The sequence below is a fragment of the Chenopodium quinoa genome, unplaced genomic scaffold, assembly GCF_001683475.1.
Source record: "Chenopodium quinoa cultivar QQ74 unplaced genomic scaffold, ASM168347v1, whole genome shotgun sequence".
Taxonomy (NCBI): Eukaryota; Viridiplantae; Streptophyta; class Magnoliopsida; order Caryophyllales; family Amaranthaceae; genus Chenopodium; species Chenopodium quinoa.
In genome coordinates, this window is record NW_018743850.1 from 5402999 (window position 1) to 5475087 (window position 72089).

The 72089-nt window shown below is 33.5% G+C and overlaps 7 protein-coding genes, 1 long non-coding RNA gene and 1 pseudogene across 8 annotated transcripts in view; 4 read left to right on the forward strand and 5 right to left on the reverse strand.

The window, feature by feature from the left end:
• Positions 1-2102: 2102 nt before the first annotated feature.
• Positions 2103-4563, reverse strand: LOC110686068. Its single transcript, XM_021862654.1, has 2 exons — positions 3864-4563; positions 2103-2877 (listed from the first exon to the last, which is right to left on the reverse strand). The coding sequence occupies exons 1-2, from the start codon at positions 4009-4011 to the stop codon at positions 2534-2536; spliced, it is 492 nt and encodes a 163-aa protein (XP_021718346.1). The 5' UTR covers positions 4012-4563; the 3' UTR covers positions 2103-2533.
• Positions 4564-10078: 5515 nt separating this feature from the next.
• LOC110686069 (replication factor C subunit 1-like) lies at positions 10079-22860 on the reverse strand. The gene is given in 24 exon segments (XM_021862656.1): positions 10079-10522; positions 10607-10663; positions 11199-11442; positions 11515-11607; positions 11765-11800; positions 11802-11838; positions 13333-13457; positions 14481-14520; positions 14652-14833; positions 15098-15188; positions 16226-16395; positions 16528-16581; positions 18867-19074; positions 19150-19268; positions 19357-19539; positions 19640-19794; positions 20600-20745; positions 20825-20886; positions 20981-21056; positions 21268-21335; positions 21473-21922; positions 22164-22286; positions 22409-22468; positions 22760-22860. Coding segments are annotated over 23 exon segments (2880 nt in total). The 5' UTR covers positions 22412-22468; positions 22760-22860; the 3' UTR covers positions 10079-10364.
• A 746-nt stretch (positions 22861-23606) lies between these two features.
• On the forward strand, positions 23607-27670 carry LOC110686070. Its single transcript, XR_002504145.1, has 4 exons — positions 23607-24037; positions 24473-26647; positions 27224-27288; positions 27398-27670. It is a non-coding gene; the product is annotated as an uncharacterized LOC110686070 (long non-coding RNA).
• A 1682-nt stretch (positions 27671-29352) lies between these two features.
• LOC110685700 lies at positions 29353-31230 on the reverse strand. The gene is made up of 2 exons (XM_021862227.1): positions 30379-31230; positions 29353-30201 (listed from the first exon to the last, which is right to left on the reverse strand). The coding sequence occupies exons 1-2, from the start codon at positions 31228-31230 to the stop codon at positions 29353-29355; spliced, it is 1701 nt and encodes a 566-aa protein (XP_021717919.1).
• Positions 31231-38336: 7106 nt separating this feature from the next.
• Positions 38337-39092, forward strand: LOC110685701 (sporozoite surface protein 2-like). The gene has a single exon (XM_021862228.1). It carries the CDS (start codon positions 38337-38339, stop codon positions 39090-39092), a length of 756 nt encoding a protein of 251 aa, XP_021717920.1.
• A 1634-nt stretch (positions 39093-40726) lies between these two features.
• Positions 40727-41353, forward strand: LOC110685702. Its single transcript, XM_021862229.1, has one exon. The coding sequence runs from the start codon at positions 40727-40729 to the stop codon at positions 41351-41353; it is 627 nt and encodes a 208-aa protein (XP_021717921.1).
• Positions 41354-41912: 559 nt separating this feature from the next.
• Positions 41913-53860, reverse strand: LOC110686071 (annotated as a pseudogene).
• Positions 53861-55861: 2001 nt separating this feature from the next.
• Positions 55862-59167, reverse strand: LOC110685642. The gene is made up of 3 exons (XM_021862178.1): positions 58721-59167; positions 58240-58297; positions 55862-56246 (listed from the first exon to the last, which is right to left on the reverse strand). Exons 1-3 carry the CDS (start codon positions 58874-58876, stop codon positions 56092-56094), a joined length of 369 nt encoding a protein of 122 aa, XP_021717870.1. The 5' UTR covers positions 58877-59167; the 3' UTR covers positions 55862-56091.
• A 12433-nt stretch (positions 59168-71600) lies between these two features.
• Positions 71601-72089, forward strand: part of LOC110685703 — a 1749-nt gene continuing 1260 nt past the window's right edge. Inside the window, exon 1 of the mRNA XM_021862230.1 lies at positions 71601-72089. This exon is cut by the window's right edge and continues 1260 nt beyond it. Within this exon, the coding sequence (XP_021717922.1) occupies positions 71601-72089 (489 nt within the window).

The following is a 72089-nucleotide window of genomic DNA, read 5'->3' on the forward strand; positions in this document are numbered from 1 at the left end:
TTTCTTACTTTTTCGAATTTTTTATTCTTTTTTTTTAATTGTGGATGGTGGTGGAGGGTGGTGTGTGGGTGGTTGTCAAGGTAGACGGGTTCAAGGTAGATGTTTAGATGGTGGTGGAGGGCCTGTTTTCTAGTAGTTTTTTGGGCAGGTGAGGTGGGTTCGATTTGGTTAGGGTTAGGTGGGGTGGGGTGGGTGAAATACGGTGGTCTAGGTGGGTGTGGTGGTGGGTTTTTCTGGCAGTTAGGGTAGGTTTGGTTGGTGTTGTTACGGTTGTTGGGGTAGTTTGGGTGTGTTAGGGTTAGGTGGGGTGAGGGTGGGGTTGAAAATAGGTTTTTGGGTGGCTGAAGGTGGTGACAGGCCGCGCCGGTGGTGGTGCAACCTGTTTTTTTTTTAATTTTATTTCACCAGTTTCCGACGGAAATTATTTCACCAGTTTCCGACGGAAATTCCGTCGGGATTTTCCGGTGGAGAGTATCCGTCGAAAATTTCCGACAGATTGTCTGGTGCCGGAATTCTTCCTCCGACGGAATATCCGTCGGAAAAGTGTTTTCGACAGAATTTCCGTCGGAAAAGGTCGATTTTCCTACAACATGTTTTCCGACAACCTGTTCCGACAGAATTTCCGTCGAAATAGGGTTTTCAGAAGGAATTCAAGGAGATTCCGACGGAATTTTTCCGTCGGAAATGACTTGTTTTCTAGTAGTGGTGGAACTCCACTTATAAAATGTTAAACAAGGCAATTGAATATTATAAGAATCCTTTAACAATTTTTTACAACAAAAAATATCCACAAAATGCTTTATATATGAGGAGAATTGGGCGAAATGTGAAAGATATATGCAATTTTTACAATTATTATATAACATGACATTTTGTTTTTCTTCTGTTTATAATCCTTGTGCTCATAACTTTCTTTCAAATGCATGTTTACTCGCCCAACTTTTCTCTGATCATCAATTCTATAATGATTAGGATCAATATCTTTCAGAAATGGAAAAAAGTGGCAAAATATTATACTGAAATTCTTTTAATTTATATTTTTGCTTCCATATTAGATCCTGAGCAAAAGTATGAAAATACATTTATGTAAGTTGACATTTATTTTCAATGCATGCTTGTTGAAGATAATGTAGAAACCTATAAGAGTAATGTGAAGGATCAATTTTTTGCTTAATATAGAGTTTATGAAACCAAATATGGCACCGTTCCTCGCTCTGCCCCTTCCCAACCATCCAAAAACGTAAGTAAAAAGGCCAAGCATTTATTTTCACAAACTACTAACTTGATTTCAAGGTTTTCACGTGATTCATCAATAAGGAGAACGCAAAGCGATGTCTCGGAGTTGCAAATGTACCTGAGTTACAACTTCACCAAGGGCATGGACGACGATGAGATAAACAGCCTCAACCTCCTTGTATGGTGGAAACAACAAAGCTCGAAGCATCCAACTTTGGCGGCAATGGCACGAGACATTCTTGGTATCCAAGTCTCCTCTGTTGCCTCCGAACTTGCTTTCAGCGCATCCGGGAGGATTTTAGACGATAGAAGAACAAGTCTAAAACCCGAAACACTTGAAATGTGCGTGTGTTTCAAAGATTGGTTGGATGCTGAAAATCGCTCACAGGACCGTACTTACGCCGACAACGACAATGATGACGGAACCTCCGCTTCCGACCGTTCGAGTTCGGCTAGTTCTCAATCTATTTAACTAGCCGATGACCTTGAACGCGAAGACGAAGAACAAGAAGAAGATGAAGAAAATAGATGAAGAACTATGATTAGATTACATACGTCTAATTATAGACAATTTTTGTATAATATCCTTGTACGAAATCATTATCATTGTACGATTTTTATCATTATTACTTATTATATTAATATCATACATTTATACTTGAGTTTAATTTTTTTTTTTTTTTAAATTTATATCTTCCAATATTAAGAAGTATGTATTTATTTGTAATATTTCAAGTAATAATAATATGAAGTATGCATTAATCACATTCAAAGAATCAAAATCCAATTTACTCTTTTTTTTAGCCATTTAGATTTGAAATTTTCATCTTCGCCATTAAGAAAATAAAAAGTAATTTATACAAAATAAGTTAATAACTAATTAACTATAACAAATAAATAATGTATGGTTATATTAAAAAAAATAAAAAAAAAATAAACTGAAGAACAAGCTAGGCACGTGGGCTGGCCCAGCACCGCACTCCCAGCACATGGACCGTGCCGTGCCGTGGGCTGGCCTGGTGGAAATGGAGGCACGGCACGGCCTGGCCTGCTGCCCAACTATAGGGAATAAATAACAATTTTACAAATTTACCCTTATTAATATTTCCTTTCATTGTTTACATTAATGGAAAAAATGTCATTTCAAACTTATATCCATCCCATTCATTTATTACCTACCCTCCTTAGGTAATAAAATGGTAGGAATTCTCCCCTTAATATTCTCATTCCCACCTTCAATTCCCAAATACCAAATACCGAATACCAAACACCCCTTTATCGATTGAGACGGAGAGGGTTAAACAAATAGCATGACGCCTGAGATGATGGCAACAAGGGTTGGGACCCAAACCATAGTGGACGGTAGAAAAAGAGACAACAGAAAAACGTAGCCAGTCGCAGTACCTTCGGAGCCCACCGTAGCAAATATTTTGGAGGCTTTCTTTCTTTCTTTGTGATACTTGAGACTTGTCAAACAGGACACAAATCCAACCACAGAAGCAACGGCGGATACCACGATTCTTATTTCAGCATCCTTCTCATTTGGTGAGTGAGTAGAACCACTCAAGTGGAATAGTGAAAGAGCGAGAACACCGGATGCACAAATGGGTAACAACAATTTGTTGGTTTCGAATTGGTCATCTACAAAGCAAAACCAAACCAAATATATAAATCCTATAGTTTTTTTTATTGCAAATGAGAGACAAATTCAACAAAGAAACTAAAAACAACTAAGCAACAAATTAAACGTGGCAAGGCCACCTAAGGCCAACTACATCCTCCCAGAAAAAATTCTTTACTTGGATCGGACGAGTATCAACATAAAGCGCCCTCTCTTCGAAGATTACTCCAAAGGATCCGTTCTATTTATCTTATTTATTTTTACAGTTAAGTTCAGATCAGGAAAAATAAGTTCAAATTACAACTACAATAAGTTTTGATGATTTCAGTTAAGTTCAGTTAAGTTCATATCAGTAAAAATAAGTTCAAATTACAACTAAAATAAGTTTTAATAATTTCACACAAGTTAAAGATCAGTAAAAATCAGTTTAAATTACAACTAAAATAAGTTTTAATAAATTCAGATAAGTAAAGTTCAAATAAATTCAATTAAGTTCAAATAATTAAAAATAAAAATCAGATAAATAAAACATATCCTAAATTAACCAACTTATTATCCGCTAGTAATCTCATAACAAAATACACTACATACATATGAAAATTACAACCAAAGAAACTAATCAAATGAGCACACGAATTTAAGATGTGAATACACTCCCCTCCATGGAGATTTGCATTTTGAATAGCTTTAATGAAGGCTTTATTATTGGTTGCAATCTTAAACCTTTTGATATTATAATATTCTACAGTACATGTACATTGTTAGCTAATTTTTGCAATCACACCTATATACTTATTCCGTTTCACTTATTAATTTAAAAAAATGTATTAAAAAAAAAAAAAAGTTAACAAAGTATTTTATCTCCATATTTTGGTTTTGAAATCCCGTATCTCCATATATTATAATTGTATAGATAAATCTAGCAAAATCTGATAGCTTTTCCTAATATAAAACACAAAAGACTATTTGACTGTATGCAGAGCTTAGTACCCAGTATTGGTAATACCTGGCTCTTCTTTATATCTTGGTTTAGAGCCCTTCACCGTCTCATCACATGTATCAGTATCTTCTGCCTCAGTATCAGAAGCTGCAGCAGAAGTATCAGTATCTTCCGTCTCTAGCTTATTATCGTCTTCCACAGTAATAATTAACATTTTTTGCTCATTGGTATTAGTTTGAGGCAGTGAAGAATTCTTCGTAGTTTATTATTTCTTTTTTTGGAGACTGAAATAATCAAGACAACAGTATGTCTGTATCCATTACCCATTAAATATGGCTTTTAGCTGTTTTTTGAAAATTTCGTGGGAATTTCCCTTAGGAAACTTCATCATCATCTTCTTTTTAGTGTGAATACAGTGTAAGAAAGTCTTGGACATTATTACAGCATGTCATGTTTTATTAAATTCTGTCTTTCTCCGATAATCGTATTGTGCAGTCTTTGAATGGTAAACTCATATAGGAATTCTCCTATAAGAATTCTCACTAGTTTCTCAATTTTGTGAATTATTACTTATTAAGTTTTTTGTCCTCAACACGACCAACCTTTATCAGGGAAAAAAAAAAAAAAAAAATTACCGTGATGCTTATTTTTTACTCCGTATTGATTTCTTTTGCAAAATCTCTCCTTAACAATCATGGCACCTTAACTGCATCCCATAAACAATCTAATATTATATTTCAAATTTTAATTCCCAACTAGTGAGTGGCCCGAGCGATATCTCGAGATGCTAGTTTATACTTGTTTAGTTTGCTAACCATATTCGACTACGTTTTTTTTAGTGTTTTGATAATCATCTTGAAATTTCATAACTAGAAAAAAAAATTGTAAACACTAATTATTTTAGGAAAAGTTGTCAAAAATAATACGACCTTTCAGCGATCCGCTAAAAACAAGTCGACTTTTTGATTATTTCTAAATAATACAACCTTTAATTGGTATCCGCTTTAAACAAGTTGTAACATGTTGGTAACCTGATTAATAGGTTATATGAACACGTGTCATCATTTTATTGGTCTGAAAATATAATTTTTTAAAAATGTTTTTAACTCTTTAAAATTATTATTATTATTATTAATTTAATTACCCCATCCCCCTCCCCCTCCTCCACGACCCAGCCACCACATCTCCCACCTTCCAGGCTTCCAACCACATCCTCTCCCCCTCCCCCACACGCAACGACTTCACCGGTGTCTGCTAGCACACCCTCCCCGCCCTCGGACGCCGGCTGCGCCCAGATCTCCCTACTCCGGCGCCGGCGTCGACCCCGCTCCCCCAATCATTTAACTTCCGATGATGATTAAACGGGCGCCATATCGTTATTTATAGGAGGAATCAGAAATTCATCCGCATTTTGATGGTTTAAATTAATTGCTTCCTAGAAAAATAGTTGTTGTAATTTTGATGGTTTAATTGCTTCCATTCTGTCAGGACTTCCATCGGATTCATAATAAAGTTCCTGATAATCGCCAATTTTTGTGTGGCTTTGTTGATTGCTGGTGGTGGGCTGGTGGCGTGCTGCTGTGCAAGGAAGGAGGGTGCATGGTGACTGGTGATGGGTGGTTGTAATCCCCCGTATTTTTAAATATTTTATAAATAAAATTTTATTTTATTTATAATATTTATTTGTATTTTTTCAGAATTTAATTTTCAAATTATTATTTTGGGTCAAAAATTATTTTAGGCTAAATTATTTTATGAACCTATATCCTACAATTCATTATTATAAAAACAAAGTCTAACCCATTTGTTTATTTAATTGGCCCATTATTTTCATGAGGCTCAATTCTACCCTACAATTCTCTATTATAAATACCCGATGAATCCCAAATTTTCCCCCACACAAAAAGGTTAGTCTTATTTTCTTCCTCCTTTATTTCTTATTATTTTCATAAAGCTTATGCAATTGATTTTTGGGTTTTGGTTTTTATTGCTTGAAATTAGTTTATTTAGTATCAAAATCATGTTTTTGATATTTTAAATTAATAAATTACAGATTATAATTGTTGTTTTAATTTTCAGATTTTGTAATTTTAAACCTAGGGTTTTAATTTAGTTAAATTGGGATTTTAGGGTTCTAATGATCAATTAATTTGGGGATTTTGTTCCTATTGAATTTCTATTGATTAATTAAGCTTAAAAACAAATTTTTAGTTTTCTGTAATCAACTTTGATCTCCGTTCTTAATTTTTTTTTAATCGCGTTTAATCACGTTTAGATTCTAACTCGTCCGATTTTTACAAAAAAAAAAAAGAATGTTTTTCGTGTGTAAACGACGTTTTAATCAAAACCCATTACCTTTGGTAGTGAACACCACCCTCTCGTGGCCAAATTCTGCCTTAAATATGGTTTTCGGGCAGTTTTTGATTTTTAACGAAGGTTTACTGTTTAAAATAAATTTTCAGATTTTTATAAAGCTTTAAACTTGCTGTAATTTTATGAATAAGTATGTATTTAAATGTTTTTATGTAGGAAATTTTAAGAATAATATATAAGCTTTTAATTCTAGCAAAAAGGAAGGTTAATGTGAAAACCTTGACTTTAGAAGCATGTTTAAGGACTTGTAAAATCTTAGAATCATGTTAGGAAACTTGTAGATTGGTTAGAATTGTATGGTAGTAAGTTTGATTGGTGATTAATGTGGTAATTGGTTTTGTTTCATGTATGAGGAATGCGTATTAATTTATCTTGTGAGTATTATTTATGCATTAACATGCAAGATGAGCTTAGAGGCAAAGATACGTGAATATGTGAAATGAATTATTTTAATACTCGTTCATGTTTATTGAAATGGAATGAGTAAAGGGAGAATTAAAGTCTTATAAGACGAGGTCGAGGATTTGAGGTGCCTTATGCACTTAAGGTGTTTATACACCGAGGTAGTTAAAGGATTCAATATTAAATATTGTTTTTTTTTTTTTTTTGACAAAAGCAAATGATATTAATAAAATCAGAGTTTACAACATATGAAATAAAACCTAAACCTTACTTTATGGCTTTTAACATTTAATTAAGCCATTCCAACTTTCGACACTAAAAACCAAGATACATAACTGGAGTTGGCCGGAAAAGTTGCGAATCAGGACCTCTTTATAGGCCAAAGAGCGGATACCTACTTCAAAACACAAAGAGAGCAGAGAGTATCGAAACTGTTTGATCATGGCTAGTTTAAATTTACCTAGTGGGATCAACTTATCACCACGTAAGGTCTTCAAACCGATCACATGGATATGTGACCTATCATTCCTAAGTTGTTCTTGTTTGCAAGAAAGGTTTAACAACGTCGAGGCTCGTGAAACCCCAAAACAAAGTTTAGGCGCCTGCTTCGGATAGAAAACATCAAGAGTAATGATCACAATGATCACTCCAATGAAAGGAGTAGAATAACCACCATAGTCATTCCACCATAATACACACCACACCCTAGCCATGACCAACTTCTCATTCGTCCCCCATACAACAGCAACCCAAGTTACCTCTCTCGACACAACAACACCAAATCCCTTGACAAGGTATCCAAACTCCCTCCTCACACAACCATCCAATAAACTATAGCCAAAACAACCAGAAAAACAGGACAACAACCAAGAAAGGCTAAAATAAACCATACATGACTTTAAAAAATAAAGTAAACTCTGAATAGCAATAAATACATACATACTTAAAATCAACGACCAAATCAGAGAGCCCCTTTCGGACCTTAAAACCGAAACCATAAAAGCAAAGAACCTCAAAACCCTAACCCTAACTTCACCGTTTCCGTCACGAAACACTCTTGACGAGTTAGGCCTAGCCTCCAGCGCAAGGACCCACGAAACCCTAACCCTAACTTTACCGTTTCCGTCACGGTCAAAATTACCAATGACCTTTATGACGGCGGCGTTAGGCTTAGTCCTTAGACTGCTTGTTTCGCCGGCGAAATCCTTTGAAAGTGAACCTTCCACTCCAAGGTGGGTAAACAGGGGCTACTCTAAATCTTCTAGCCGTATAAAGGGTCACAAACCCCTTCAAGACCGAGATTAAGAGGATAAAAGAGAATGGATAAGGGCGACGACTCGATCGGAGTTTGAAGCTGCCCCACAGTTGAATGAAAAGGGGAAAATGAGAAGGGAGAAGAGGAGGAGGACTAAGCCTCGTCGCTGCGGCGCCGGAACTCCGGAGACAAAGAAGAAGAAGAAGAGGGGGAACGAGAAGGGAGAAGATGAGGACGGAGCCTCGCCGGAGAAGGCAAATAAAAAAGAGAGGGAAGGGAGGAAACTTGCCGAAGAAACGGCTGCGGCGCCGGATCTCCGGCGAGCACCTAGGTTTCCGGCAGTAGGCTTGTTTGGAGGAGGAGAGAGAACAGAGAGTGTTTTGGAGTAGAGAGAGAAGCCCAACTCAATACAAAATTCAATACTAAATATTGTTTGTCACTAATAAATCAAGAATTGAATTAGAAATTTGAATTGTTTGAATGATTGATGTATGATTGGGTGTGTTGTTTTGCACTTGAGTCATCACCAAGTTTAAACTTGTAAATCACGTAAAGTACAAGATGGATGAGCAATAAAACTCTGGATTCGTGCACATCTAGAGTATTGACAGTCAGGGGTTGGGGTTCACAGGGTATTAGTTGTGTACTTTTTAGAAGTCGTCTAATCTACGAGTCTCTTGTTTTCAAATACTTTTAAAACTATAAGGAGTTAGATGAGATCTCATACTAGCTATGGCCACGGAGTCGCGCCTGTCTGTCATTGGATGTTTATTGATGTTTCCGAAAGGAGGCATGGGGTTTTTCTTTTATTGATGTTCCAAATTGGAGCATGGGGAGACAACCTTGTCTATTGCTAAATTTAATGAATGAAAAGAAATGAAATGAATTAATAACTATTAATTGGTGAAGTCTTAGTATTGTTAACAGTTGAGTCGTGCGTATGAGTCAATAATTAATTTGGGGGTGTGATGAATGATTATTAGTCGCATGCTAAAAATTCTTTGTTATACTTCGTAGCTTATATGTACTCAGCGTTGCTGATTGCGTGCTTTTGTGTGTCTTTTTCCTGGTCATGGCCTTCGCCTTTTCAATGACCCTGTAATGATCCAATTTTTACACTTGTGATATTGGGGAGCAGACTAATCACAGGTTTTTACACAATCAGAACTTGCATCAAGGTGGTGGGATTTTGAGTGGAGTGTTGGATATTTTCACAGTTTATTGCAACTCTTAAGTTGGATTTATTTTAACTCTGATTTGATTTATTTACTACTTATATTTGGGTTTGAATAAGGGTTGTAATGGTTCCAGCTTGTAAGACTAAATTTGGTTTTGATTATTGGTTTTGAAACTTATTGATAATTAAGTTAGTTTTTCCGCTGCTAAATTCTAAACTAGCCTTAACGTTTGAACACGTGGCGGTAGCACGTCAGTAATTCTCTTACAGATTGTTAAAGGTATTTACAGGTTTTTAAGAGAGAATTATTGGGGTGTTTCAACGGTGGTCGATTTGGGGCTGCTGGTTGTGTTAAAGGCTTGGTGGTTATTAATTGTACGGCTTTATTGATTGTTGTGGGTGAAAGTACAGTGCTGCGTGTTGTGCAATAGGAGGGTGGTGGTGATGGGTCGGCCTGCGGGGAAGGGGGTAGCTATTGGGGGTGGCACTGGGGTGGTGGGGGCTGAGTCAGGTGAAGGATCGTGGAGGGAGGAAGGAGATGGTGGGGGATTTTTTTTTTTTAAAAAAAAAAATTATTTTAATTGTTAATCATAATTAAAGTTGTAATTAAGAGATAATTAAAGTGTTATACAAATTTATAAAAATAAAACAAAATTGTTAACCGGTCATTTAGGTTGTAGGTAAAATAACTTGTTTAAAGCGGACACCATGACTTATTTTTGGCGGACCTCTAAAAGGTCGTATTATTTTTGACAATTTTTCCATTATCTTATCCAACTTACCTATAATTTTGTTTAATAAAAAAGCACAATAAATGAATAGATAAGATGATAAGACTTGTAACTTAATACTTCTTGGTTTCGAGTTCAAGTTTTACTATTAAAATAATGTATAATGTTAGTACGGTTTCTAAATGGTAGTTATTTTTTCACAAAAGTGACAATTAAAGGGATGTATGGTATACTTAAAGCAGTCATTGAAACAAATCAACCAACACTTCATATGACAGTTTTTTCAAGTATTGGGAACTAAACACCCCTAAAAGTAAGATGATTCAAAAAAAATGGTCACCACTGAAGTATTTCGGCCAAACCTGAATGATCATTTCATATTCCTTGAATTGTTTTTGTCCATAAATGCATAGCTTTAAGCTCGGAGCAGCTCATCCTATCAGCACATATAGACAAATTTTTGATAGGGCAACTGCGGTTTAGAATTTGAACGAGGCTAAACCCTTCGGAAAAAATACACCAAAGCTATGCATATCACTGAATCCTAACGATAGTATAAACAAAAAACAAGCACAATTTACACAATGAACCAGCAAATTTCCAGTCCTCAGATGGTTGATCTCTAAATATCATTTCTTTTTCCTGGCAGAAGATCCTGATCCACGACCACCTCTCTTTCCTGATCCTGGGTCGGCAGCACCTCCCTTGCCTCTTCCTGCTGAGGCCTTTTGCGTCTTTTTGGCGCCAGAGCTTCCAGCACTTTTCAAGTCCACTTGAACTTGAATCCCTAGAGAACAACCAACCACATTATAGATATAGATTTAAAAATCCGAGCCCATAAAGTGATCTTGCCAAGAAAATTACAACTGACCTTTAGCATGGTTACTCTCGAGATCCAGCTTGAGTTTTTTCGCACCATTAGCATCCTCTGGAAGGGATGACAAGCAAATGACATTTCGTATTAAATAAACATCAAAAGAGTTCGACCATGCATGAAACATGTCATAACAGGACTTGTAAGCAAGACCTGCTTCTTAATGATTGAAATTTCATTCACAACTATCACAAGTCCTTGTGACATAGATACAAAACCACTTTATGGATAAAGCCAAAGCAAGACGAGGGAGCAAAAAGACCAAAGTGATTCAGGAGAGACTATTGTTGTAGCATGTCCCTAGGAACTTGCAGAATACATGGCAGAAAAATTGTGGATTAAAGCTTGCTTATGGACAACAAGTAAAACAATTCTACAAGACATTTAGAATTGAATTTTTTGAGCAGCTGAAAGAACACAAAAATACTGATTCAAACTATTAAGAGGAGGATCAGGGCTAAATCGGATTCCAACTCATCAAGTCACTTGGAAAACTGATACACACATGAGAAAAACAAACAAAAAAGATATTCAGATTCCTTTTACTGATATTTGCAGGCATGGGTAGCAAAGAAAGGTGTAAGCTTACTCAAATCTTCTGCATCTTCAGTGTCCTCTTCCTCATTCTCCTCATTGATATCACCATTTACCTCTCCAATTTCATCAACCGGCTCCAGGATAGCAGCAATCCTCTTTTTAGGAGCCTTTTTCAAACCAGGAAGGGTGATCATGTCTGCTGTTCGCACCACGCGCAAACTGCTACCTTCTTTATATCCCTTTGTTAAAGCAGATTTTACTGCTGGTGTTATACCCTCAGTTGGTGTAGGGTGTCCCTAACAATATACAAATCAAAATTTGTATTCTAAACAGCAGAGTAAGAAACAGTATTGTAGCAGGTAGAATACCTGAAATTTTGACAACTCCATAAGCGTGTCATAGTCTTCCATGCTTAATGAGTAAGTATCCATGAATTCAACTACTTCTTTTACAGCTTCCTCCTGTGAATATATAATAGGAAAACATAGCTGTTAACTGCTAGTTACAAGATTATTATGTCCAAATAATAGAACTGCTAGTTGCAAGTTTGCAACTGACAGTATAAAGAGCATTGGGCAATTGAACATAAAATGCTCAAGTGTTCAAAAAGATCCTAACCTTAGGAAGAGTCCGAAGTGGTTCAGTTAGTTTTTTTAGAAAGAAGCGTAAGGAAATCAATACGTAAAGTTCCCCTGCATATCATTAAGAAAATAGCTATTATACTTATGCGGTCAGCATAATTAAGGAAAACAAGGAAAGCTTTCAAATGCAATGCAGTATATTAAAAAATAAAGATAAAATAAAACAAACAGCAAAAAAGACTTTAGACTGTCGTTTAAGAGTAGGTGACGAGGTAACACAGCAAAGTAATCAAGCATTTTCTTCATTATTCCCTTCTTTGTACAGAAGCACGGAACCATAACAATAAGGCTTATTTTACAAATTCACAATAAACACAAATAAAAAGTAGAGATATGCAGAATGTACGATAAATTTGGAGATGAAACCACTAAAATCTTCTCCGCATCACAGGAATTCAGATAATAGACAGGCTATTACATGAAAGAAGCATTTGCATGTAATTGCAAACAGCCTGTTGTGCTGATTGCAAACTGCTAGCATGAAATAAAACTAAGCCTGATATTTAAACCATTGCTTGATAAAGTCTGAACATTCTATTCAATGAACAGCCACTCCAGTCTCCATAGGCCATAGCATGTGTTTAGAAATAACATAGGACATACACGTCTTACAACGAGTGATAGAATATCTGTTACTGGCAATTATATCAAGGCATCAACATATTGCAATCAAATGTCAAAGCCTTGTGTGTACTAGTACCAACATAACCCAGTACAGAATTCAATTTCTGGTACAGGACTGAAGTCATGGAATGCTAAATTCTATTAATTAGGTGTACATACTCAAAATTACTTCAAAATAGTACTAAAATGCAAAGGCATATAATTTTTTAAGTCAGCCTACTTACCGGTGGCAGCTAAAAGATGGGACAGCCATGCAAATACTTGCTGTTACCACAAATGCTACATGACAGTAATTTTATTCTATAATGACCCTATCAATTTCCCCCTTTAAAAATCTGGCACTAATCTTGGAAGAGAAAAACTAAAGAGTGAATTACAGTAAAACATGCACTACATGCAATAAATATATACATAGGAAGTGAAAAGGAACCATGCCATGCACATGCATAATTATATCTTTAATGACTTGACTGACCTCCATATTTACTCATACAAAGATTGAGGATATTTACACAAATCAGACCTACAATAATTCCAGTAAAGGCAAATAACCTTATGTAGCTTAATACAATGCATTGTGAACCACTGGGGAAAAAAAAAAATTATGTTTCCTCATGAACCAATACCGTAATGCTCTTATACAAGAATTCCGCCTTAGTAACATACAAAGATTCATTTCTAAAATGACAAGCTGAACACCACATGATTCACTTTATAGATTCAATAACAGAATAATACTCTTAACAAAAATTAATCGAAAGATGACAAGTATAACCCTTAAATTAAGTATTAGATGATACCATGCAACGCAATACTAGAAATCAACACCCTTCCCTAAAAGTGTAATAGTATGTGTCCAGCTGCTGCACAAGAACCATCTAGAAGATTTATCACATGGAAGGGTTTAGCACTTCAGCCTACCTTCCCATATATGAATCACTAGAAGCAAGCATATGGACATGAAGATCCTCCAAGATCCTCAAATTCTTTCCCATAGTTGAATTCTTCCCAAGCCAACCACCAAACCTGTTGAAATTTCTTTCACCCTGCAAACTTCATGTCAGTCTCTAGGCACATATGACTAAAGCAGTTACATGTAACAAGGTGTCCAGCTAGATTATCACAAAGTAATAGGAAAATTATTTCATTAAATGAGTTTGCACTGTCATCTAAAAAGGCCCATGGAAAAACACGAGAGAAAACAAAGCTATCAGCATAATTATGCAGGCAGTTTAACCTTGAAACCAGATTAAGAGCAAAGTTCAAGCTAAATAGAGCTTGTCAGTTGTCAAGTTTTTCCAATCAAAAAGAGAATGAATATTTGGTGAGTTACATCTCCTTAAACATACTGGAGTTAAACACAACTTAAACCCCAATGGGACGTAAGTACAAGGCTATGTTACTTGAAACACAGCAGTTTAACCACCATACTCAGGTCAATACCACCAAAACCAGTCCGGATATTAAATTTGAATCAAATATGTTGGGTGGCACGTGGGTATGCTACAAGTAAAAGAGAAAAATCCAATTAATGACAAGATTCATTATTAATAGAAAAAAGATGTTGAGGCTTTTAGTTGTGGGGGCCAGGCAAATTGAAGGCAGCGGTCTGCAATCCAGCCAACTTCCTTCCAGAGATGACCGTTGCTCAGTTATGACAGTTTCTCTCAGGTGGATGAGGCAGTTATTTTATCTCCTCTCATGCAGTTGAATTCTCCTTTTCACCTTTGTGTACTGTCTCTCTCATCATATGGCTTTTTCTTTCTTATTAACCTGTTTAGACTTTAGGCCCACAGTAGCTTCTCATTCTATTTGACCCAAGTACTCCCAAGGTACTATATGGAAGTTGTCTACTATCTATAATGTATTTCAATCATGACTTGAAGGAGGCGTTGAGGCCCTAATCGAGAGAAAAGGGTCTCAAGATTTTGCCTGCCAGTGGTAATGCAGCAGCAAAGGCGAAATTCCACAAAATAAAGTACATGCACAAAGGTAGGTGAAATTCCATAAAAAAAAAAAAAAAAAAAAAAAAAAAAAAAAAAAAAAAAAAAGTAGTAGTAAACATATACCGGCATAAATATCTCTCTTTGTCCATGCATCAATGAGGCCCTAATGGAGATAAAAGGGATAAAAGAGGAAAAACATAATTTAGAATTAGAGGAGAAGAAATAGAGGGATTCTATTCAAAGAACATATCTTCCCCCAACCAACATATAATATCACGATTTCAGAGCACATACGGTAGTATGCAGGAAGCAACACAGCTGCTTTGAGAGAGCTGCCACTGCCTATATCTCCTTATTTGTACATTAATAATATCTCCATCAGCAATTGACTCAGCAACACGGGCAAGAGAGTTCAATCTTTTCATCCCACTATCATCTTTCCCCACAGAACTTGGCCGATAATTAATATAATTTTCCTGTCACACATAGGCCACCAATGAGTGCAGAAATAAACACAAGTTCACATATAAGCAATCAATTATTTATTTGCACTACTCAAGCAATAAAAATGAGAGATTCCGAGCATCTACAATACGCAAGCTATTAAGTGTAACAATAAGTCCACAATACCTTCCATCATTAAAACAGATTAATATGCAATATAAGCAATTCCAGTGTACGTAACATCCTGTGAGATGGAAAAAATACCAGCTAATTAATTCAGAAAGAGAAGAGCAGACCTGGATAAGAAGAGGAACCAGATCAAGGTCACTCATGCTCAAGTCAATCCGTTCATCCATCCTCAACTTCCCACCATTGTAACCAAACAACCTACAAGATAATGCAATAAGAAGCTTATTAAATATAAAAGATGCAAAATAACCTGACAATCATAATCCTTAGACAATCAAGCTCTCACTCTCCCCCAAAGTGGACTGTGACAGATATTTAAAAGGGCATATAGCATGCAGTTCATTTTTCAGAATAACAATAACAATAATAATTTTGTTTTCCTTATAGAGGTGTGTCAAAAGAAGTTCTTGTTTAAAATTTATTTCCTCAACACCCTCATCAAAAAATTCAGTCTTTGCCAGTAAGTCCCATAAACCCTTGAAGGTAAAACAAGCCAGGAAGAGCTGCCGATTTATCCTCCAATATAAATTATCACCATATGCCCACTCATGGAACCAAATGTCCAAAATTACCATCCTCGTTTTATGACAGTGTATATCAAGGTTAATTTTAAAAGATTCTAAAAGAGAGTATAAAATTCTAGACGAAAAAACAACACATAGGAAATGTATGGGTTTCTCCCGCGATTCCAACTATGAACATCCATAAGAAACAGAGACAGAAATAAATGATTCCAAACAACAAATTCTAAGAGCTGCAGATTTTCAGGAGCTACTCATTGCCTCAATCTCCATATTATCCCCATTCAACTTTTTCACACATAGCAATGTCATTGGTCATTGGGTATCAAGGACTCAAGGTCATGTCCTATTTCTAAGAAACTTTGAAAATCAAAAACACTAGAGAGCCCAAGGAAAAACAATTTCTTTGAAAGATCACCAAGTTGTTCACCCTCCTGGATCTTCAAAGTCTAAAACCATCTTTTCTTCCTAAAACCTCTGTAAATAAACTAAACTAACTTTGTTACCCACTTTTTTTTTCTTCTTCAGTTAATAAAAATAACAATATTGGATTTCTAACCCAAAAAAGATTTTTCATTTCTAAGCTTCCTAATTGTATGCATTTCCAAATATCTTCGTTAATACGTTTCCAATTCCAGTTTCCGTGTCACCTTGCATTTTAAACATAAGCTAGCTAATCGAGAAAAAGAAAAAAGAAAGAAAATTGCTACATACTTATCAACAGCAGTAAATGGTGAAATGTCTTCATCTTTAGCATTGCTAAGAAGGCGCTGCCTAATATCATCATATCTGATAACTGACATGGATAAGCTCATATATTGCAGCTGGTTCACGGCCATGCGCATATCTCCATTACACCTCTCTGCCAGCTCTTCCAAAGCAATCTGTGCATAAAATTCAGGTCACACAAACCATTTTGCCATCCTACTCTTTAGACATAGGGGAAAGTGATCAAACATGGAAGTGAGAATAAGAATAGAGACAAGAAAATAAAAAAGAGAGGAGGCAGCAAGCACCTCATTCACTTGAATCCCTTCTGCATTAGCAATCTGCAACAACCTCTTTGCCATCTGCCATAGCAATATATTTATAAGAAAACTTCTTTAATAGGCTCAATTCTACAATTAATTAATTGTCTTATGAATGCAACATGACAAGAGTACAATGAAAATCAAATCTCTTCATCACAAGCTATAAAGAAAATCACAATGCTATGTTATTATTAAAGATTTTGATATAGCAATCAAGTGAATTGTAACCTATGTTACTTGGACTCTTCATTTCACCTCACATACCCGTGTCGGACCCTTGACACTCGGACACTTCACTTTTAGTTCAAAATCATGAAATTTATTCACAAAATAGCCGAGTCGGACGCTTGGACACTTACCCGTGTCGGACATGGGTACCCGAGTCCAAGTAACATAGATTGTAACACTACCTCCTAGTTTAATTTAAAAAAAAAAAGATTGTGGGAGTTTAAGTCCAATAGGATGCTTGGGGAAGACACCCCCCCCCCCCCAAAAAAAAAAAAAATAATAATAATTCCTTCCCTCTTAATATTTTTTTTTTTTTTTTGAATTTATAGCCTATGTTCTTCGATGAAGGAAATAACCCTAACACACTCCCATTTGGTTGAACAAATAATGCACTTTTAGTGAGCTGCTAACAGAGCAAGCACATCATCCTCTCTATATATATAAACCAAATGGATATCTTGTCCTATAGTATACAGATGATAGACTACGTTTAAGTTTTAATAACCTTTTCCACCCTTCCTTTTCAGTTAAGTTACACGGTTACACCCCAACCCTTATATTCTTCTTTCTATCTCCTTATTATTTGTATAACTTATCACTGTATACTATAATACGGGACAGGGGAGTAATAAGCATTTAATAATATGGTGGATAGCAATGCTAAAGAAAAGGGAGTGTTAGTCTTGGTGTTTTGATGTCTTACAACATTATCTCTGTGGGAAAGCAGTTATAGCAATCCCCTCTAGAGCCCAAATCCTATATCACGTGACTGGAAGAAACTAACGAACATAAAGTTGAGAGTTGAGGATAGAAAATAAGATCAGGTATTAGGAAGGGCTTTAATGACCTCAAATTGCTACAACAGTTACATGATATCCCAATCTTGGACTTCAAGACCAGATAGGAATTAGGAAGATATCCTAATTTAAAAAGTTCCATTATAAGAGAATGCTCAAAATTGGGAATGGAATGAGTAGACTATGCAGGAGACTTATATAATGCAGTATATTTTTAACCAACTCCAAGTTAAAACATAGGATAGTCTGCTTGGGCTTCATCTAGCCTTTTTTCTAGTAACTCCATTTCAAGAACACTTCACAACATCTTCGGCCACTTCCATGCCAAAAGAAATTTAAACCTTTAAGTGGAGAGCTTAATTGAGGAGGCAACCAACAATACTTTGTAGAGGCTTAACTCTTTCCACCGTACTTTCCCTTCTGAACTTATTCAATCTTATCTGATCTTACTAACACTTTTTTTTTTTTTTTACCATACAAGAGTGTTTAGGAGAAATATGCACAGGTAAGGGTCAAAGAATCTATGTCAGAAACAAAACATAGAAAATTACAAAGTACTAAAAACATTAAATTCAGTTATGCAGTTATGTGTCAAAGGAACTACATTGGATACATAGCATACCTAGAGTCCGTCAATACTACTTTATAAGGACATTTTCCAAGGACTTCATAGTTACGCAAAACATGATGGACATGCTTTATAGTCATTGGGTTTCTTGTGAGGACTTCAAATCCTTCTTTTTATACTCAAATCTTTATTTATTAGTGATATTTTCATTATTTAATTATCAGAATAACAGTAAACTGACTCACATTGCAACACATCATCATATATCAGATAAGTTTCACACAAACATTTCACATAGAATTTTGGGGCAACATTGCTTATTTATAAGTTATAAAATTAGACGTCAAGATGTGGGGCATATGTGGGGCATAATAAATGACATCATCCCCAACTAATACGAAGTATATTATAACTCCAAGGACGTCAAAAAATATATATATATATATAGAAACTAAATTGCAAGATAATTACTTCATTTTAACACAAAATGAAGTTCTCCATACTTTTCAGGACTTATGAACTATCACCCAGCAGCTAGCCAACTATAAGCAAACCATTGTTTGTTGAAAAGAGGAGTTAAAATTTTGCAGACAAAATCTCAAACATATAATATGGTTAAAGTTTGTTGCTATATGATTACTATAAAGACCACGTAACATAATAAGTTACTAAATAGGCCCAACCATAAACTGCCAGTGAGCCACAATATCATAACTACAAACTAATCATACCTGCTGTTTTGTGGGCTTCCGGAAATTATACAGAGAACAATAGTTTACAAGACTTTTCAGTTTCTGACTGTAGCGGTCATTACAAATACAGATAATTGGGACTTTGGAGATCTTGATGCTAGCAATTAGGTCCGCAACCCCACCTCGATCACCCGCAGACATGCCATCAACTTCATCCATAATAAGAACCATCTTGGGGTTCTTTAACCTAGAATTTGATTCTCATTAACTAATAGAAGAATATACATCACATTAATGAGTTAAGCTAATGTATAAAACTAACCTATCCAGGTCACCAAGGGACTTATTGCTAATAAGCTCCTTTATAGAATTTGCAGTACTTCCACCAATTCCCTTGCCAATTTGGGAATCTGCCTTTCCACGATTATCACTGGCATTAACCTATAAGCATAAGAAAGACAAAAGAGACAGTTAAAACAATTCCAAAATTTACATATGATAATGATTTAACTGATGATGACGGTATTACCTCTATTATCTCATACTTCAGCATTTTACTAACTAACTTTGCTGAGGTAGTTTTCCCAATGCCAGGAGTTCCACTCATTAAGACAGCCTTTTTCTCAGCAGAATTGCTTTCCCTTTTCCTCTTTCCTTTATTATGCGAAAATTGCTCATCCCAACGTGATAACCAATCATGAAGATCTTTAACCTACAGTAAGCAACGACAGAGACTATTTGTCATTCTGAAATTCTACAGAAGGATGGAGAGGATGGGGAATAATGAACCAGTGCAATCAACAAGGGCATACAAGCTTTTGATTGCCAATTATATCATTCGGAACTTTGGGCTTGTATTTCTCTGTCCATGTCAAGGAAGGACCTTGCTTTGACAAATCCTTTTCCTTAGCAGGTGTTGAAGACTTGGGAGCCTGACTGTTGGCAGAATAGCTTCCCACATCAGCTTCTGCAACAAATAAATCGCAAAAGGTTCACATCAGAGTTGTAAAAAATGATCGACAGACAAATAATGGAGCTAACGTATATAATAGTACACAGGAAGAGACCAATGGTTTGATGCCAAAGTACATGGAAACATATGAATAAGTATACTTTCGCTCCATTATTCCAAATAATTATTGCTTAGAATTGGATAAGATTATGGTAAATCTCCTCGTCACAAACTTCCTGACACAAATTCAATGAAGAACTTTCTTCATCTTAGATAAATCAACATAACCTTCCCATAAAACTATGGAGTCCTTCAACATGCAGTTGTGGTACAGATTGTAAAATTGCATATAAATCAGGTCTTAATGCAATTGCATTTTTCAACAAGCAGCACTTAGCTCACTAATAAAGTAAAATTCCATTAGGAGAACATCGGTTTCAAAACCAGAGGCTCCATGTTACAGGGGTTGATCTTATTTTATTTGTTGATGTGTGTGTGTGTGTGTGTGTGTTGGGGGGGGGTGTGGTGGTGCTAGAAAGAAGTGCCCTGCCCTACCCCATCAGCCCATTACGTGTTTTCTTTAAGATTTATGATTGGATGCAAAAAAAACTAGGAGTGCTAAAATCATTATTGGTAGCCCTGATTATATTCAGCGTCAAATTTCATTTGACATGACAGACTACAAACATACGATATGACATGCCCTTACCCAAAAAAAAAAAAAAAAAATTGAGGCATAATCCAAGATGCAATCAAAAGCACAGCCTACAGGACAAAAAAGTGAAAATCCAAAACAAGTTAAAAGAGTTTTCATGCATACTTTTCACCACATTCTGCTGAATTTTCTTTGCAGAGGATGACGGAGTGCTTTCCAATGGTTTCTTTGAATTGCATTGATCAGGAGTTTTTGTTTTTTTTGACTTTTGGATCATATCAAACAAACCATCCTCTGTAAGAAAGGGTGTTCTGCATACAAAGTAAGACCCTAGTAAGAAGTCATAAAAATTGAAAGGGAAGAATCAGTATATGAGAGGAAGAATCTAACCCCAATTCTTTCGCTTTTTCAGATTTCCGTCCCCCGATATCATCATCGCATAAAAGAAAATTCTGTAAAGTATAAGTTTAGTAAACTGCAAGAATATCTGTTGAGGGCAAAAGATAGTGTAACACAAAATATAAGGGTCATAGATCAAGGAAAAACCGTCTTCTTGCTAACAGATCCGGTAACACGACCTCCATGTCTCTTGATTAAATCTTCTGCTTCTTCCCTTTCCAAACTACAAGGCAAATATAGAGGTTAGGAGATGTCACTAATACACAATTCTCACAAAATAAACAAATTTGCGACAAGACCAATAAGCATCCTTCAAGCAAAAATCTTAAAAGATAAAAGATAAGAATCAACCTGTTAACTGTCCCAAAAATAATAAAAGAAAAAATCAAAAGACAGAAGGATATATCAAATGGACTATATCTTAAACTCTATACCTGTCAAGTGTCCCAGAAATTACAAAAGTCAACCCAGCTAAACAATCAGGAGAACCTTCAGGAACTTCCTGGCCGAAGAAAAGGACAAAAAGCAATAAGAGAAGATGAAGAAGAGCACACTTCAAAGTACTGGATACCACCACAGTCAGTCAGTCACTATATAGGACAGTTATAATGAGAAATCACATGATTGGCATTTTAATACCTTTTCTCCTTTGTGAGGTGGATCTTTCCTCTCACCAAAGTTCATAAATCCGCCTCGTCCACGTCCCCTTCCTCCTCCACCAGCAGCAGTGGCAGGTGCAGCTCCCCTGCCACGACCCCTTCCAACAGATTTGACAGGCGTTGGAGTCTCCTTTTTCTCGTCCATTTCCTCATCACTTTCATCAACAACCACGTTTTTCTTTGCAATACCCCTTCCTGAACTTCCCTTTAGCTTTTTGCTAGGAGTAGCCTCAACTGACTTTTTTTTGGAACTAATTGGAGCAAAGTCATCATCATCATCATCAACATTTTCCTCCTCTAATTTGTGAACCTTCTTCGCAGGTGAAGGTTTGGCAGGCACCTCCATTTTTTGGGTCCCAACTTTCGATTTCTCTTGATCTTTATCAAAGTATTTGCTTGTTTTCCTTCGGGCAGCACTTTCTTGAGCTAACTAACTCACAATAACCACGAGCATATAAATTTACTACACAACTTTTTTTCACCAAAATCAATCATGAGCAAAATACGGATCTCAAAAATCATTCTCACCAACCAAATATAGAAACAGCAGTATAAAATTCCACACATTAAGCTCATTGAAATAAACAACTAACTAAACCTAAGTTCAACAATTTGATAAATTGGCACACTATCATATATAACTGTTAATTAACAAGTATCAATTGACTAACCGCTTTCTGGGTTTCAGAAGTAGTGGCTGAAGGTTTTTCAGATGCCGGTTTCGCAGCGGCCGGTTTCGCGGCATTGGAATTTTCCTTGTCATGTTTCTTCACGAACCACTTTCTAATATCTGACTGCTTGCAAAAAAATTAATTCAACATTAAAGTAACACTTTTTTTTTGGCAAACACATTATTGAAATACATATATACACGATTAAAAAAACATAAAATTGAAACAACATGAACAACACTCACCATGTCTGAAATGCAAGAATTACAAATGAAATTCTATCAAATTGTCCAGCCCAATTAAATCTGCGCAAAAACAAACAAAACCCCAATACCCTTAATCAGCATTACAAATTCTGTAAAATGCACAATATTCAAATGGGTAAAATTCGAAGGACTTTAGGGTTTAAAGAATCAAGAATTAAGAATTTCAGAAGCTTAAAGTATTGGCTTTTATTCAACCCTGTTAAGAGAAACAACGAAATTTAAAGAAATCGTGAAGAAAACATGCGGAATTTAAATGGGTTCACGAACATAATCAAAGATTAACATCAAAAACCCTAATTTATTGCAAGGGGTTGTGTAGGAGAGAGAAACCTGGTGGGAAGCGTTTCCCGCTTCTCTAGTATTTCCTATGAGCATTTCTCAGTACACTTGTAAGTTATAACCCGACAAAATTTAAAAACGAAGAGAATAACCCAAATTAACGTCGTCTATTGACGGAGAAAGCGTCTAACTATATGAAAAAGGGTTTTTCTATATAATAGCCCTTTTAATTTCACTTTTCGTGCTCCAACATATATCACTTTCTACACTATAACCCCAAATAAATTTTGTTTCCATACGGTAACCTTGCCGTTAATAAATTCCGTTAGTGGGGTCCACTCTCCATTTATTAATATTTTTTTATCGATTTACGCATTGGAAAATGTTCCATTAAAAATTTTGGGGGCTATATTGATTCTTAAGGACCAAATTGAGCTCAAATTTGGGAAAAAAATAACTTAAATGCCTCGTTTTTCTTATTAAGAAATGTCTTGATTTACGTGTTCACGTTTTACTACGCAAAACGAGGCATTTACGTTATTTTTTTCGTCAAATCTGAGCTCAATTTTGACCCTTTAAAGTTCCAAAATAGCCCCCAAAACCTTTAACCGAACATTTTCCAACGCGCAAATCGATGAAAAATATTAACTAATGGAGAGTGGGCCCCACTAACGGAATTTATTAACGCCGGAATAACGGCAAGGTTACCGTATGAAAACAAAATGTATTTGGGGTTACAGTGTGGAAAGTATATATGTTGACCATAATGTAGGGCTGAGCAAAACTTTCTGATAACCCGAAAATCCGAAATTCCGATCCGCATCCGATCCGAAAATTTAGGATAACTGATCCTGTTTTCGGATCAGATATCCTATCGGATTGGATATCGGATATAGAAAATTTTGATTTCGGATATCTGAATATCCAAAAAAAAAGTCGGATATCGGATCGAGCACCCGATCCGAAATAAAAAAAAAACACTTTTTTTACCATTTTAAAATATTTTCATATTATTAGATGCCCTAAAGACAAAAACTCGGACAACCCTAATTTTCCCTCATAATCTCATATCCGCCTCTTTCTCCCTCTTCTCACTTCTCAGATCACCCTGTAACTCTCTTAGATCGCTCCACCGTCGTCCGTCGTTGAAACTCACAGCCTCACTCCTCCACCAGTCGCAACTTCCCTCACTCCTTCACCTGCGGGCTGCGGTGGCAACCTGAGTTCCCTTGCTCCTCCACCAGCGACGGCTTGCGCTGCTTCCCTTGCTCTGCTATGCTTTCCTCTTTGTTATTACCACTAATTTGAATCAGTTAATCGGGTTTTTAGGTTTGACTTTGGAAACCAATTTCTGCATTTTTATAGTTGTTCTTGTTTTAATTTTTCTTACAAATAATGGGTTTAGGTTAATAAGTTGTGCTTTTTGAACTGTTAATTTAATTAAGTGTTGTTCTACTTTTGCTATATTGGGAAAAGCTTATGTTCTGCTTGTGCTCCATTTTAAATTTCGATTGTTCTGGTTCTGGCCCTTATGAAGTCATGATTCTGCTTCATTTGAAAATTTTGTTGTTGTTGATTAAAATTTGGAGGAATTTTAAATTATGAAATTTCTGTTGTTCTGCTTGTGTTCCATGTTGGGAGAAATTTCTGTTATGTTTCTGCTCTTGTCCTCCTGCTTATGTTGATTTAATCTGTTATGTTGGGAGAAATATACAATCAGTTTTATTTTGTCAACAAATTTACATTCTGAAATATGTGTTTTAGATGGATGATGCTACTGTAGAATCTGCTAACCTAGCAAATCCATCAAGTGAGGAGGAGCCCTTGCCATCAACCGCTGTTGCTGCTGCTGAGGAGCATGCTGGAATTGAAAAACCACCACAACCACCCATTACAAAAAAAAAGGCCTTCAATCGCGACTAGTGATGGAGCTGAAAAAAAAGGTAAGAAGAAAAGATCTTGGCTTTGGGATCATTATGAGTATTGTGAAGTTGATGTTTGTGGTGACTCTAAAAAGGGTACAAGTGCTATGAAAAATTATATAGCTTAGAAAGGTGTAAGGAATACCCCCCTAATGTTGACAAATCCCAAAGGCTTCTTGCTTTTCAAATTGAGCAAAGTCAGCAAACATTAGGAGATGCTAGTGTAGGTGATAATGCAAGTGGGGAAAAAAAGGGTAAATTAGAATTTTGGAAGTTTAGGCAGGAGGAGGGTCGGAAAGCTTTTGCTAAAATGATAATAATGGATGAATTGCCCTTTAGGTTTGCTTATCGTGAGGGTTTTCGCTACTTTATGTCTGTTGTTCAGCCTAATTTCATTATCCCCTCACGTTTTACAGTAGCTAGAGATTGCTATCGTGTGTTTTTAGATGAAAAAAAAATCAGAAAAGTTATTTTAGCAAGTGTTCTTCTCGTATTTCTCTCACTACTGACACATGGCCCTCTTGCCAAAATTTGTCATACATGTGTTTAATAGCCCATTTTATTGATCACAACTGAAACTTGCACAAAAAAAAAAACTAATTTTTTGTCCAATTAGTAGCCATTTAGGTGAGGCTATTGGTAAAGCGGTAGAAAAAAGTTTGCTTGAGTGGGGTATCACTAAGGTAATGGCCATTACCGTGGACAATGCAAGCTCAAATGATGTAGGTTTCCAATATTTGAGGAAGAGGTTACTAAGATGGAAAGATGGGACTGTTTTAGAGGGTAAATTTGTGCATATGCGGTGTGCAACTCACATTCTTAATCTGACAGTAAGAGAAGGTTTGAAAGAATGTGATGATTCAATAAAAAGAATACGTAATGTTGTTCGATTTGTTAGATCTTCCCCTGCCAGATTGCAAAAATTCAGAAATTGTGTAAATCAAGAACAAATTGAATCTAAACGTCAGCTTTACTTGGATGTTGAAACTAGGTGGAACTCCACTTATTTGATGTTGGAGTATGCTTTGATTTTTCGTAAGGCTTTTGATTTGCTTGAAAATTCTAATGGTGGTAAATTTTTTTCTAAGTTAACAAAGATGTCGGGTGTTCCTACTGATATGGATTGGGATCGTGTTGCTTCTTTTATTCCCTTTCTTAACATTTTTTATGATGCTACTTTGAGACTCTCAGGATCTTTGTATGCTACTACTAATGTGCATTTGTTAGAACTTGTGACAATTGGCAAGATGATTAAAAAAAAGTGTGAAAGTGTTGACATTAAGGAAAGGTCAATGGCCAATGGGATGAAGAAAAAGCATGACAAGTATTGGGAAAATGTGGATAACATTAACTTGATGTTGTATGTTGCTGTATGTTGTGCTTGACCCTAGACGTAAAATGCATTATGTTAAGTGGGCTATTAATGATCAATATGATTCTGACAAGGCCACACAGTTGTATGATATGGTGATGGGAACTTTGACTTCTTTGTATGAACATTATGTTGCTTTACAATCTCAAAATGTGTCAAGTGTTCCTAAAAATATTGATTTGACTTCAAAAGACTTTGAAAACTATAATGATTAGCATGATGTTGCTAATTTGAGTTTGAGAGGGATATTGGTGGACAAACAGTTTTTGACAAAAAAAAAAGGTGATTTGGACAAGTATTTGATGGATGATAGAGAGCCTAATATTATGGGTAAGAGTTTTGATGCTTTGGGATGGTGGAAAAAAGCGGTGGAGAGATATCCTATAGTTGGTCTTATGGCTAGGGATGTATTAGCCATTCCGGTCTCCACAGTTGCATCCGAATCTGCATTTAGCACATCCGAATCTGCATTTAGCACATCCGAATCTGCATTTAGCACAGGTGGAAGAGTACTTGATCCATTTCGTAGTCCACTTTCTTCACATATGGTTGAAGCTTTGATATGTGCACAAGATTGGATGCGCACTACACGTGATCCACTTATGATTGAAGAAAGTATCGATGACATTCAACAAATTGAAGAGGGTAATACTTTTTCCGTTTTTTTTTTTTTTGATGAATATTTTTAATGTTTCTGCTGATTATGTCTTTCTTTTATTAATTTAAGTGTGAACCTTATTCCTTCAGTTTAGTTGTCTAATCGACATTCTTCCTAAGTTGATCTGCACCTTTTTTTTTTTAATTATTTTTTTTTTATCTGGTATAAACTTTAGAAATTATTTTCTAAGATATGACTTGTGGGATTGAATTATTGTTTTGTTCTAATCTTATGGGATTGAATTATTGTTCTGATATTGTTGGTTTGATTGTTCTGATTAATGGGTTGTATGTTCTGGCCAAGTGTTTCTTTTGCAACTGCCGGTTTTTTGTTGTTCTGAGCTTAAATTGATTTGGTTCTTTTTCTGTTCTTAAGTTTACTATATGCTCTGTTGATGTATGATGAATTTCTTCTTTAGTGTATCTTTATAACTTGATTTACAGTGCATACAAAATTTAGTTTTGTGGTAATTAATTTGAGCTCTTAAGTGTGATTAAGTAGTATGACTTAGATTGGCATGTGATATTTGTTTTACTAATGTATTTTCATTGTATTATTTGTAGAATTGTCATCTCTTGTTTATCCGCCTTCGGTTTCCGTCGTTGATGATTATTTTTAGCATTAGAAGGTAATACTTTTTTTAGTTTGAATATTTTAGAAGTTATAGTTTAATTTCTGCATTTTTTTTTTTTGTTTTCTTATGATTATCTAATATATTGTTATTTTATATTTTGTAGGGTTGTTGACTTGCCATACACTCGTACTTTGTTGATCCGTTATTGGTTTCCGGCGTTGATGACTTATTTAGTGTTAGATAAAATGTTTATGCATTGTTAACATTTGGACATTAATGTTTTTGGACTTCAAATTTTTCTTATGTAATTTGTACTTTTGTTGCAATTAGCCAATTAGTTTGCATTTTGAATGTTGTGTATAATTTTATTATGTAAGTTCTGAAAATTAGTTGTTGGACAATACTTTCAAATCTATTTTATCTCTCTTTGTTCAGGTTATGAACTAATTGTCTACATAGTAAAAAAGGGTCCACAAGACATTAACGTGTGGAAAAAAAGGGTGAAAAAATCAATTTTTCCATTAATAAAACCCCGCAATTTTCGGAAATTTCGCAATATCCGACTTATCCGATCCGAAAAATTCGGATAGCTAGATTTTCGGATATCCGACATTTTCAGATCGGATACGGGTATCAAATATCCAGATTTTCGAATACGAATATCCGATCCGAAATACAGTTTCGGATCGAATATCCGATCCGTGCTCAAGCCTAGCATAACGTAGAAAAGTAAAATTAAGAGGGTTACTATATAGAAATGAACTGAATATCTGACGTGGCAACGTTGAATGTCCAAATATTTACAGAAAAGCCACAGAGATTAACGTGGGCCACCCCATTAAAAACTTCTCAAACACGATATTATTAAGTTGCAATTTTGTAAATAAATTAATAAGTTAAATCTATCGTTGTTGATTTTATAACAAAAACAGTGTAATGACTTTTTTTTTTACTTAAAGAATTGTCCTTTGATAAAAAAAAAATATAAAAAATAAAAAAACAATTTATGTTCATCAACTGCAGAGTACAAACGATGAACAACCAACTAATAAAGATTTTAATACTGTAATTAGTAATGCACTTGGTAACGATTAATCATTTTATTACCAAAGATTGATATTGGAATATTGGTGCTCTTTGTTTAGTAGTATCTCCTCAAATAGTTCGGAACATTAAAAGCATCCTTTGTCGGAAAATGTTCAATTAGATGAACCAAGTCATGGGGTTTCTAGTAGCAGAGGGTTAACTGTTAAGCTGGCAATTTGGTTAGCTCGTATATGTAATATAATTGTATTCTCTTTCTAAATGAGAATTTTCATGGTTTTGGAACTACGTACTGCCACAAAACTAAAGATCATTATTTGTCAATTGTTACATAACGACTTTCCAACTAAAATTATTCAATTTCGAATATATGATCCGAACATTTGAATCGAAAATAATGTGATCCGTTATCGTTTTATCCGATATTTTGTTAAAATTTCAACCGGATTGGATACCCAAAATTTTGGATCGGAGTTTTCAAATCAGGTAAAAAAACAAATTGGATGGATAAATTTAAACAACCCTACTTCTATAAGGACTATGTTTTTAATTGGATTAATTAAAATTGGCCGGAAATATCACTTCATCATAGTCGATTTAAAATTTTTACTTCTTCCGTTCCAGAAAAACTGACACACTTGACTTTTTCCTTTTCTGAACTTTCACTATTTTTTATTGTTATTATATAAATAAAATATAGAGTATAAGAATATGAGAGTTTGGATTGAAGAAATTCCTCATAGTGCAAATGAGGCTGTAATGCTAGACTTTGTTGGGCTTGATTAAATAAAATTTATGTGCTTGTTTCTTGTATTTAAAAAAAAAAAAAAGTTTTCTCATTCATAAACATAATTTATATATATATATATATATATATATATATATATATATATATATATATATATATATATATATATATATATATATATATATATATATATATATATATATATATATATATTTACAGTGAGTACAAAGAAAATAAACAAACAACTTCAAAAGACCAACAAAGAAACTCCCGAGCACGAGCCTTCCCAGCCAACCAATGCGTTGGGGCCCACGACTTAGGAACCTTTAGATCCTGTAAGCTTCAAACAAGGAAAGAAGAGCCTGAATATCTTGAATTAACCAACATAAAGAAACATCACTCCGTTGACGGCGGCCTAGAATCAAGCACAGAGTCTCATAGTCCAAGTAAATAAGGATCCTACGATAACCCCTGCTATAGGCACTATGCAAACCCCAAAAGTAGGCTTGGAGTTCTGAATGTAAAGCGGATGACGAGAGAGAAGCGCGAGCACCCCCATTAAGCACCAAAGGGGAAACACAATCACGAAAAATCCAACCAGCACCCGTGGAGTTGTCGGAAGACCAAGAACCATCACAGAGCAAACAAATATCCAAACCCGAAAGAGGATCCCCATAGCAGCAAGTAGAAAAGGCCGTGACAGACGGCCTAGGACGAAGAGGCAAACTAGAGGACTTAAGGCAAAAATTCTGAGCTTGCTGACCCCGAGCACACCACTGGGACGCAAGACTCAACACCTCAGTAGGAGAAACATCTAGTTGTCGAAATCGGACATTATTACGAGAAAGCCAAATCGACCACAAAATAGAGAAGAAGTTGATAAGGCCTACCCAGTCCTTAGTAGCACCAAACAGAGAAACCATAGTAGAAAACCAATGAAGGAACGGAAGGCGATGCAGACTGGGCCTATGAAAACCTAAAGAACTACCACCCCAAAGAAGGCTAACGAAATCACAGTCCCGAAATAAATGAGCAACCGTCTCCGGCTCATGGCGACAAAAACAACATACAGGATCAACTGAAAGCCCTCTAACAGACAGAGCCGAAGCAACTGGAAGAGTGGAATGAACAACTTTCCAGGCAAAGATCTTCCATTTAGGGAGAATAGGAAGTCCCTAGAATTTCCGCCACCAAGAAGGGGAAGTGGGCCCCATAGGAGTAGCCAAAGAGTCCTATTGAAGAAAAAGGAAAAAAGCTGACTTCGTGGAAAAGGACCCATCCTTGGTGAATTTCCAGTAAACAAAGTCGTCCATTAGATTCTACGGACGATCCAGACTAAGAATCCGACTGACAATCAAACCATCAAAAAGCCGATGGACCCTCGAGGAGTCCCACACGTTTGAACGCGGATCAATAATAGAAGACACATGAGTCGGGAGCTCCGACTCAGATAAACCATCCTTAAAAGAAACTAAAACCCCTGGAGCCCATTCATCAGTTGTAATACGAACACTCGAACCACAACCCGTCTTCCAACGGACTCCTTTAGCCACAACCGACATGGCTAACTGCAAACCACGACATCCCCATGAAGGTCGGGTTATCCGAGTCGCAGGCAAAGCAAAATGAAAGGGGTACTTAGAAACCATGAGCCTATAAACAAGCAACTGAGGATTAAGCATCATCCTCCAACCAGTACCGGCTAGGAGAGCCGAATTAAAACATCCAATACTACGTAGACCAAGTCCACCTAGCCTCTTTGGTAAGTGAAGGAGAGAAGCCGATCGCAGAGCCATTCCTTTCCTGAAACCCGAAGATCTCCACCAAAAACTAGCAAGCATACTATCAAGATAAGAAGAAATAAATGAAGGAATCTTTAAAACAGACAAGATATGATTAAAAGAAACCACCAACACAGAGTTAATAATAACCAGTTTTGCCGCTGCAGACAACCGTAGAGAGGCAAACGCAAACAATCGGCTTGCAACTTTGTCAATCAGAATCTTGAAATCCGAAACTTTACTCTGTCCTAGATCATTTGGAAGACCCAAATAGGTTCCAATAGAGGGCTTCGATTGAAGACGAAGACTCAAAGCCAAATAATCCCGATAGTCAGGGGGAGTATTCAGACTAAACTTGACAAAGGATTTTTGAAGATTAATCATTTGGCCGAAAGAAGCACAAAATTCAGAAAGGAGGTTCATAATATTTTCACACGCCTACGGAGAAACCTGGAAAAACAGCAGCGAGTCATCCATAAAGAAAAGAAGAGAAACTGAAGGACCCCCTCTAGAAATGTGAATGTCTGAAAACAAAGCCTGTTCTTCCGCCCTGCGAAGTGAAGCCGAGAGAACAAAAAAATACGGCGATAAAGGATCCCCTTGCCGCAAACCGCACTTTGGTTGGAAAGATAGAGTAACACTCTCATTCACAAGAACCTAATAAGACACTGTGGTAACGCACTGCTCAATGATATGAACCCAGTAGAGAGGAAAACCAAAAGCTTGTAACACCTGACTCAAAAAGTCCCTGAGGACCCTATCATAAGCTTTATTCATATCCAACTTAAGGGTCGCATAAAACTGCTTCCAAGCCTTTGATGCATTCATAAAAGACAAAAGTTCATGAGCAATCAAGGCATTATCTGGGATGAGACGACCTGTCACAAATGCATTCTGAAAATCGGAAATAAGAGAAGGGAAAACTCCCCGAAGACGGTTAGCAATACATTTGGCGATGCACTTATACAACACATTACATAACCCAAACGGTCGAAACTGAGAGACTAACTCCGGTTGAGAAACCTTGGGGAGAAGAACCAAGAAAGTGCGATTCCATTCCTTTAACATCTACCCATGGACAAAGTAATACTAAACCGCAGAGGTAACAAAACCGCCTGTATCTTCCCAATGAGTCTTAAAAAAAGCCGAGGTAAAACCATCCGAGCCTGGGGATTTATCATCGGCAATATGAAACATAGCAGATCTAATTTCCGAAGACGAAAAAGGAGCCATTAAATCAGTCTGTTGAGAAGCAGACAACGTAGGCAAGCACAAATTATCCCAAATTTATTCCCTTGTTCCCAATTATATCATATCATATCACTAATAAATAAAATCAGTCTCGCAGCCAGGCTACGAGACAGCGACACTTGACATTTCAATTTTTTGCCAAGTGTCGCGTCACGTAGGCGACAAATAGGTATTATTGTGACACATATGATGCTAAGTAAGCGATTTTTGGATAGATTTTTTAAGATAAAATGTTGTATAAAGTTTCAGTGGTGGAGGGAGAGGGGTACAAGGGGGACAGCCGTCCCCCCACTTCTAAAAAAAAATCAGAATTTTTTTTTATTATGATAAAAATTAAAGAGAAACTCATATAAGGAGGAGGAGACATGGAGGTGAAATTACTGAAAGAACATGGAATCCTTTGGAGGGAGAAGAGGAGATATGGCGCCTGCTATGAAAATGGAAACCAGTGGAATTCCTTCGAGAAAGATGAGATAGAAAAATAGAAATGTTGTATTTATTTTGCCTAATATTTGGATCTTTTAGATTTTTATTTATTTTATATATTTTTACTAGGTTAAGTCCCGTGTCATGCACGATCATAATTAAATTTAATTTTACACCAAAAAATTATAAATAATGGTGTTAATTCAACAATAACTTATCCAAAAAAATTAATTGTAACAAAATAACTTGAATTTTAGTTTATATCAATACCAAATATGTAAAGGTTATTGAATTGGATTATATATATATATATATATATATATATATATATATATATATATATATATATATATATATATAATGGTGTTAATTCAACAATAACTTATCCAAAAAAATTAATTGTAACAAAATAACTTGAATTTTAGTTTATACTAATACCAAATATGTAAAGGTTATTGAATTGGATATGTATAATATATATATATATATATATATATATATATATATATATATAGTAATAGAAATTTATAAGCTATAAGGTAGTTTTATATAAGAAAATTAAAATATTAGCTTAGGTTAGTACCCATATATGAACTCATATGCATTTATCCTTAAATTGTTGACACACTATGACCGGCATAATATGAAAATTTAATTGATTTTATTTTACTTTAGGATAATTAGTATTCCATAATCAACTTTTTTAAATATATTTTTAGTGAGTAGTAGAGGTTTTTATTTTTTAAATAATCACATAAATATTTAGAGTAATTAGAATTAATTTTCCAATATATATTATGTATACTATAATAAAATGATTTTGTTCTTATAAACGTTATGTAATTTAAGATTTATACAAAATATGCTACCAAAATGATTTTTTTTTTAATTAAAAAAATTATATTGTCAAATGATAAAAGTTGGAGAAAAAAAATTGATATTGATAATATTATACTACCTCTATTTCTTATTATGCGCAACAAAGAAAAAATTTATGTCTCACAAATAATACCCGTTTGTTGCACATAATAAAGAACGGAGGTAGTAATAATCTTGGAATATAATATATTACAATACCTTTAATTAATCTATGTTATCTATGTTAGTATTTTTGTAACTAAAAGTTTCTTAGTATATAAGATATATGTACAAAAAAATTGAGTATAATTAGATTAAATATGTTGTCAAAATGAAAATAACTTTTATTGTAGGTTATAAAATGAATGTCATAAAAAATGACAAATAATAAAAAATAAAAAAAAAATATAAAAAAAAAGAAAGAAAGAAAGAAAAAAAAATGCGAGAAAATCTTTAACCAGGAAAACAAGTGACATTTCAGGTTTCGCCTTTAGTATATAGTTATTGATTGGGTTAAAATATCACAATTATTACTTGGTATTTTATGTGTAGTGTGATTATGTGAGTAAACAAGTGACTAACTGACTACTGCCTAATGTCCAATAACGTCTAATGTGTACTCTGTATGTGTTTGGATCTACAAATGACATGCATGGACTAATTCTCAATTTGATGATACCCATGGTAATTTTACTTTTAATTTATTTGTTTAATGATAAATTAAATGAGAGTATAATACGAGTATTAAATAATAGTGATTTTATAACTCATCAATAACAAGTTTCTCACCACATGATTAATTGAGTTTTTATTTTGTTGAAATATTTAATTAAATATTGTTAATTTTTTAGGGTTGTTAATTTTTTTTGTAATGTTTAATTTTCATATTTACACATTATTGAAACTCTGTAATTTTAAACATACAATGTGGTAATTGATTCATATTTTTCAATTTAATTATGAAATGTAAGATAATTCACCTAATTTAAATAAGTCTAAGTAATCAGAAAATAACCCAGTCTATGACAATTCATGTTTAAAGAATGAAACCCCAAACTTTATGCAAATATTTTTCATCTTTCTTGGATCGTATGTTTAAGCATTTTGGATCTTTGGGATGTTAAATTTAAAGTAATACGGAGTAAACATTTTATACATATATATATACACTCCCTCTGTCCCTTACTGATAGTCTCTTATGGACAATTTTCACGGGAATTAATAAATATAAATAAGAAGTATTATATGTACACTGTAAAGGTAAATTTACATTGGGTATGCAAAAAAGTAGAGAGAAAGTAATAAAAGTACATGGAAAAGTTAAATTTGCACAAATATTGTTGCAAAATGGAGGGAATTTTGGTAAAAAAATTAATATTTATGATTGTTGAAACAAGCAAATAGGGTAAACATTTTAGGACCAAAATTTGGCCAAAAGGGACTATCAATAAGGGACGGAGGGAGTATATATTTCGTCAAATTATGAGACGTTTGTACTCTGTCCCCCTGGGTTGTAAATCCTTGCTCCACCACTGTAAAAGTTTATTATCACTATATACTTCTAATATTTCATATATACAAAATTAATCATAACTTTTAATAAATATCATATAACTCGGTTTTATTTTCATCATAAAATTCATTTCAAAAAGTTCTTTAAAATAAGATCCATTTATAATATAATTAATTTAGTTACTTAAACAAATAATAGAGAATCAGTAAGAATAGAATAGTAATCAAAAAAACTATGGGATATTAGGATTTAAATTATTAAAAAAAAATAAAAATTATCTTATGAAATTAATGGTTTTATCTAAATACCCGATTAATAAGATGTTTTTTTCATAAAAAAAATTTAAAACTTATAACGCAATAAAAAACTTTATCTTCTTTAAACATTTTGTGTCTAAAAAATTGAAAAGACAAATAATTTGTTAGAGATCAAGAGATCACAAGAAATATACAAAATGATATATAGATTTGAGAGTTTAGTTTCAAGTGTAAAAAACAACGAATAATGATTTAGGATTTAAATAATTTTAAAAATAAAAAATTATTATCTTTTCACATTAAAGATTTTATCCTAATATGTAAACAATGAAATATCATATTTACAATTATTATTATTATTTTTTGAAAGATATCATATTATTGTCATATAACTAACAACAATGAATAAAATACAAAAAAACAATAAATTAAGTCGCATTATAAATTACATTAAAAAAATTATACTTTTGTAATTGGAAATATCATTTTAATTAAATTGTTATTTGTTTTGTTTTGTTTTGTTTTTTTTTTGTCTAAAATTATTAAATTGTAAAATAAATCAAATAATTATAAAAAAAAAACTTAGATATATAGAAAAATATCTTTTCTTTGAGATATAGGTATGAAAAATCGTACATTGCACGGGCTTTCATCTAGTATATATAAATAAAGTAGTCATGTTTGGAGAGCATTCGGAGTGCTACGTAAGTAATATACTTATTTCGACCAATAAGAAGAAAGATTTGTATTTTATTTTTGAATTAAAAATTATGTCGCCACCTAGGTAAAAGTAACGAATTAGATTTGATATATCTAAAATTTTAATGCCACGTAGATTATAATCCACGAAATAAATTATTTTTATGAAAAAAATAAAGTAAAAATATAGGAAAAGATAAAATTATTAATTCAATACTACGAGTATAAGAAATCCAAAAAAAAAAATATACTAAAAAATATTTAAACGACAAACGCTTATAATAAAGTTTGATACCTATCATTATAAGATAAATCTGATAGTATTTATGATAAGAAATACAAATTGTTCGTTAATTATAATTAAATTGAAATTTGTGATACCTACCATTATAAATTGACACATCATACGACACAAACAAAATTTCGTATCAATAAAAAACCCCATCAAGCGAATTTTGTGTTAATTTTTGGTCATCAATGGCCAGGTAATTTTTAGCTTAATTTTTAAAATCCTATGTTAAAAGTAGTATTTCTAATTATTACTTACATTGTATTAATTTGGGATACTCAACGATTATATGTTTATGTTTTATTTACTAAATGTTTTTTTATATGTAGATCTAACACAATATACGACACAAATAAAATTTCGTATCAATACAAAACCTCATCAAGCGAATTTTGTGTTAGTAATTTTGTGTTAGTTTTAGGTCATCAATGTCCGGGTAATTTTTAAAATCTTATGTTTAAATTTATATTTGTAATTATTAGTTACACCGTATTTATTTAGGATACTTAACGATTATTTGTTTATATAATGGCATACGATTAAATGTTGTATACTTAATATATGAATAACTTTGGTTATTATTGGAGATGATGAAAAAATTCCAATGCATAAATTTGATTTTATATCGCAATAATTTTTCATTTATTGGTAAATATATTGATTTATTTTATATAAATGTAAAGATTTAATTTATATCAATTTCAGTTTGGCTAACATTTCACGGTTTAATTTATCCATTGATGTAGTAGGTTGGTTGTGGACGAGGTTGGTGATTCTATCGAAATAAAAGATATAGTAAAACAATGAATAATGATTTAGGATTTAAATTATAAAAAATTTATCATTCACATTAAAGATTTTATATAACGGAAAAAAATATCATATTTACAATTTATTTATATTTAATAAATTCATTATAAATTATAGTAAAAAAAAAAACAATTAAACTTTTGTAATTTTGTCTGAAATTATTAAATACAATAAATCAAATAATTAAAAATCTTAGATGAAAATACCGTGCATCGCACGGGCTTCCATCTAGTAGATAATATAAGATAATTTTAAATAGATTTTTTAAGATAAAAATGTTGTATAGAGTTTTATTATCGATATACTTCTAATATTTCATATATACAAAATTAATCATAACTTTTAAAAAATATCCTATAACTCGATTTTATTTCCATCATAAAATTCGTTTAGAAAAGTTCTCTAAAATAAGATCATTTAGAGCATATTTAATTTAATTTTTTTTTAAAAAAAACAATAGAAAATAGTTAATAAATTTTAATCGGTAAAAATATTCCAGTTCAATAAAAAAACTTCACGTAAATAATAACATAGATTTATCTATTTACTTTACAAAACTACAAAAAGTATACTATTATCTAAATAAGTGATATTTCCTAAAAAAAAGAATAATAATAAAATAAAAATAAAAATAATATGATATCCAAAAAGTTGATCTTAAATTTTATCAACAATCCGGACATCGTGCGGGTATAAAACTAGTAAGAAGAATAAAAAGGATCGGAGAGAGTATAAATGTATAATAATAAACCTCTTATACTTCGGCCATGGGACTGAAAATCGGATTCAATAAAATATACACTCTTATTATAGTTTTGTAATGAAAGTATGAAACCATAACTATCAACTAATAAAAACCTATTAAAAATGAAAATCAAATGTTTACATTCAACTCTCACAAACAAGAATATTGATCACCATGGAGTCACAGTCAACGCCTTCAAAATGATCTTCGAAGTCCTTAGAGCATGCACATCGGTGAGGAGCAACCCTCCTCATAACTCTCTCTCTCCTCTTGTGAGCTAGCTTACCATTGCAATGGGTGACTCATTACATACTCTCACTAAGGGGTAGCAACCTCTGAAGCGTGACTGACATTTGCTGTGAGTTGCTGACTTCTTTAACAAAGGAGTCTGATTTTTTTTGAAGTCCAATTATCACATGACACTTGTCATGAATATGACAAGTTGTATTGCTATTTGCTTGAGATGCTGTAGAATGCAACTGCTCTTTATATCTTTTACACTCAATATTGCAATTATTGCTCTAACGGTAATTTTTCAATTCATTTTAACATATTTCGAAAAATTAATTTCACCAACGGTATACTTATAATTTTATCTATAAATAGAGCCTAATATTGATATAGTTTTTCACCCTTAAAATTTCACCCTTCTATTTTTCATTATAAAAATATTTTGTGATTATGGATCTTAATAATCCTAATTACGGAAGTGGTTCCTCTCAAAATAATCCAAATAACCAATCTTCCAATTCTCCAAATTTCCAAAGTAATTTTCATTTTGATCCAAATAACCCTACTAATCCAAATGCTCAAAGAATGTTATTTTATAACATTCCTAACCAACCAATGCATCCAAACCAACAATTTCTACAACAATTTCCAAATCAATTTCCAAACCAAAATTACACACAACAATTCTCAAACCAATTTTCAAACCAAAATTTGCAACAAATTCCCCAAAATTATCCATCTGGTTTTATGTTCCCGATGTCACAACATTATGGTGTGAACCAAATAATTCAAAATAGTCCAACAACTCCTGAGGGAGAAAGAAGCAGTAACTTAACCCCACCCGATGATCCAAGGGTTCCACAACAAGGTAATGATGATGTTGACGGTGTAGGTGATGATGATGTTATTGAAGCTCCCCACGGGAGCAACACTGTTGTCAGGGCAGAAAAATGGGGTGCAAAAGAAGATGATGCGCTCGTTTCGGCTTGGGTAGAATGTTCAGTTGAAGATCCGGAGAAGGCAACAGATCAAAGTTTGGCCGTAATGTGGAGGAACATACAATCCCTTTATGATCAAGCCAGAGAAGAAAATCCATCCACCATGCGCCCTAGAATTTTAAGATCTATGAAAAGTCGGTGGGCAAGAATAAATAATGATGTGAGTACATGGGTTGGTTGCTATAGTGAAGCAAAAAAAGGTATATGAGTGGTACCAACACTCATGATAAAATGACCGAAGCTCATGAAATATATAGAGGGACGTGTAATGGTTCACGCTTTGGTTTAATTGGTTGTTGGGAGATGTTGAGAGAGTTAGACAAATGGAAGCCAATAGACCTGGATTTACCTTCTAGTGATGGTGGCAATTCGAAAAGATCAGAACCAGATACTCCAACTGATGAAGGTCCAAAAACTCATACTCGTCGCCGTCGTCCTGACGGGGTGAAAGCATCAAAAAGAAAAGGTAAATGTATTGTCAATTCTGGAATTCAAATAGGGGGTAGTTCTGAAATTAAAAATTTAGAGTCGTTTACCGAAGCCCTATTAGAGATGAATGTGATAAAAGGTCAACACAAAGATGTTGATGAAAGGAGAATTGATGTAGCAGAACGTATGCTAGAGTATCAAAAGGAGCGAGATGCCATCAAAGCTCGGAAGAAACAAGAAGAAAAAAGGTTCAAGCTATTTAGTGTCCTTCTTGCAAAACCAATTCTATCTGAAGAAGAAAAGGAAATATATCTAAAATTAAAGCAAGAATTTGCACATCTTCTAGGCTAGTTTAAATATCAATTAAGATAGTCAAACTACATGTGTATTATTCTAGTTTTAATTGATGTAATGTTACTTATGTTGTTTTAACAATTTCCACTACAAGAAACAGGCTGTAAAGCGACGGAATTTCCACTACGAAATATGCGTAATTTAAATGCTCTTTGTTTATTACCCAATAAATTATTTCTTGTAAATAATAATAATATAAAATTAGCTCCATAATGAGAAATGTTGTAAAATATGACCGACATGCAATGCTACATTGAAATGTCACATGTTGACAGAAAATCTGTAAGCAATATCAGAGAATCTCATCTTTTACTGTTATGTGTACCCATACATTGAATTGTCATACAAAAGAAATCTACAAACCTTATCAGAAATGTAATCTTTTTGAGTTGTTTATCCATTCAATGAATTACCAATGTAAAAAATCTGTAAACCTTATCGAAAATCATATCTCTTATACTTGTGTGCCCATATATCATAATAATTACTAGGTATTTGTTTTGAATAATTTTAGAAGTTATAAATAAGGGGGCTATACTTCATATTTCAATACATAAATATAAGTATTATTTCTACATAAAAAAAAACCTCTCTCTTCCTCTCTACCAAAAAATATTACAAAATGAACTCTGATTCAAATTCTTCTAGTTCATCTAGTTCAGGGTTATTTGATTACATGGTGAACGACTATGTAGAGTGGCATGAATCAATTACCCAAAGGCGAAAAGAAGATGAATTGATCGAGGAAGCGATCAATATAGCTGTTGTTCCCTTTGAAACATCACCTTACTAGGTCCCCTTCACTCTTGAACCTACATACCAAAGGTGGTATGTACCAAGAGATCGAGAATATGCTGATATTCAGTTATATAACGATTACTTTAGTCCCCAACCATTGTACCCTGATAATTGTTTCGTCGACGGTTTTGCATGCGTAAGAATGTGTTCACACGCATTGTTAATAAACCAAGAGAAAGTGATGTTTACTTTCAACAAAGGCCGGATGCCACCGGAAGACTAGGTGCATCCCCCCTCCAAAAATGCACTGCAGCAATTCGAATGTTAGCATACGGTACATCTGTCGATGCAGTTGACGAGTATCTTAAAATTGCGTCAAGTACTGCAAGAGAAGGTCTTGCTCACTTTGTTGAAGGGGTCGTAGCTCAATTTGGACCAGAGTACTTGAGGAGAGCGAGTACTATGGATACTGAACGACTCCTCCGTGAAAGTTATGTTCGTGGATTTCCTGGTATGATGGGCAGCATTGATTGCATGCATTGGGGGTGGAAAAATTGTCCGCGTGCATGGAAAGGAATGTATCAAGGTAGAAGTAAAACAGCAACGGTGATTTTGGAGGCTGTTGCTTCGCAAGACTTGTGGATATGGCATGCTTTTTTTGGCACCCCAGGATCTTGTAATGATATAAATGTCCTCCAACGGTCGCCGGTGTTCTCTGATATATGTAAGGGAAAAGCTCCAGAGGTTACCTTCAATGTCAACGGAAATACATACAATATGGGTTATTATCTTACAGACGGTATCTATCCGAAATGGGCAACATTTATCCTAGCAATCAAACATCCACAAACTGGTAAGCACAAATTATTTACCAAGAAGCAAGAGAGTGTTATCGAAAGGACGTTGTTGAACGTGCCTTTGGAGTGTTACAAGCTCGATTTGCAATAATACGTCAACCAAGTCTAGCATAGTCGACCGAAATTTTATGGAAAATCGTAATGGCTTGTATTATCATGCACAATATGATTGTTGAAGATGAGCGAGATGGATATTTGCATCATGATGCAACTGAATTTATCAATGATCAACCGCAAAATGTAGCTGGATCACCAACTGGTAACAACAACCAACCATTTACCGTGAGAAGTGGACGATTGGATAGGCTCAATCTAAATGGTTATATGAAAAATAGAAATAATGTTCGTGATAGGGAGACCCATATTGCACTAAAAAATGACTTGATTGAGCATATATGGGGACGTTTCGGCAACGAATGAAGAGATGACCAAAGTCGTTAATGAACATTGTATTTTAATTTTTAATGGATGTCTTTGCTATATAAGCTATGTTATTTAAATATTATATTATTTTTGTACTTTTCATTTCAAAAATTAGAAAAAAAATTGAAACAACTTACATACATAAGTGATTATTAATATTGTTCTATTTAAAATGCTCTAATTAAAAAGAAAAAAATTAACAATGTTTAACTTTTTTTAATTAATTATGTAAGTTCAAAAATTACAAATAAATAATAAATAGTAATACATGTTTTAAAAAAATAATAAATAAAACAAGAGTGAGAAAGAATATATGATGGGGTAGTATAAAAAAAATTAGGAGAGAGAATGGTGAGTAACCTCACCATTGTAGATAAATAAATAAGGTGACTTATACTAGTAGCTTAAGATAGTGGAAAGTGAGGTGGAAGATGATTTGGAAAAGAGATAAATAAATAAGGTGATTTGCATAGGTGTGAGTAACCTCACCAATGCTCATGCTCTTAGAATCAGAATTTGGACAACGCTTGAAAAGCCAAGTAGTTTGCACAAATTGCTGTAGTGTAAGCCAGAAACTTGGTTCCTTACTGTCGGAATCAGCAAAACAACAGTATACCTGTGAACCAGTTACATATACTGTAAAGTGTGATCTGCAAGCTTGCTCCCGCAGTCTCGCTATCATAGCGATCAATTTTATAGAGCTCTTTAAGTTAATTCTCAACGTGAATTTCTTCTTTCCACACTAACAGAGCAACCATCCTCAGTAAACACTGCTGCCAGACTTTAGGTTGCTACAAGAAATTAGGGAAACATGATATCACAGCTTTTAGAGTTATTTCCATTTAAGTGTAATAGTAAAAGATGCAAGTACATAATTACCAGTTGGCGACCTCCACAACATAAAGAAGTTCTCATGGCAATAGGCAACTGTCCAGACTTTTAGAAGCAACTGACAACGTGGAAGCATACACCTTGTAAACAAATTCCCCCAACACGAGCCTAATGTTTGGAGCTATCTAGCAATCCCATAACCTTCATCAGAAATACATATTCATAAGCCTTTTCCTCAGATTGCCCAAAGCGGCCTCCTTCGCTAAAATGTCCTCCATACATTTCTGTCTTCAAGATAACAGCACGAGAGCAGCTTGTACATGTTTCTTCTCGTACTTTAGCCACCCATTTTGCAGCTTCCCATACTCCAACCCTAAGATTAACACAATCACACGCGAATCAGTACTCCAAAGTCACTGGTCATGTCTTTGTCATGTGCTCATGTTAAAAAATACTAAGCACCCTGTGCTTCTCTTTATTTCCGTTTTATGGGAGATAGATTGATGAACTGGGAGGGAGAAAATCTCGATACAATGGAGACAATAAAGCTTACCTTGAGTCGTTAAACGCTGCAGTGACAAGCATTGAAGGATAGCAAAGTCCCTTATTTATATTGTCATAAGGAGAATATTCCATAATTCTCTCAAATTGGGATTCTATCTTAGGGTTTCCAAATTCATCATAATCCAATATGGTTAGAGGCAAGCTGTCATCCATCAATGTGTTGCATACATCAAGGAAAGGAACCTGATATGCAAAGAATTTGATCAATATTGGATAAACAAATTCTAGATTTATATGCTTGTCAAAAAGCTTTGATTCAATGTAGTATGTCTACATCTAGCAGAATAAATTCAAACAAGCCAAAGATTGCAACAGACTGATCAACACCAATCTAGGGGAAGAAAAATAATGAATGAAATAGATAAAGCATATGAAAGTAATAGGTAAACAAGATAACTAGTATGTTGCCATCAGCCATTAACACAGCAAAAATCACATACTGTTTCTTCCATTGCTGTCTTTAAAAGGAACACAGCTACGAGCTACCTCTATCCTTAGGGGTTACACGATCAGCCTACATAAGCCTACATAATCACTGGAGTTCTGGACCCTTCATAACCCATTGTGATTAACAAAACAAATGAACCCAAAAGATGAATCTTTGATGTATCCAGATGTCTTAGCTCTTTTAGCTCACCCTATATCCTTCTTGCAATTAATTGAACCAAACCAACACGAGGTAAATAAAAAATTCAATGATCCTCCAATTCATAATAGTACCTCTTTTGTTTTAGTCCTAATCAATTATTTTTTGTGAGATCAAAGTAAAAAAGTTTTACTATACATTGTGATTTGTGTGCAAGAAAAGACATCATGTGGGATCTTGTTCGATCCATTTCAATGCGTATTTTCATAATATCAACTATTTATAATCAATCAATCAATTACATAATACTAAAACAGACACCGGGAATGACACATGTCACTTTCTGGTGCTGTTTTTTCCCTCCAAAACCATCTTTTTTTTTCCTTTTTTTTAAAAAAAAAGTCAAATCTTCTTAGAATAATACTTCTATTTAACATATTATTATAATATAACCTTCCTACTTGAGCGCCATAGTTTTATCATGTAATAATAATAAAAAGATTCTCGTCATTTGTATTATTGAAAATATGTCAAAATTATCACCAAAATATAATATTACTCCATATTGCTAATATAATTTTCTAAATTAAATCTTCAAATACTATTAAATTCTATATATAAAAATTGACAATTTTGTCAGCAAAATTTACTATCATCACCTTAAAGAAAGATTATATCAAATATAATAAAATAATAAATATTATGTTTAACAAAGTATATAACATGTTGGATCACATAGTGAAATACATACACTAAAAAGAACGTTGTAAAAAATGCATATGAAAGTTTACAATGTAAATATGTAAGCAATGTTTTATATTTATTTGACCATGTAATGTACTTTTATCATATAAACAATATTGAATCATTCAAAGTTTTAAAATTAAACTATTGCAACAATCAAGATAATTTAATTTATATAACACTTTATTAATAAAATTCAAGGAAATGTATTTAATCTTTCATGGTTTGACATGCAAAATTGAGTATAAATCGACAAAATTTATTATAAACCTTATATTGTTGTATAAGCTTTATAATAATTTTGTTGATTTTGTACTCAAATTTTTATGTATAATTTTACATAAATAATGTTTGATGTATATTTTTGCATAAAAAAGGTTGATAAATATATTACTAATTTTTTTTAATTATATATGATTACGATAACAATTAATTAAGTTTTAGTAATAACCGTGCATGGCACGGGTCTTAAACTAGTTTTAGCTAATATGCAGTTATAGCTATTAACAGTCCAAGATTTACATTGGAGACCACATAAAAGGCAAGTGAGTAGAAACATAGAGGTAGTACAAATCACCCACACTTTTAGAGATAGAACTTTGAAATTTTATCTCTCAAAATACATTGACAATAACTACAAAGACTGTACTTCTTATATTAGATTTGCATAAAAAAAAAATCCATAATCTTATCTTTTAAAATAACTTATCACAAATGTTGAGATAATATAATGGTCAAAGTTCTACCCTGGAAAACATAGCTGCCTTAAATCCATTAAACCCCAGAATTCCCAAGCAGAGGAGCCAGCCTTTTGATCCATGAACTGCAAGACTACAGCGAGAGGGAAATTTTGTGTCGCAACTTCAATACTCCTTAATTAAAATAAAATCATACTACTACTTTCACCATTGTTTTAGCTTTTATTACAAGTTAATTGAAGATGCTCCACTAGTTTGCACTGGCTAAAGCTTAAAGCTAGATGAATCTAGACCTCTCTAAAATTTCGTTTACAACAAGATGCTTGCTGGGCTGTAATTATTAACTTCACAAGGAGCTTCTTCTAAGTAATTCACTTTTTATAAACACATCTGACAAACAGAGGAAACTTAACCTCACTAGGAATGACGAAGAAATGATAATCAGTCAGTTACCTTTAAAATCACAGCACAAAAGAGATCAGGATGAAAATTGATAGCAGCACCCACAAGCAAAGACCCGGCACTAGTTCCAATGGCAGCAAGTCTACCTTTAGTAGCATAGCCCTCATTGACTAAATACTTACCACATGAGACAAGATCGTATATAGAGTTTATCTTATTAACTCCACTTCCATATTGATGCCAGGAAGGATCAGGACCCCCTCCACCCCTGCTCATAAAAAATATCTAGCCTTCAGTTCTAAACCAGTAAAAAGGGAGGGGGCAACACTACCAAATAGAACGTAGAATAATTTCTGCGATAATTTAACTTGACATTTATGCCAAATCTACGAAATAGTGAGACACTAAACAATGTGCATTCCAGAGTAGCCTGATCATATTAGAAAGTCACCCATGACCAACATTCGGAATGTAACACAGTTTTTACACATAAGGATATTCAGGGTTCAATAAGAAGGAAGCCATAGCACAGTGCTCCTTATGCCACAGCATAGAGGGTTGATGGTTATTCTGGGACCCTACTATAATATAAGTACTTATCATTGAAGCTACCAATCAAGACTCATTTAGACTAGAATGACACCATATTCAGATAATAGTATAATAGAACACCTCAAGTACATGAACTAACCTCACATCAGCAAATGCCACTACCCATCCACGGTCAAGTAAGCTGAGGCGATCTGAGGACCAGCTTTTATCTAAGACTTCACCATATGCACCATATGCTTCAAGGATCCCAGGAGACTGTCCCTTGTGATGCGTATTTTTTTAGTATACTATGGTTAACGGAATCTTGGTACCATCATGGGAAATGACCTCGTGTATTTCGGAAGCATAATTCACCGAATATTCGTTCCAGCTCTGTGATTTTTCTACCTCTTGTCGCTTGCACTTATCAATTCTTATGTTTGATAGTGGTTCACCATCAATACCAAATTTTGATGAGTTGGCTTGTGCACTTTCAGTAGCACACGACACCTCTTCTTGGTGAACAACATTAAAGCTACGTCTACATAAGTCATATTCAACTACAAAATCAGGCATCTGCAAGTAAGTGGAGAAGCAGAATGTATTAAGCAAACTGCATTGGAAATAAATGGAGAAGCAAACCACTTTATTAGTTCAATGAGCATTGGAAAGTGAAGCCATTACAAATTCACTGATAGGAAGAAGTCATATGGATTGCACACTCGATAGAGAAGAGTGAATACTACATGTTTTTCCAGAAAATTTCTACTGTAAAGCTGGTTGTACCATATGCATGGAAATACCAAAGACATTTCAAGCCCATTCTCTCTCTCTCTCTCTCACTCTCAATTGTGCCAAAAACTAATCAGCAGAGATCAATTGCATCATGGAATGATCTCAATCAAATTTTAAATGGAAGATATGTACTTTAACACCAAACTAACATAATATATATATATATATATATATATATATATATATATATATATATATATATATATATATATTAAACAAGTCAATAATGCAAGACCTTCCTTTTTATAAGGTTAATCAGAGGCTATACCACAGGAGAGGAAAGAAGCACGCGGTATACTGAGGCCATGTAGTCATGGTTTGATCCCGGGGCCATTGTGCACAGCTCAGAGGGTACAGGGAAAGTCCAAGGATTCAAATCTTCAATCTCCACAATGCGCTGAGGAAAACCCATACTGTAAATATTAATATAAGATTAATGGGATAAGAATGTTAATTTGAAAGAAATGAATACTCTAATATGAAAATCAAAGGTGTGGTCATAAATGAACAATTAACATATACGTAGTATATATACACTCCGTGATACATATTAACTGCCTTGTGTATCAACAAGACTAAGCCCATATGAGTGATAATTCATTATAGCGCATCATAAGATGCCAATTTCACAATCGAAAAAGAAATAAGTGATGTTAACCAAAGAAAAGAATACATAATAAAAATATGGAGTTTAGTCAAAAGATCCAGAGCTAAAATTTACACACTTTAAGGGAGAATGAGCATACATGATACTCTAGCCAAGGTTTTGCAAATAATATAAAAAACTAGGTCAGAATATCAACTGAGATCCATATCAGAGCCCAGAAATGAACAAAGTTATATATGAAGGGGGGATAATTTTAATGGCCTATTCACTGACTGACAATTTTATGAATTAATCTAAACTCATTCTCTCATCATCTCTATAAATAATTTATAGATTAATCAGTCTCTAAACTATATTATTGTTGATTTCTAGTCAAACAGAGGATGGAATTGCATAGAGAAGTATTGCTCGAGTCCTCAATCCTATCTCCCAATATCATACAGGAAGGTCAAAGCCTAACCTAATGCCCCCTTTCACCCTTAGAGTGGAGTAAGGTGAAAAGCCATTATGGTTTACCTTACCCTAAATGAACATGGTTCTAAGTACAAACACAGATGAAGCAATTGAGGGGTCAAGGTAAACCAAGGTTCTCCTCAAGCTTCTTACCACACCTACCAGGATTTATGACCAATGTAAAATTGTTATTAAGTTTGTTTTATTCCATTATACTATAAATTATCTTCCATAAAAGATTCAAAAGACTACAAATGAGATAGTAGAGAGAAAATGATGGCATTATGTGAAACTGTTGAGGGCTCGGAGTACTTAAATTTGGTCAATGGATATGATTTAACTAATCCACCGATTTACGATACTATTTTAGCTAAATTACATTTAAATGTTAATGGAAGGAAAATTAGATTTACAATCTAGGACATGATATGTAATATTTGAAAATGTCTTTGGGCCCCCAAGAAGCTAATTTATAAATTTATCCAAAATTGCAAATAAGCGATTTGGTTGTGCATGCATGTTTGGCATATTTAGTACCTTGCTGTTGACATCAATAGGCAGATTAACAGAACAAATCATAGAAGAGCCCTCCTTGTCATAATAAAGGACCAAATTCTCATCAAAAACGTCCAAATCCTGCAAGCTGGTTCCCTTTTTGGGCAGTATAATATTCTGAAAAGAAAGGCACATCAATCACTATAATAGTGTACAAAAAAGCAAAAACATTAGAGCAAAATAAGGAACATTAAAAATTCTTTAGATGTAAGCGCTTAAATTGATCACATAAAGATCTAACATTATTTAACTGAACCTTAGAAATATGCAGGAAAGTTATTCAATAAATTATAACATGATCCAAGAAAATCTTTATTCTTAAAAAAGTTGAACACATAACATATCATGCTAAGCCTTTATGCACCTCATCAGGAATTCAGGACAGCCGACAGCTAAATGGAAAGTATTCAGCATTTTTCAGTGTAACATGTGCCTAAGAACAAACAGTGCAGATGAAGTAGAACGATTGAACGAATTAGCAAAAGAGACTGGTCCAGCAGAACTTCTATAAATAAATCTGAGATAATTGCAGCAGTAAGGACACCCAATTCTCTTGTTAATAAATGCTACAGCCTATTCAAATGCAATGGGTCACATGATATTTTTTAGTAAGTTCAACCATCAATTTGGTGAGGAAATACATTGGCCAGCAGCATATAAACAATCTTGTCACTTTTTGTAAAAAAAAAAAATTTGCAAACTCTTCGCAAGATCAATCCACAATAAAAAAAATGCAACAACATAATGATTAAAATTAATGGAAAAACTTTGTTACAAAAGTCAAAAGTGTTGGAATGGAGGATATTGTTATGTGCTGCTTACAAGTAAAACTACTGAATATTTTTGAGATGCATCAAAGATTTCAGCTCAAGATTCATATTTTCAACACTCCTGAAAGTTTCATGTAACTTGCCTTTCCAGCTTACCACACTACTAAAAAGTAAAATTATTTATATCATACTCAAAATGAACATGCAGATGTGTAGTCTTACGGGTTTTCCAAACCTTTTTTTTTTCGCAATATAGGTTTTGTTTAATAATAATAATCTATCATAAACAATATGTTGCTTAGAAGATTCCTCTGTGCGCCTTTCGGATTTCAGTAACAAACTAACATCCATTTTTCATATCCTGGTTACTTAGAGTTATAGGTCAGTGGGACAATCAATTTTAGAGGACTATATATATTTCAAGAAAATAAGCCAGGCGTTCTTTGAAAAAGAAAGCTTTGATAGTGTAAGGCTAGAGAATGACCTGCCAATCAGCAGAATTTATATCTTCAACTCTGCAGATACCAAGGTAAAAGTTTCCACAATGTAGCTTCTCAAACTCTGCTGAAGGATGATTTGTAAGAACATAGAAAAAACCACGATGATGTTCCAAAAAATACTGCACACCATGGACACGTTTATGTACTCTGTGGAGACTATCAAATGAATTTGCTGCATCAATGACATAGACCTTTAAAACAGAAGATGTTCCAAATTAGGGTACATAATAGAAGTTAGACATCAGAAAATGAGCATACATGGATTCAATCACACCTCTGAAGAAGACCTTGAGTTAGAGTTTATTGTAACAAACTTGCCATCCTTTGTACAAGTAACATCCACACAAAACCTAGAATCTCTCTCTGTAAATACTATTTTTTCTTCATTAGACCCCAATTCTGTACAAAATACCCTGGAAAATGAGGGTGTAAACATTCCAGCAATCCAGAATTGAACAAATACAAAAAAGGATGGGAGGAACTTACCTGTATGGTCTCTGGTTATCATCAGCGACGGTATAGAACAGAGCAGATCCGTCTTGAGCCATGCCAGGCTAACAACTGCATCAGCTTTAGCACTTGAGATGATATGACCATATCTCAAGTCTTTGACCTGAAGGGCGAATTGCTCAGAGCCATTTTTATCAAGAGTATATGCCAGAAAGTTGTGGTCAGGTGAGACCCGACAAGCACCCATATGAACATAACCTGGAGAATGAAAATCAACTAGTATTTTAATGCAACACAGAACCACTTAAAGTTAATGACACCATAGATGAGAGAAAAAATCCAGCACAGGAAACATGACAAACAGAACAACAACAAAAAATAAAGGAAACCGCCAAATCAACATGAGCCATGGCATACAACAATAAATAATTATATTATTGAAAAGAAAAAAAATTCGCAGTCCTAATTTGAAAAATGTGTTTTGCTTTTGCCATGAAGAAGCAACAAACACATGCACTTCCTTCCTACTAGGAATATTTTATTTGTAATTCAATCATGGTAGAAAGCTACCCAACTTTCAAGGTTTCTGCTAGAAAGTTGACAATTGGCAATGAGATATCTCACTTGGGAAGGTTTATACAGAAGTGAGCCAGAGGCGAATAAGTGATTGCCTGCAGGGAGCCATGAGGCGCTTAACAAATCATGCTCAAGAGAAGCACCTCACTGTCAGATTATTGAATGTGTCAATAATATTAGTAATTTTTTGTTTTTATAAAAGTTTAGAAAATGTAATTCTGTCTAATATAAACATCCTCGGTTCAGGCTTATAAGCAATATTTGCAATTTGACACTATTCACACACTCTCCTTTGACCATCTTTTGCGATTTATACTTTTGGAAAAACATAGTCACATGGGATTTTGTTAGATCTGTCATAATATATACATTATAATATTAACCTTTTATAATTGTTACTGATATATAATTAAAAATCAAAATGTGCATTGGCAAGTGTGAAACTCCCAACTTTGCAATTTAAAAAGAACGGAGGAAGTATACCAATGAATAACTAGTTTATACTCCGCTACAGACATGTGCTTCAATGAAGTATACCAATGAATAAATTAGTATACCACTATACCATAAACTAGGTATCATCCTCAAATGGTGACATTTATGAGCTTCAAAACTAATTATTAATAGTCACATATCATTCTGTCCATCTTAACATAGATTATAAGGGCCTTCACTAGCATCACTTCATTTCAAGAATTTTGCTTTCACTGTTATCTCGGTCACTTAGCAAGCAATCTAGCCCTGTCTGAACATCAATTACAATAACCTCAACAAGCATCAGACACAATAAACTTAACTACAGTTCAACCTTTAGCATAATAAAATGATCACGACTTGTAATTTCATAATAATAAACATCTTCAACGCAGCTCTTCTTTTCATATGACGCCAAGCTAACCAGTACTTCAAGTTCAATTTTATTCCACTTTTGTTTTTCATTTGTGTGAGTGTGAGTGTGAGTGCGAGTGTGTGCATCTTGGGGGGGGGGATTCATTTTTAATAGGTTTATGTGCTTGAAACTACATACGTAAGAACTTACCATATTTTTCCGCAATCTCATTCCAATCAAGCAAAATCTCCTCCCTTTTAAATCCTCGTTTTATGCTACTAAATAAACTTCCTAGACCTGTAGATTCTTCTGTATCCAGTCTTCTACACAAAATAGGGTATTCTTTCCCTTCTGGAATGTGTTGGTAGTAGAGCCTGGGAATAACAACACAATAATCAGACATTAAGGTATTGAAGTAAATTTTCATTTGACCTTTATAAAGATTCTTAACAGCTGCAAAATGTATCAACAATATTTCAAGTGATGTCATGCTATCAGGTGAGAGGTAAAATAAAACTTCTTTGATCACTCATACACTCTCAAGCACCTCTTCTCCTACAAAAAATGTAACTAATAGGTAAAATCATAATTATACTAATGAACTCCAATGGGCTACAGTGTTGTATACAAACTTCACCTCCAATTCGTAAAGCCACACATTTCATGACAGAAGATGCTCATTGTAGCAAAAAAATAGAAGTCGCAAATCAATATTTCAGGCTCCAATAGTGCTAGAAAGCTCATGATGGAATAGTCTGAAAGCTTCTTTCAAACAGGAGAATGTTTCAAGTGGGGAATATAAACACACCTAGGACCCCAAACAAACACAAAACATTTTACATAGCACTTTATCGCAAGTTGATACTGTTATAATATTTGCTACCTTATATTACATTATCAATTGTAAATAACCTACTTTGACCCTTAATTGTTCGCTATTAAACTCCACTTGCTAGAATGTCTAGATTAATCACTAGAGTTAAAAGAAGTAAGTAATTTGAAATATTTATAGAGTTAAAATTATGTTAACGAGTGTTGTATGGAAGGCAATGGATGGAAAAAAAATTCATATATAAAATAGCCATTAAATTGAACTGGAAAACGGAGAATTATAGTACTGGTACAAATTATATAAACATATTCCACACAGTTGAGACAGAGTACAGGAAAGATGAAATATGCTCCCATGCTTGGGAATGAGCAAGCTGCCCAAAGTTCCGCTTACAAAGTTACGTAAATGTAAAACCACTAAGTCTATTAGCATCACGAAAAACCATCCATTGCCATTACCTTTGGTATTGGGCAAGCTGCCCAATCTAAGCTATAGCTTTATCATTTCTCATACCAAGACTAAGTCCCCAATTTGAATGTAGAAGGGCTCAGAATACAAGAGTAGAAAATTTTAAACCAAACATTCAAAAACGACATACTCAATTATTAGAACTTGATCATTTGGTTAAATGCACAATGTTGCCACATGTTGCCAAATTGAACAATCATAGAGCTGTATGCTGATAATCAAATACAAAATCAATTTATACAAACAAACCAATTTACCATTATACAATTACCTCTAACAAAGCTACTCTAACTACATTCATATCAAGTAATTCCACTTCCCAACTACCCATTATACCAAACCATAATCAAACCACATAGAATCAAACAATTGAAACAAACAAACAAAGCTTATGAACACAATTCAATACCAAATTATCAAAACAATCACCAAATACAAATTAACCAAAAGGGCATCTTCAAAAACTAGAAAATCGAAAAGGGTAATCGAGAAAACAACGAACAAAGGGCCCCAACGTTCAGGAGGAGTAGAAATTTTGGCGGGAATCCGACTACCCATCTCAGAGAACAGCTTCCTTTGTAAAACCCTAGTATCAGCCATGAAAGCTTCAGCATAAGAGTTCTCTTGAGAGAGAAAATTGACGAAATCTGGGTCGTTGATGTTGGACATCCAATGGTAAGGATCGTCCCAAGAGCGGCCATGAACAGTGACTTTGAATGGGAGTTTCTTTGGAAATGGTGGATCAATTGAAGGGTATGAGAAATGGGGTTTGCGAGGACAGAGAGTGGAGAAGAAGGTGATTGAAATGGCGGGAAGGAAGCGGAGAGAGATTGGGATGAATTTGGGTTTGAATAGGAGAGAGAGTGACATTTCAAGGTTGAAGGTTTTAGGGGTTTCAGCAGATTTAGTTTTGGGGTTTATCGTTTATGTCATTGATACTCCGTAACTTGATAGCTGAGTTGTGTTGCGAAATAATGAAATACTCGAATTGGTGAGAGTCCGATAAGACTTTTTCTAGGCTCTCCAAACATGGCTCACTTGAGCACGAAGCCTATGGCATGTAGGTCTACACGACTCAGTCCATGCCAATTTTATGCTTACCTATACAAAAGATGGTAAATCAAAGACATCTATTCTATTCCATATTGACTATTACAAAACAAGTCATACTGACATTATCAATTAATAGACAGATGTTAACTTTTTATGAACGATTTTCTCACTTAATCTATTTTTGACATCATCTTTTTTTTTCCTCCTAAGTTCCAAGACTAAATAAATACTTCTTTCAAAAAGAATTAAAGAGATTATGACTACACATTTTTTAAATAAAGAATAGTGATGACTATTTTAAGTATAATAGCTATTTAAATCGTATGTCAAACGGGATTAACCTATAAGGTGTATATATTTGAGTTAAATACCAAAAGGTGTGATGATTGATTGGATTTTTTTTTTTTAATACTTCGACCTAGTTTAGCAATTGGTTGTTGGTTATTGGCTGTCGGCTTTTAACTTAGCTCGTTTGATTGATTATTTGACCATGGTTGCACGTAAATAGGTTTGGTAAAATCACTTGTTGGTGGTTGGCTGTAACTATACAAAATGACCTTTAAAGGCAATATTATGTGTAAACTTATCTGTTATAAATACAAAATATTATTTAGCAATTTATACTTATTTATTAATTATTTATCAATTAGTAGTATCAAATTAAAATTTATAATTATTTAGTGTTGTCAATCTATTAGAGACTATTTTATAATGATTAAGAGGGATTATTTTGAAAGTATCGGTTTTTCACCATACGCCCCCGAGTTTTCAATTTATTTACCATATATCATTGGACTTTTTTAAATACATCATATACCCCCAAGTTTCCATAAAAATACACCAAATACCTTTAATGACTACAAGATGAGTTGAGGTTGATTAACATATTATGTCCTAAAATCATCCTGCGTCCCTTCCCGACCCCCCAAAATCACCCTTTCTCCCCCAACCATCCCATATCTCCTACCCCTCCCTTAATAATATGATTGATATTGGGGGTGAAGGAAGGGAGAGGGGTGGTTTCAAGGAGTTCCCTTCCTTCTCCAGACAACCTAGCCTCCTAAACAGGACTTTTTTAAGGAAGAAGAAGCCACTTGGGTGCTGGCATCATTATGGGCTATTTGGATTCATAGAAATGAGATCATTTTTTAGAATAGACGGGCAATCCAGCTTAACTAGCCCCAATTGATCGAGTGATAAAACTAAACATCGACAACTTAATAATTAATTACAAAACAGATATATGCTAAACTTCCAATTGATCGAGTGATAAAATTAAACATCGACTAAAGATGTAAAGACATACTTTCTCCGTTTTTTTTACTTGACCCGCTTTGACTTTTACACTATTAACCACTCCTCCTTTGACCGTCTTTTTTGAATAATATGTAAGGAAAAACATATTCATGTAAGATTTTTTAAAATCCGTCTCAGTAAATACTATTATAACATAAAATTGTTATAATTTTTACTTAAGAAGAATTAAAGTTATTGATCGTGAAAGTTTTACATTGACGAGTATGATAAAAAAAAAAAAACAGATCAAGTAAAAAAAACGGAAAAAGTAGTTATTAAGGGCTGGTGATTTTCACACACCTACTTTACACAAAAACACTCCTCTAGTCCTCTCTCAATTGGAACTTGGGGTGTGCGGCTATCAATGCAAACTAAGTGGTGCGAAAACCACGCACTTCTCTTGATCAAGCGCACAACTGTTAATTAATCAACAAAGACGTGATTAATTGCAATATCGTCAATTGGAAGTAAGTATTAACTATAAATTTCCGATTTTTATTTATTCCAAGACTTTGACCACTTTGACATGCACATAATACATTAAGTAAAATAATATGGAGTACAATTCGTATGATAAAGTTAAGATTAAGACCATCTAATTAAAAAAATTAATTATAATATTATTAGTACTGAAAAGTTAAACGACATAGAATTACATAGTAAACATATATATATAGTTAATCTTCCAAAATGCCGGCTCTAACCTAAGCTTTACGAAGACAAGCTCCCCTATTTTGCTAATTACAATAGTTTTTCTTCTACCAAAATTGTGACCTAATATTAATTAAAAAAAATATTGGTCTAAGTTTTTTTTTTTTTTTTTTGTTAATTCCCCTAAATTAAGCAAACGAAAAATTAGCCATGTTTTATGGATGAAGGGATTTATTGTGAATGGGTCGTCTTCTTCGAACTCTCCGATAATCCATGGTGAATAACTCCGTTGGGTCATGAACTTCTTCCCATTCTCTCCATTTATCTCCTGTTATTTGCATCATATTTACATCTTTCTTTTGCAACTCATCTGAAATATTAGGAAAATGACATATTTATGAGATAACTTAATAATTATATAATTTACATGCTTAAAAAGAAAACAGATAGATGCACGATATGCAAGTCTACCTTGGAAAATAAAGAGTGAGTCTTAGATGAGACAGTTTTACACGTTTTAAATTTATTCAAGGACACATTTTCTTTTTTTAACTAATTACATCATTATATCAATCTCACAACCGTAGGAGAATAATTTGTTCCATAAATGATGGAAACTTTACCCTCCTAACTTCCGAAGTTAAAACTAACTAATTACATAAATAAAAAGAAAAAGTAAAAAAAAAAACCTAGCTAATTACATCATTTATTTTTTTAAAAAAAAACCTAGCTAATTACATCATTTATTTTTTTTAAAAAAAACCTAGCTAATTACATCATTTATCCATGCTAAGTTAATGTATGAACCAGAACCACTAAGGATCTTTTTTTTTTGGAAACCTATCCCTAACTATAGCTAAGATTTAGTTATGACTAATACCGGTCTTACGGTCAATCAGAAATTGAGTTTTCCTAAAGAACTTGATATCTCATACCTCGAATATTTTGAAGTGCTAAAAAATGGACTAAATGGTTGAGATGGTCAAATTATCCTCTTTCTTTGGAATTGTCATATTAGTTGATACTATATGCTTCTAACTACAAATAACCGTACCTTATTGCTAAGTACTATTCCATATAATAATTTCTAGTTGCCATACTAAAATAAAAAAAAGTTGTCTGTACCCAATATAACGTTGAATACAAAGTAGTATACACAAAAGTACATGTTATTAGAGAAAAAAATAATTTAAGTTAAAAAAACGATATACTTATTTGCATGCGCATAAACACATTTGCGTAAAGTGTTGTGCCACTTTTTTTTTTTTTACTTAATTTTTGAATACTCGTATAAAATATATAGTAAATCAAAATTCTTTTATTTTATTTTATTGTAACTAAATAAGTGAAAACTTCCATTAACTTGACAAAAAAAGTTTTTGCTAATAATATGATATAGGTTGGCCTAAAATCAAGTTTTATCAAGCACTATATTAAAAGTCAAATAAATTTTTATACTACGTACAAGTATTGATGCATTGCATAAATAGCCAGAAAAGTAGGAGGAACTACCATCCTTTTGGGAGATTTTGAAACAGATGTGATGTCTTTTTGTGGGAGAAAAAGCTACATAGTACTTATTTAATTAGTCAAGTGCCTCAAAAAAAAAAAAAAAAAAAAAAAAAAAAAAAAAAAAAAAAGTCAAGTGCGTACAAGGTGGAAATAAAACCACCTCTGATTTATTAAATTGCTTCTTCAACTTGGCTATAAGCTAAGCATGCGGGAGATTTATATACAACTCTCTCACAACCTCTAAGATGTTAGCCCTTTTAGAAAGTTTAATTAACAGTATAAAAAACTGAAACGATTAAAAAATAACACCATCAGTTATAGTATATGTATGTAAAATATATAACGATATCATTGGATCATTTGGATGTTTTTTTGGTACATAAACATGATAAGCTAGCTTAGTTAAGCCTCTTCCATGTTTTTTAAAAGACACATGTGCCATTGTAGATTTGTAGTTTTTATTGAGTAGCTCATTTATTTCTATGCTACTCAATCTTATTAATCATCACTTTTGTTCAAGAAAATGCATCCATATAACAAATTGAGTTTTAATATAAATTTCGTCATTGATCATTTTCACTCTCTAGGTAATATATAATACCAAATATACACTAAAGATATACGAAGTATTTAACAAAGAAATACTTATAATATCATAGATATGTATGAAATTATCGTATAAATTTTGCTACATTGCCTTAATTCATTTACAATATACTATGTCGAATTGAAGTATGACATTACATTTACTCGATCAGAAAGTTTTAAACAAAGTTAATGATTAATATATAAAGCAAAATTTTTGCATCAATGATTTCGACGTTAAAAAATAAAAAAATAACAAATCTTACCTAGAATTTCTTTCTTTGCCTTCATATGTGACTCGACATGTTTACTAGTCTTAGTAACCTGCTTATTGAAAATGGAAAAAAAAAAAAAAAAAAAAAAAAAAAAAAAGAATAAATAATCAAATTAATGTCATTGGAAATTTTACACCAAGAAGAAAAAAATGCCAATAAAAAAATACGGAGTTATTATTAAGATGTACATATATCAACAAATTGTATCATATTCAAAATGCTCAAATAAATACTTCGTATCATATATATTGATATTTCTCCAAAGACTTGTGGCAATTTAATTTCACTCTAGGTGCAGTAGAGTTATTTTGATGTATAGGGAGCCACAATGACTAACGAAGTAACATAGGCATACGCCCTTCCATCAAATAAGAGAGATAAATGACTCATATAAAAGTGAAAAATAAAGTATGTCGTTGTATGTAAGTGATAATTAGACGCACATACTGGGTATATATATGCAATAACTAACCTTTGTATGTACCTTGTCAATGGCGTTGAGCTTCCTAGGAAGTGAAGTGATAGAAGGATGAACACCATCTAGTTGGAAAGAAGTACAAGGTTTGAGCAAAAGAGAGTAGAAAAGGCACAAAAGGATAGTTATTTTGAGAGCAAACTTGTTATTCATTTTAACTAGCTAGTTGTTTTAATTTGTTTAGGAAATGAGACTACATATTGTGTAGACTTAAGGGGGTGTATATATATACAAAGAATACAAAAATCCATGAAATAGGGAGTGTAGGAGAAGTTGGTTAGGTATTGCAAGGGGACAAGCCAAACAAGAGAGAGACAAACACAAAACACAAAATGGAGAGAGTTCCAAAACAAATGTAAGTTTCAATATAACTCAAAGTTGTATTCAATTCATTCCTTTTTAGAAGTTATCATCAAACCATTTGGGTTGGTTTTGTCTTGCGTGCCCTTTGTCTTGTTTTGTGTTTAGAGCCTTTGCATTTGCTTTCGTGGGGCGGTTGTTTTCCCTTCATTCTTAGCTTGTTCAAATATGCTTTACATGTACTAAGTACGGATTAATATTTATTTTAGTAATTGGTAAATATATAGGAGGGGTACCGTGTCTTGAGATACCTGATCGAGACCTCGATTGAATCTTGACTAAATTAAGGTCTTTGTGGTTCTATATAAGCCCCAAACATGTATGGGAAATAAAATATGTTGTACTTAAGGGTATGTTATTCTACGGTTACATCAAAGTAGATCTTAGTATTTTAAGTATGTCAAAGTTCTAACGTAAATCTCACACACACGTACATATTATCAATGTTTAATAAAGTAGTGGCCAGTTGAGTACTAACACACACATATATATATATTATCAATGTTTAACAAAGTAGTGGTCAGTTGAGTACTAACACACACACACATATATATTATCAATGTTTAACAAAGTAGTGGCCAGTTGAGTACTAATTTTTAGATTCTAAGACTGTTTTTTAACAGAATAATCGATAATTATTACCTGTGTATATATATATATATATATATATATATATATATATATATATATATATATATATATATATATATATATATATATATATATATATATATATATATATATTTGTTTGGGTCCAATTCAGTTATTACTAATTGGGCCGGTCCAAATGATTTAATTACAAAAGCTCAAAAGCAAGGTTCAACTCTCCAAAGCATGCTAAACTCCATCAAGCCCAGTCAGCTTGGCAAGCCCATCTGATTTCGGGTCCAATCCATGCATATTGAGCAAAGGTATAAAAGCCATCAATTGTCTTCTCTTACACTCATTCATAGTCAGCCTCAAGCAATTAATTCTCTTGCATAGCTTATTCTCTCTACACATTGAACTGACTTTAGCATCTGAGGGGCCTTTCTCGGCAACCACCCCCGAGGCTAGTTTACATGTGTTTGCTGTGCAAGAAACCCTCGGCCCATTCATCAGTTGGTCCGAGATCAGCCTTCTCCTTTGAAAAGGGCCTGCCGAAGGTCCTATTGTTTTTATACCGAAACAATATATATATTTATATATAATTGTAGCACTAACTACACCTCAAATTTTGGAATTTAATTAGTGACAACTACATGGTTATTTACATAATAGGTATAACCGTATAATGCATTAAGTAATTTTATATACAACGGGATTAAGAAAGTGATAAGCTCCTTTGTTTAGATTTTCAAAGTATTAATAGCTTTATGATGAGATGAAGAGGATAGTACGTAAGTACGCAACTCTAAGATTATAAAAATAATTTCCTTTTTCTTGTTGTAATGGAATGTTAGATACCTCAGCTCTAAAAATAAATATAGTGAAATTATTCCTGTAAAAGATGACTTCTGCCTTGGAAAACTACTAACAGTATATTTTTACAAGTAACACAATCGCACGCATGACTGATATTTTAATATATAAGAATTGGAGAGGATGCAAGATGGTTCCTCCGTTCTAAATTAGTACACATTGAAATAAATCTAACAAGATGCACGTGACTATGTTTTTTAATATTTATAAATCACAAATGTTAGTCAAAATAAAGTGCCAAAAATTAAAACAAGTAATCTAATTTGAAATGGATGAAAATTTTATTTATTTTAGATAGAAATAGCCTTTGATAATGTTATAATCCTATCAAGAATTAGAAATGTTGAAACGTTTGATTATATTCATGAAATAATGAACTCATAATATCTAAAGATGTATGACTTCTCTAATATATCTAATATTAAATAATTAAACTATACGGAGTACATAAACTAACTTTAACTTGATTTAACACTTATGTATGCAAATCAAATGTTATTATGCATAATGTTGTTGGATTAGTTTTGATGTGTAATTTCTTAATATCAACTTTTTATAAGTTTTAATGATAGATCATTAACAAAGTTGTGTATTGATAAAAAAAAAAGTAATAATAATAATAATAATGATAATACATAAATTCAGTCAAAGTATTTATTTATGAACAAAGGGTGTAAATCACATTATTGAAAAATACTTTATAGTTGTTCCGTTAATAGCTGTTGCAAGATATTATAACTATTATGATCAAAAGATTATTAAAAGTAAGCAAAAAAAAAAGAAGGAAAAAAAAAAAAAAAAAGATCGTTAGAAACCTTTTTAGATTGCATGTCTACAGTGTTCAGGGTTTATTGTCTTCAAATTTCCACAACTTAGTAGCCACTTCCAGTGTTCGTCTTCTCTGGTCTCAAAAAGGCTAAGGATCTTCCTTAAAGTGCTTTGAGGTAGGACATAAAGTTGTACACCTTTCCAATTTAAGAGTTAATGACTATATGTATCAAGAAAAGCTATCAATTTTGTAGAGTTAAAAAAAAAAAAAAAAAAAAAAAAAAATGAATGATGTTGCAACACTTCCTTATAAAAAAAAAAAATTATTTTGCAAAATATGGAAAATTACAATCTTGTACCTATTTTGGATTAAAAGAGTTCTATCTATTTAGCTACTTACAAAAAAGCGAAGGAAGTTTCATACTACTACCTCCATTTCAGATTAATTGTAACAATTTGACTTTTGCACTATTTACATGCTTATTTTGATTATATTTTTTTTTTATTAAATACAGTAAAAAATAACAAATGTTGTCATATAAAAGTTCTTGAATTAGTCCATGTATATTTTCATTATATATACTGTTTTACTTCTTATAATACTAGTTGGATGGTCACGTGCTACGCACGCGTCAACCAACTTTCAATTTATATAATACGGAGTATTTTTTTTTTAAACACGCAAACAAAAACTACTTTATTCCATTATTAATGGACTAAATTTGTAATTGTGTGTAAAAAAAAACTAAGAATTTATTCTCTTCACCTTATTTAAATAATATTAAGTAAAAAATAATATATATTCAATGAAATTAATTTTAGTTTAATAAACAAAATTAGTTTAAGGGGAAAAAAAATAATTTAGCTAAGTTAAGTTTAAATCGGCAACTATAAATAACAAATATAATAGAGAATTAGTAAGATTAAGTTTTAATTAGTAAAAATAATTTTAACTCACCAAATATCATTTCATATCAGCAATGATAAAGCTAAGAGAATAGGCCTAAGTAACCATTTTACAAAATCTATTACATCTATTTCTTTTCTATTTTACTTTGTATTGTTTAGTTATGCACATTTGTCAATTTACACGTACATGTGACAATTAATATCTCTACCTATTAAGTACAAAATGAATATTTGATATTCTTAAATAAAACATTATATCCATTGGCATAAATCAAACAAGTTTACGTACTTTTGCATCTCTTTTACTATGATGAGTTATTCTCACTAATATAGCTTTGAAACCTCACAAAGTAATTGTGTGCATTTCTTCTAACACTTCATTCTCATCCCATTGTTTAGGAAAAAAAGTGTGTGATATCGCTGTAATTTTCATTTATTTATTTTTTTTATCAATTTGTTCATCATGGTAAAAACAAAGTCATACCATTTAGTAAAGCTCGGCACGGGCCGAGATGGCCTGCGGGCGGCCCAACACGGCACGAACTTCGACGTGACACGACACGACCCGACAGCTGGCCCGGCCTTGCACGGTGGTCGCTGGGCGTGACGTGGGCCGTGCCACGAACAGAAGTTGGTTTTTTCGGCACGGCCCGGCACGAGCCCGCCTCTTGGCTCGCCAGGCACGGCCCGCGTGCCGCCCGTTTATACCCGTTGCTCAACGGTATTGTCAATGGAGAACGTTGAGCAACGTTCTTCTTTTCCCCTTCTTTCCAACGGTTACTTTCCCCATTTTTCTATAAATACCTCCATCTTCTTCATTCCAAATCACAAATTCACAATCTCTTCTCTTAATCTCTTATATTCTCTATTAATTCTCTTAATCTCTTAAATTCTCTAATTATTATTTCTTAATATAAAAAAAAATTAAAAGTTCGAAATCGTAATTAGTGGAAAGCGTTGAAGCACGGTTGTAAGATCTAAACTAATCTTTAATTTATTATTGTTGTTATTGTTATTGTTATTGTTATAATTATTGTTATTAATTATTATTGTTGTTATTGTTATTGTTATAATTATCGTTATTAATTATTATTATTGTTATTATTATTGCTATAATTGTTGTTAGTAATTATTATTATTGTTAAAATTGTTGCTATTAATTATTATTATTGTTAATTATGGCATCACCAAACACGAACAACCCATCATCCTCTAGGAAAGCCCATGGTAATAGGTCTAGGGAATCACCTAATCCAATTACCCCCCCCCCAATTTCAAGTCCGACCAATGACCCCGGTAACATCCCCCTAGGCTTTGACCAATTTAGGCACGATGGTACTTCCGGTTTTCAACCCTATAACATGAATAATATGCCAGGATTTCCACAAAACCAATTTCCACCACCAAACCAATTTCCACAATTTGGTCAATTCCCACCTACTTTCTTTGACCCGCAAAATTTTTATTCTAGCCAAGGTAGCAAACAAGATACCCATGCCTCCGGTTCTACTACTAACCAAAAAAATCCCCGAATCTACAAACACCCAATTCCCAAACACACAAGAGCAATGGTTAACCGAAAGTGAAATGGTAAATATCAAAAGCTGCAAAAGTGATGTATGGCTTTATTTTGTGCTAAATGTAGCCCAAACAAGAGCAAAATGTAAAACATGTGGTAATGTATACTCGGCAGATTCCAAGGCCGGGACGGGACACTTAAGTAGACACATGAGAAGTTGTGCAAAACCAGCTAGTCATCCAACCCAGCTAAAAATTTCCCAATACCATCCACACGGCTTTACCTACAACTATGAGAGGATAGGGATGAACTAGGGAAAATGATAGTATACGCCGAACAACCTTTTCTTTTCTACGAAAGTGACCCATTTAACACTTACATTAACAAAGCATTACAACCCCAACATAAAAGAATCTCTAGGAAAACCGTTCGTTCCGCCGCCATGAAAAACTTCCTAGAGTACAAAATGCGGTTACAAGACGAATTGAGTAAACTTAATTGTAGAGTGTCTTTGACTGCCGATTCTTGGGATAGTGGTTATAAATATCACTATTTATGTGTGACTTGCCATTGGGTAGATGATCAATGGTTGTTACAAAAACAAATAATCCATTTCAAAATGCTGGAATACTCCCACACCAGTATTAACATTGCTCACCATTTAAAGGAAGCAATAAATGAATACAACCTTCGAGAAAAAATCATGTCTATGACATTTGACAATGCAACCTCAATGACATATACTGCTAATTATGTCAAACAAAACTTGACCGATGTAATATTAGATGGTGATGCACTTCATACTAGATGTGTTTGTCATGTTCTCAGGATGTAATTAGAGCAATTGGTCCATACTACAACAAAATTAGAGATGCTATTATGTCTATTAATAGCTCAAACATGAGATACCAAGAATGGAAGAGTTTTCTAAAACAACAAAAGATAAGAGCAATAAAAATCAAAACCGATTGCCCAATTAGGTGGAATTCCACCTATGACATGTTAACCAAGGCAATTGAGTACAAGAATCCGTTGACAATTTTTTACAACCAAAAATTTCCAAACAATGCTATGTATGAGGATGATTGGTATAAATGTGAACGATATATGCAATTTTTACAGTTATTATATAACATGACATATTGTTTTTCTTCTGTTTATAATCTTTGTGCTTAAAACTTTCTTTCAAATGCTTGTTTACTCACCCAACTTTTCGCTTATCATCGCAACCAAAGTGATTATGATCAGTATCTTCCAGCAATGGAAACAAAGTGGCGTAAATATTATAGTGAAATTCCTTTGATTTATGTTTTTGCTTCCATATTCGATCCTAGGCAAAAGTATGAAAATACATTTGTGTTAGTTGACATTTATTTTCAATGCATGCTTCTTGACGATAATGTAGATACCTATAAGAGTAATGTGAAGGATCAGTTTTTTGCTCTATATAGAGTCTATGAAACCAAATATGGCACCGTTCCTCGCTCAGGCCCTTCCCAACCATCCAAAAACGTAAGTAAAAAGGCCAAACATTTATTTTTACAAGCTACTAACTTGATTTCAAGGTTTTCAGGTGATTCATCAATAAGGAGATCGCAAAGTGATGTCTCGGAGTTGAAAATGTATCTGAGTTATGACTTCACCAAGGGCATGGATGACGATGAATATATAGCCTCGACCTCCTTGCAGGGTGGAAACAACAAAGCACGAAGCATCCAACTTTGACGACAATGGCACGAGACATTCTTGGTATCCAAGTCTCCTCCGTTGCCTCCGAATGAGCTTTCAGCGCATCCGGGAGGGTTTTAGACGATAGAAGAACAAGTCTGAAACCCGAAACACTTGAAATGTACGTGTGTTTCAAAGATTGGTTGGATGTTGAAAATCGCTCACAAGACCGTTCTTACGACGACGACGACAACGATGAAGGAACCTCCGCTTTCGACCGTTTGGGTTCGGCTAGTTCCCAATCTATTCAACTAGCCGATGACCTTGAAGAAGAAGAAGAAGAAGAAGAAGAAGAAGAAGAAGAAGAAGAAGAAGAAGAAGAAGAAGAAGAAGAAGAAGAAGAAGAAGAAGAAGAAGAAGAAGAAGAAGAAGAAGAAGAAGAAGAAGAAGAATAGATGAAGAATAGACAATTTTTGTATATTGTACGATTTGTAACATTATCAATATTATCATTTTACGATTTTTATCATTATCCAATTTTTGTTTAATATCCTTGTACGATTTTTATCATTATTATTATCATTGTAGAATTTTTTCAAGTAATAATAATATGAAGTATGCATTATTTACATCCAAAGTCCAATTTGCCTTTTTTTTCCCGTTAAGTTATAATTTGTAAATTAATATAACAAAAAAAAATTATAATAATTAATAATACAAAAATAAATATAATTAATTATAAACATTAAACTATAAAGTAATAGTATAAACTAAATATATAAATACAAATATTAAATATAAAAAATAATAAAACATAAATATTAAACTTAATTTATTTTAGAAAAATAATAATATAAGATTATAAGTTATAAACTATTAAAAAGTAAAAAAAAAAAAAAAAAAAAAGGGAAAGCAAAGGCAGCAGCCCAGGCAAGCACGCAGGCCAGCCCGGCACGAGCCCGCTCGGCACGTTGGCCGTGCTGTGCCGTGGGCTGGCCTGCGATTTTGGGTGGCATAGCACGGCACGCCTCCTCCGACACGGTGGCACGACACGGTACGACCCACGACGGCCTGGCCCGGCAGGTTGCCCACCTTTACCATTTAGTTTTAATTTTAATATGATCAATATGTATTCGGTGCATTACCATGGGTAACTATAGTTGAAGATAATTTGGAAGATTTCCTCAAATTATAAATTTGTAAAATTCCAAACATAAACAATTACAGAATGTAGAGGGATTATACTCTACAGTAAAGGAGTTAGTTTTCTTATTTCAATAGCACCTTTAAAATTTCCAATTTTCATAATTTATAAACTCTTTTTTCGGAGTTATTCTTCCTCTCCCCAATGTAAATCACAAAACTTCTACTTCTACTATAATGAGAATCATGTCTAATATCGGTTTTTTTTTTTAAACTTATATTTGTCATGCATTAGCACACGTATAGTCTATTAATATTACGTTTTAAAGCTGAGCATCTTAAAAAATAGAAGGTAGGAAAAAAGTCCAAAACCAACGTAAAATCAATAAAGCTTATGAATAGTGTATAAAGTCAAAATGTGTCAACTAAAAAGAAATAGAAGAGGTATATTGGGAATAATTTAAATAATCCTTCAATTTTTCAAAAGTCGGAAAGATTCTAAATATACATGAACATAGAAAAATTAGAGGAAATAGTAATTGGGGCCAAAATTACATTCGTGATATCTACATTATCCCAATTCCAATTATTTTTTTGTTTTTCTGACGTTATATTCACTTTTACTTTATTTGCTCATGATATCCTTTTATTATTATGATTTATAATCTACTACCTACAAAATGAGACCTAAGTATAAAAATCCTTTACATTTGGTCTCTCTTATATTTAAAAAATCTACTAACATATATAAGTGATCTCATTTTTCATTTTTCCTTATTTTTGTTACTGCCATAACATGTTAATATAAAGTGAAAGTTGCGGGAAAAAAAAAAATATTACATACCCACTTACAAAGTTACAATTGCAAGCATAAAATATATTGGTATAAATAGTACAGTTTATAATAGTAATAGTATAAACATATTATTCATCCTTGATACACAAATGTTAATATTTTATATATTAAAATGCTAAGCATTCACATAGTTGCCTCACACTCGTAAATCTTCTTAATTAATTTGATTCAATAAATTTGCTTGGTGAATAATTCAAGAATGCTTCATTGAGAAAGGCTTCCTTTGTGCCCCTTATTTCCATGTGATTTTATACAATCATCATCTTATAGTATCCTAATATTGCTATCATGTTACTAAATTAAACAATCTTAGATTTTATAGTATGTATCACTATATGTAATATTAGATTTATATATTAATAAGATGCACAAATTCTTCAAAAAGACGGGTGTACGTTAATTTATTGTAAAACGGGTTAAAGTTGTGTTAAAAGTACGTAAAGTTACCCTTTGTATTGCTAAAGTTATTATTATTTCTATTAATAAATTTTATCTTACAAAAAACTTTTAATGTATTAAATTAATCATATTAATCTTTATATTATGTAATTACGTATCTATAAGAAATTACACATTAAAATAAAATTCAAAACAACGACAAATTAAAAGTTACCTTTTAAGTGGTTAAAGTTACCATATAAATAGTTAAAGTCACGCTCAAACCGACCATTTTACAATAAAATTAATGTACACCCGTTGTACACAAGACTTATTATATATGATGAAGATATATATATAGGAGACAAATGTAACTCTTTATCTTATCCTTAAAGTCAATCTACTTATATGAGTGTCTGATCTTATTTTCATCTTTCCTTGTTTTGTTGTCACAGTAACATATGTATATAGTGGAATGAAAATTGCAGGCATAATATATTGTGCCATAAATAATTTATAATTGAATTGTAATAGTATAAGCATAGCCATCCTTGATACACAGATTGTGAATAATTTATCAAAATTAAATGCTAAGTATATCATATAGTTGTCTCATACTCATAAATCTTCTTGGTTTGAGTCAATAAATTAACTTGGTAAATAATTCAAGAGTGTTTCGAAATATTCATATATAATAGAAAGTAACAATTAATGAATGAATATTCATATATAATTAATGATTAACTACTCCTTCTGTTTTTTATTCATATTTTCATTTTTATGGTCAAATTTTAAAAATTGGACTATGTGAGCTATTATTAGATTTGTCCCAATATATGATTTTATAATATCAAAATTTTATAATTTTTGTTAATACTTAATTATAGATATTAATAGACAAAGGTAAGTTTTAAAGATCGTATAAAGTCAAAATGTGTCAAAAATTGTGGAACGGAGGCAGTATTAAAAATTGATTATCAAGCGTGAAATACATAAAATCTAATATCGCACGCATAAAAGAGACCGGAGAAAGTACAAAACTTTCTTAGAGCACTAGCAATGGTGATCATTTTTTTTGCTCATGGGCATTTTTGATGAGCAAAAAATTTGATCACCAACCACAATGGTGAAAAATGGTAAAATCCAAAAAAAAGCCCATGAGCAAAACCAAAAAAGCTCAAAACATGAGCATTTTTATTGATGAACAGTAATCCAAGTGGGCCGTAGTTTTGTCAGACCCAATGGAAAAAATAAATATATTTATAGTTGGGTTACTGTTCATCAAAGCAGATTTTTTTTTAAAAAAAAAGAGAATATGACGCGTGACAGTGGGTTGGCGAATGGGGCGATGACACGTGGCTTGCGCAGGTTCCCAGCCAATCAGAAAATTATAACCGTTTACAACGGTTATATATTTGTAATTGATTTTCTGAAAAATATATTTTGTAAAAAAAAAAAAAAATTACCAACGGTCATAAAATTAAATTCTCTATAAATAGACATGCATTTTGATATAATTTCGTAAACACTTTAAATCCTCCACATTGTAATTGTGAGCATTTTTTTTGCTCACCATTGGGAGAGAAATTGTGAAAACAATTTGCCCATGAGCAAAACTGATTTGTTGAGAGAGAAAGTGGGCAGAGAGAGAGTGGGTGAGCATTTTTTTTGCTGACCATTGAGAGTGATCTTACCTCAAACATACATATATATAAGAAAGTGGATCACTAACTTGTAATCTATTTTACGAAGTACTACGTAATACACACCACAATATAAAGATGGGGACAGACAGTCGGACATGGAGGGTAAGCATTAACGAAATCAGAAGATTTGGAATAAAAAGTTTAAAAGATAGAGATGTAGAGTAAAAAACATGGGGAAATATATGAAGATATTATCCCAAAAGGTTGCAATGTGCACGTAGCCTTTTAAACACGGAGCTTAATTTCGATAACATGTATAATTGATACGGAATAACTAAAAGTGATAATATAGTGTTTCTTTTTAAAAAAATAACAATACAAAAATGCTACTCTATTAGCCCCTTCATTTCATAATGGTATTTCCGTTTGAAATTTCGTGACTATAAAAAATGAGAGGGAAACTTTATATCTCTTATGTGTATAAGAAAAAACGTAGTCATTTGAGGTGTACTTTGATTCGTATCAATGAGTACATTATTAATTTCAAAGAGAGGGAGTAAAATCAATTGGTGAACGTAGGGATAAGCGGATAACTCCATTGAGACAAATCACACATGGAGTTCATGGACAACGAATGGGTTTCATCATAATAGATTTCAATTCGGATTTTTTACGAAACTGAGCTCTATTAGCAAACTATTTACGAAGATAGACGCGTGGCCAAACTATTTACGAAATTGAGCTTCTGAGGTAAAACGCTGCCTCGGTCAGCGTTTTATCTCTGTTATTATTTTTTTTTTAAATTTCTTATTTAGTGAAATACAAATTTTTTTTTAAAAAAATATGGAAATAAATAAAAACGCTGCCTCAGTCAGCGTTTTTGTCTCAGGCTGTAACAGGCCTTAAAACGCTGACTGAGGCAGCGTTTCATTAATACTAGAAACACGCTGCCTCAGTTAGCGGTTTTGCCTGGTATATTTTTCGCGCACTCACTCTTCCTCAAAACTAAAAACTCAAACTCACTCTTCCTCACGCCAGCCTATCTTCCTCAAAGCTCTGCCGTCGCCGCCGCCGCCTGCTGCCTGCCGCCGTCGCCGCCGCCTGCTGCCTGCCGCCGTCGCCGCCGCCGCCGCCGCCTATTGCCTGCTGCTGCCGCGCCTCTCCTCTTCTTTATAATCACATTGTTAGTACTTCTCACTCATTTGTTTTTAAAATTTAAAAACCTAGGTTAGTTTGATAATTATATACTACATTGTTTTAATTTGATAATGTTGTTGATTATTCTAAGTTAGTTTGATGTAAATTGACAATTATGTTGATAATTCTAAGTTGGTTTGTTGTAATTTGATAATTGTCTAGTATAAAAGCCCTAAATTGATGTTAGTTTAGTAAGAAAGTTTATAATGAAATTGTGGAAATGTTTGATAAAATTGTTGAAAATGATGATGAAATTGTTGATGAAATTGTTGTTTTAGTTTGATAAAGTAGCCTAAATTGTTGTTTAATTACGAAAATTTTGTTATGTAGAATATGTTGGTTGTTATAGTGTGAATATGTTCGTTGTGTACTTTGTTGTGGTTGTAATGTGAATTGGAACAATGATGGTTAATTATGTTTATAGTGTGAATATCTTGGTTGTTATTGTGCGAATTGGTGGAGATTGCATGCAATTAAGATGTGTTTTTGGTTGTTATATAGAATATGGCTGCACAAAACGCAGCTTTGTTATGCCGATGGGGGGGTGAATTTGTGTCTGATGGACCGAATGTCCAGTATAGTGGTGGAAATATGGAACCATTGCCACTTGGTCCGGACATGATTTTCAACGATCTGATGAACGAGGTTCATAGCATTATTGGCTTAAACCCAATGAATGTACAACTTAACATTCAAATGAGGTTTGATACTAATAATGCGGTTCAAGTGTTACCTTGTTCTAACGATAGACATTTGAAAGCTTTGAGGAGCGCTGTTTTAATGAGGGGTTATCCACATGAGATATATGTAGAAATAGTGTCTACATGTACGCAACAAAGTACTCGACCAGATCAACAAGCTACCTATTTTTCCGGTTACACAGAGTCCTTCCGAATGCCCTCACAAGACATTCCATCAACTGAATATGGGATGGGGTCCTTCAGCAGACTGCTTCATGACGATCGGTTCTAGATGCCGTTGAGTTCACATATAGCTTCACCTGTATATGGTGGAACATCTACGACAATGTTTGGCCAATCTGGGCCTTCGACATCGAACACAGTTATATCTTCTCCCATGCAACTCCAAAGTTATTCACCTACGCAGCATGATGATCATACATCACCGTCTCAACCATTGGTGAATCATCTTGAAAATCTACAACATATGGTGAATAACGAGTTGTCTCTGTATGATGCGCTCCGGGAAACAAATGATGAGGCTGAGAGCGAAGAGGAGGAACATGGACTGGATAACATGGATGTTGATTCTACAGACATGGAAGGTGGGGAGGCCATGGTTAGAACTCCTATTCCTTGGTTAAGTCAAGTAAATGAGAATTATAAGGTTGATCAATATTGGGCCGAATCAGGTAGTCGTACAACATTTGTGATCGGGGGGGGGGGGGAGTTTGAGAAGGGTATGTTCTTTGAATCTAAGAAACTGCTCCAGGAAATGGTG

Bases quoted from the DNA above. Each gene is read 5' to 3' on its own strand.
- LOC110686068 (XM_021862654.1), bottom strand. From the start codon at position 4,011: ATGTTAATTATTACTGTGGAAGACGATAATAAGCTAGAGACGGAAGAT. The intron at 2,878-3,863 runs GTATTACCAATA...TTTGCTTTGTAG, and splicing joins AAGATATAAAGAAGAGCCAG to ATGACCAATTCGAAACCAAC.
- LOC110685700 (XM_021862227.1), bottom strand. From the start codon at position 31,230: ATGAACCTCCTTTCTGAATTTTGTGCTTCTTTCGGCCAAATGATTAAT. The intron at 30,202-30,378 runs GTCAGTCGGATT...CGGAAATTCTAG, and splicing joins GGCTTTTTGATGGTTTGATT to GGACTTCCTATTCTCCCTAA.
- LOC110685701 (XM_021862228.1), top strand. From the start codon at position 38,337: ATGGATCTTAATAATCCTAATTACGGAAGTGGTTCCTCTCAAAATAAT.
- LOC110685702 (XM_021862229.1), top strand. From the start codon at position 40,727: ATGTTAGCATACGGTACATCTGTCGATGCAGTTGACGAGTATCTTAAA.
- LOC110685642 (XM_021862178.1), bottom strand. From the start codon at position 58,876: ATGAATAACAAGTTTGCTCTCAAAATAACTATCCTTTTGTGCCTTTTC. The intron at 58,298-58,720 runs GTTAGTTATTGC...TTCAATAAGCAG, and splicing joins TTGACAAGGTACATACAAAG to GTTACTAAGACTAGTAAACA. The intron at 56,247-58,239 runs GTAAGATTTGTT...CTAATATTTCAG, and splicing joins GGCAAAGAAAGAAATTCTAG to ATGAGTTGCAAAAGAAAGAT.